The sequence below is a fragment of the Cantharellus anzutake genome (genome assembly GCF_015039405.1).
Source record: "Cantharellus anzutake strain C23 chromosome Unknown EI90scaffold_162, whole genome shotgun sequence".
NCBI classification, from domain to species: domain Eukaryota; kingdom Fungi; phylum Basidiomycota; class Agaricomycetes; order Cantharellales; family Hydnaceae; genus Cantharellus; species Cantharellus anzutake.
This window is the reverse complement of record NW_024067112.1, coordinates 40,221-110,851: the sequence shown is the minus strand read 5'-3', so window position 1 is coordinate 110,851 and position 70,631 is coordinate 40,221. Positions and strand designations below refer to the sequence as shown.

The window sequence follows — 70,631 nt, the reverse complement described above, 5'->3', positions numbered from 1 at the left end:
CGAGGTTAGTGAGGGAGAAGCAGAGTTGGATCGGAGGGATCGGAGGGACCGGAAGTCGATGGCCGGGGATGGATATGACAGCCAAACTCTTGGACGTTTCTGTGGTAGTCTACCTAGATGACATCCTTACCTACTCGGAAGACATGGCTTCGCATCAGGAGCATGTCCGAGAAGTTCTTAGGAGACTCCGCAAACACGGCCTATATGCCAATCTGAAGAAATGCGAATTTCATACGGACACTATGGAATATCTCAGATACTGCCTTTCTCCCTCTGGACTCACCATGTCCATCGAGAAGGTTAAAGCTGTCCAAGATTGGCCCAAGCCCTGTAAAGTCAAGGATGTCCAGTCCTTCCTTGGCTTCGCTAACTTCTATCAGCATTTCATCCACCAATACTCCAACATTGTGGTCCCCTTGATGCGCCTTACGCATAAAGGGGCCCCCTGGCTATTCTCTGATGACTGTCGCTCTGCTTTCAACACCTTGAAAGAAGCCTTCACTTCTGCTCCCATCCTGACACATTGGTTACCCGATGCCCCCCATTGTAGAAACCGATGCCTCCGATTACGCAATCTCCGGAATCCTGTCCATCTGTTGTGATGACAGAGAGATTCACCCTGTCGCTTTCCGCTCTAGAACACTCTTGGCACTGGAGCTCAATTACGACACCCATGATAAGGAACTGCTCACCATTCATGATGCGTTCTGATCATGGCATTGCAAGCGGGAAATTGGCTACTGTCTCCAGAAAACGGAGGGTAGCACTCCAACTCACTCCCCAAAAGCTAGGGAAGAAAGAGAAAGGGGCTAAAAGGGGTGTTGCGGTATGAACAGGTCTGTATAATCAACGGGAGGGGGGGGGAAAATTCGGGGAAATATATATAACTCTGATAACTCTTGCTTATCTTCTTTCCGTGGTGGATTTTCCTAAAGGTCACGATAGCCCTTTACCAATCGTGTGGCCACTCACAGCACCCAAGTGCACGGACTTCAAAAGTAGCAGGAGGGGGAAAATCTCTGATCTGTTTCAATCGCTATGTACATATACCCATACAGCAAACATACAATCTGTGAAAAAAGTCCGAAATATATGGGTTTGGCTGCTGTTGGCTTAGAATAAAATTCCAAACAACAAAAGAAATTGAAAAGAAAAACACAAACTTCCTCATACCACTCCAAACACTGCATCAAACCTCCGTCCCTTTATCCCACTCGACTCTCCTCATCCATAGCTTTCTATTGATACCGATTTTGTGAAGTCTGGTGGAGATTTGACTGAGAACGGGAATTCTCAGAAACGGAATATATATCTTGATTATCTGTGCACAGGGAAACTTGGGCCAAATAATATGCCACAATTCCAAGACTCCAATGTCTTCTTTAGCATTTGTATCATTTAATTAGCCCATATTCTCCTGGAATTTCACTGAGACTAGCTCACACATGAGCTTCCACATAGTTCATATTGTCCCATGACTCCCGTCATGCCTGATAATCAGAATATCTCCACAACCACTGAACCGATTAGGGTGAAATTCAACACTGAGTATTTGGGCATTTTCTTGATTTAATGACCCCAAGATCGTCCTCTTCCGTGAGCTTTTGACCTTGTTCTCATGGTTGCGGTCAAGTGCACGGACTTTGCTCATGAGGACGTCTCAGGTTGAATTTCACCACCAAATCTCAACCAATTCCTTCGCGGAAAGGCTCATTCGGTTCGTACGAAAACCCTCTTTCTTCTTTCCTATTACTTCCCTCTATCATTCTTTCTTCCTAATAATGTACAAGGGTGGGAGCCCAATTTTGACATATTTGCTGCATAAGGTTCCATGAATTTGAGCACACCCATTATGCACTCCTACAGCATCACTATCTTGAAGGCTCAGGAACTCCAATCGACGTCGTTACCAACCACAAAAACCTCGAGTATTTTTCCACCACCAAACTCTTGACCTGGCGGCAAGCCCGCTGGTCAGAGTTCCTCTCCCAGTTCACTGTCCAATTCCGTCCCAGAAGACTCGGAGTAAAACCAGATGTGTTGACTAGACGCTGGGACGTCTATCCCAAAGAAGGGGATATGGACTATGCCCATGTCAATCCACAGAACTTCTGACCAGTCTTCACTTCGGAGCAGCTCACTGCATCCTTACGAGCTATGTTCCTAGCTGCCACAGTAATCTGAGCAGCCATACTTGTCGACACAGAGGCTCTCCATCGAGACATTCTAGCCTCCCTCTCCTCCGATACCACAATCTCTTCTCATCTCGCTTCCCCCAACCTCCCCAATTCCCACTGGTCCGTTGATGCTGAAGGCCTGTTAAGGCTGGATAACCACATTTACGTTCTGGATTCCAACGATCTCCATCTCCGCATTTTGCGAGACAAACATGACCACCAACTTTCCAGACACTTCGGTCAAAACTGGACTCTGGATCTAGTACGTTGTGAGTATACCTGGCCGGGCATCCGTAACTTTGTCAAGAGCTACGTTTCCTCCTGCACTTCTTGTGCCTGTGCCAAAGTCCCCTGTCATAAGTTTTACAGCTTGCTCAAACAACTCCCCATCCCCGAACGTCCTTGGGACTCCATCTCCATGGATTTCATCAAACAGCTACCCTCCTCTTCCAGATTCACTTCCATCTTGGTCGTCGTGGACCACCTGTCCAAACAGTGCATTTTCATTCCTACCCACAATACCATCACCTCTCCGGAACTGGCCAAGCTCTTCCTCCTCCATGTGTTCTCCAAGCATGGAGTTCCTTCCCACATCACCTCCGACAGGGGTCCGGAGTTTGTCTCTCATTTTTTCCGTTCACTTGGTAAGGCCCTCAACATCTGCCTCCACTTCACCTCTGGTTATCATCCAGAAGGAGACAGTCAGACTGAACAGATGAACCAGATGCTCGAGCAGTACCTGCACATCTACCTACAGTAACTACCAGCAGGACAATTGGTCCGAACTCCTACCTCTTGCGGAGTTCGTTTACAACAATGCTCCAAATGCCACCACAGGCGTCTCTCTGTTCTTCGCCAACAAAGGCTACCATCCAAACATCACCGTTCACCCAGAGCGAGACCTAACATCAGTACGTGCCCAAGAGTACTCCGTAGATCTCGACTCCCTCCACCACTTTGTTTGCCAGGAAATGCACCTCACTCAGATCCGTTATGAAAGGTTATCTTACTAATTTGGGGACGATAACATTCCATTCCCCTATTCGCCTCAGGCCTCAGTTGGTCCATCTAAGTATACGCTTTGATATGCTGTATATTAATGGGGTAGAAGTAAAGGCTGATCCACCTTTTACAGCTACCCCGAGGGTTTATATACAATCTAATGCATTCTCGGCACAAATAAATAGAGAAGCTTCTGCAACGCTAAATTAGCGTCGTGACATAATTATTAGACAACACAACATCAACTGATGTTGTGGGCGGAATATAGACATGGGCTGGGGCCTCACATGTTATCAGGGCCTGGCAGACTCCTGTCAGAGTCCTGCCCCAGCTTTTGAGGTAGGAACTTCGGTCTATGTAAAGGCCAAGTATTTCTGCTCCACCCAACCTTCCAAAAAGCTCTCTGAGAAGAACCTCAGCCCATTCGAGATCATTGCCCATGTTGGAACTCACTCCCTCACTCTCCACCTGCCAGAAAACATGCGAGCCATTCACCCAGTATTCCATGTCTTGCAGATCGAACCCTCCGTCCTGAACATCATTCTGAACCGCCACCAGCCACCTCTGCCTCCCATAGAAATTGAAGGCGAGATCAAGTTCGAGATCGAAGAGATACTCGACTCCAAGATCGACCGACATAGACACAACAAGTTGCTCTACCTGGTCAAGTGGCTAGGCTATGAAAGGAGCAGTAACTTGCAAAAAGTGTAATGGCAGTTCATGAACCATCATGGAAGTCATGACATTTCATGAATGGTCACCAAACTTCATGAAGCAGCATGAAGTGTCATACACAGTCATGCCGGTTCATGATTGCTCATGACTTAAGTGGTTCCAGGCAGGTTTTGAGTGGTTACATGCCTGTCTATGAAGTGTCATGAAGTGTCATGAGCCTTCATAAAGGATCATGGACCCTCATGGACCTTCATGAATCACTATGAGTCTTCCCAAGAATCATTGTGATTGATCATAAATTAGGATTCTTAATACAACAATGACAGTTGGGGGCATAATGGTTAATTACATGTTACCCTTAAGTTGAAAGCATCACACAAGAGGGGGTTGCTCTAGTTGATTTCAGACTAAGGTCCCTGAAAGCATTTACAAGGTATAAATAAAGGAGAGAAATCATGGGAAGGGCCAGTCAGTCCAGTGCAGAAATGAGTGGGGATTATCAAAGACAAGAACCCAGGTGAAGAATGAATAAGTAAAATATTGACACTTGATCTGCTACTATATTGGCACCCAGGTTGTCAGTTGCCTCCCTACTTTGCCTCTTTGTTTAATTGTTCATTCCACTCTCATTCATTCTCTCACTCTCTGTCTCCCTGGTTCTCATCCCTCATTTAGTTTGTCATGTTCACCACTCTGCCTCCCATTCAGGTGCCAGACTGACCAGCCCCTCTTCTGTTCTCCCTTTCATATTTATGCATTGTAGATAGTATACTACTTATGTACCCCAGTTTGAATGTCAACTAGAATACCCCCCAAGTCCTCTTGTCCATAGTTGTCAGGGACAGCTCCAAAAGTGGCAAAGTCCCAGCATGGGGGACTCGATGGGACGAGTAGCAGCTATGCATAGCAGTGGTCCTGTCATGGGGTGAGCATCCCTGACCACTTAGTCTGAAGTGGGAAAGTGAGAAGAAGGCTGCTTCTTCTGTTCCCACCCCAGGTGCTGTTATATACATGTGGCTGAGGTCACATGGAAGGAGCCATGTCATCTCTGCACACAGCTGCACCCCTCTGGGTGTCTCTGCAGGAGATCCTGGGGGTGGCCACTGTGTGGGTGGGAATGTGTGCAGTGGGTGCAGTGATATGGGCAGTGGCATTAGGGTGTAGTGGTACAGGAGGGGTGTGCAGTGTTCCCAGGTATGTGGGTGCACTGGTGGTACATAGAGAAAGAGGAAGTTGACCATAGAACAGAAATAGAGAGAAAGAGGAAAAAGGAAAGGTGAGGGGGGAAGGCGAGATAGGAGGAGCAAGAAGCGATGGCAGGGGAAGTGGAGTAGGGCAGCACAGTGCAGCATGGGGTCAGGCAGGGTATGCCCTGACAATAGTTCACCTCTGACTTCATCTTCACTTGAGCCTACATCACCACCAGGTTCCCTCCACTACACCTGAATACAGGATAGCCTAGAGCATGTGGCACAACGCTCCCACTGAGTTGTTGAAACCAACATCCCAACCCCCTGATGCCTTGCAATGGAGTAACCTATCAGCTAAGTGATCACTCACACTGCCATACTCTGCTCCACTTCCCATGAATACCCTCAAGCACTGTTTCTGACACCAAGCAGCAAAGGTGGCTGGAGGAAAAGCGGAGTTCAGTGCAGTGCTGACACAAGTCCATGAGTTGGAGGTTGATCAGTCAGTGCTGTCACAAATAAGGTCTGTCACATGACAGTTCATAAGTGCTTGTGACATCTCATGCATTGACTCATCATACATGTTCATGGAGCATTATGAATGTCCATGATGCATCATGGGACATTATAGCATTTTAGATGATGGGGAAAGGTCAAAATAAACATATGACACTCCATGACACTCCATGAACCTTCATGACCTGTCATGAAAGGTCATGAGGGTTCATGAACATCATGACCACTCATGAACCTCCATGAGGCATCATGTCATATTGTGTCACCAGCAGTCATGAACCTTGTCAGCACATGATGGTTCATGATGGTTCATGAAATTTGGTGACAGTTCATGACAATTTGTCATGAACTGTCATGAAATCCAAAATTTTCAATGTAAAAAATGTCTGATTCAATTCAATTGTCATGACATGTCATGACTCCTCATGATTTCATGATGCAGGATTACACTTTTGGAGAGTACCTCGAAAGGAGACACAATGGCTCCTTGCCGGCAAACTCAATCAAGCCTCCAACCTCGTCGAGGTGTTCCACTCTTGGTACCCAGACAAGCCTGGGCCTGAAGCTCCTTAGGAACCCCGACTCCTCTCCCATCTCTCCCTTCCTCTCCACTCCTCACTTCTGTCTTCATTTTTTCTTTTCTGTAAGTACAGCTCCTGTTATAGGAATGGAGTCTCTCGTGACTGTGTCAACTGAATGTCAACCACAGCAGGTCCTCCTTCTCCACATCCTCCCATCTCTTCCTTACATTCTCCCCGCTTCCCCCCTTCTTACACACTCACTCCATGCTAAGCTTTCCCTTATTGGGTTTTGGTGCTGGCTGGATTATTTATTCTATTTTGTGAGATTTCTCACGATCATTTCTTATTCAATAGTTAGCATCACATTCATGTATGGCTACAGCCAAGAAAGACGGAACTTAACGAATAACACACCCTCACCTTCTGTGCAACAACTGTAAACCTCCTTGTGCCAACACTGTAACATCTGTGTAAGATTGTATATGTCTCAGTCACCATCTATATGGGTCATCCCTACCGAGGTTGACGACTCTGGCCATGGATCATCAAGTTCGTGTGTGACTCAACTCAGGTATGTGCAAATGCCTTCTGTTATGACTCACGTTGCTCGCCCAGGTACTGGGCTCACATCTGTCTCACCTTATGGTGAGCATCTGGTTAACTCTATGGACGGAGTGGTATTCGATACAAGCCCATTCCCTTCATCACTGGTACGCTCTCGTGAGCGCCAAGTAGCCATCGATCCCACCACGTGTCATTTGACCTACGATCGACTAACCCCTCCATCACTGGTACGCTCATACGAGTGCCAAGTACCCATTGACATGAATACAGACCGTTCACCAAACAAACGGTCTCATACCCCATTGCCAGTATGCCCATCTGGGCACCAAGTATCCGTCAACCCAGCCTCAAGTAGCTCCCTCAAGGAGCTGAAATCTCACTCGTTGCCGGTACACCCATCTGGGTGCCAAGTACCCATCAACCAAATCTCAGGAAGCTCCATCAAGGAGCTGTTATATCACTCGCTACCAGTACGCTCCCTCGAGTGCCAAGTATCTGCTAGCCCTTTGTCCTCGACTGGTCCAGTTCTGGATATCCCCTTTGCCTGTGACCCTATACACCCGTGCATGGTACGCTGTAAGTGTGCTAGGGATGTAACCCAGCAGCAAACAAGAAAAGAAAAAGGGGGGGCAAAGAAAATCTTACTACTGGTAAGGCCGCACATGGTCCCGGTGCAAGTGCACGATACTAATAAACTCTTTGAAAACTCAGAACTCACCCTGGTCCTTCTTGGACAGTCGTCAGGGAGTCAGACTAAGCTCTTTAAACGTATGGAAGGGTCGCTCAACACCACAGTCTTTGTAGCACAGATGAGGGGTCCAACAACTGTAAGTACAATGCAAACTGGGTGTATATATAGAAAAAAAAGAGAAATCAGAACAAAAAAACAAGTAAAATAGCCGATGGATGGTGGCGATGGAAACAGGAAGAATGTTGAGAGTTCGGCTAAGAAACAATAAGGCAAAAAAATGTCCACAAGGTAACAATAAAATCAATAATTGAGGCCCATAAGGTCAATATCAGCCATCAATCTCGCTTCTCCACCGCATATCCGTCATCCTAACTCCCGTCCCGTCCTTCCATCCTCTTCTCCTGATCCGCCGCTGTCCTTCAAGCTCAAAATCGTGTGAATTGGTGGAAAATTGGTGGAGATATGGGGGATATGGGGGATATCCGTGAATTTTGGGGAAGTGGCAATATGAGTCTTGAGAAAAAAGCATGGAAAAAATTGGAAAAAATGGGGAAATGTGCCATGGGCATTGTGAATGTGTCGGAGGCTTGAGGGTGCTCGTTGGAGCCTCGAAAAAACGTGGTTCTGGCCTTGTTTGTGTGGTACTTGCTGTGCCCTCCTACAACGCGTGCCAAGTATCCGTCGTAGCAGACTCCCATTCACCGCAAGGTCCCAGCTTTCTGTCAAAAGCTCCAAGGCTATCGGACAATTCTCATTACACGACTAGGCCACCCTACATACACAAGGTCGACGATTCCAAGTCATCTTTAAGCACGGAAAGAAATGGATTACCCATAACCCATTTCTTTAACAGCTCCCCTCACCTTACTAATTCTGGGCCTTCAAGGGTTCAGGCCTAAGAAGGGGATACTGTCATATCCATCCACAGCCATCGACTTCCACCGTTTCTGATCCCTCTGGACTACCTCCGCTCCTTCTCCACTAACATTGGAGCTCCCATATTCCGCAATCACCTTGGTATCCCTCGATGGTCACCACCCCCTCTTTTCAATTTATTACCTATGCCTCCCTAAGTACAGAGCCCCAAAGGCTTCCAAACAGCTCCAATGTCTGCTAGCGCACTCCCGCCTCTGCTGGGCAATACACTCGCTTGCCCTGCAAGCCCACCTTCAGGCCTATCCCTCCTTTCTGTTTCTGGGTTATCACCTACCATTCCGTGGTTGTGTCCTATTTCCTGGTATTCGTTGAGTTAGCAAAGATTCGCGTGCACATTCGGTAATCACGTGCATCGTTCCCATAGTCGTTTGTATGCGGGAGCCGTTTTCGTTTAATTGTTCAGGATTTATGATATGCACAGGTGTTTATTTCTTTCATATGGGCTTCTGTGATTTATTTCAGATTTTTCCCTCATGATCTAAGGTTGTTTTGCACTTTCCGTGCTTTGTTTTGACCAGGCTCTTCCTTATTTGGATGGAAATTGGTCTTCGCGATCTGCCGAAGTGTGGATCTCGGTTCCGATGGCCGGTTCCCTGCGCATCGCCACTCTCACGTGTCATTATACATGATGCGGATTTCTATATTCCCATCATGAGTATAACTTCACAACGGCTGGACCGTTTGGGCTGAAAATTTGCATAACTATAGTTCCCCATTTTTAATAATTTCTGTGTAAATTTCGTTTTATGTTTTAATCATGGATCCTACGCAAACATCGTCTTTTCCCTGAGCTCGGACTTTTGATGTCGCTATTCCCGTTATTGGATATCTCATTAACGCGCGATCCTTTTATTATGAAACTTTGGGAGGATTAAGATTAGATCCCTTCCTTTCTAATGGGCTATCAAGCTTGTCTCGGTCGTTACTAGTTAATCTTCGCACTTGCCTTTTAGACATTGTCCTCGTTTTGCAGGAGTTTTAGTCATATCTCCGTCGTTTATGGGTAGTTTGCCCTGTAATTACTCTCATTGGGTCCGTTTGGGGGACATCTACATTTCCTATTATAAACACGACTTTGAATTTTGCATTAGTTCCTGAGGAATCTTTGTTCCGTGGTACTTCCATCCTTGGCTACATGTGCGGATGTGGGAAAGTAGTTTCCATGGAGGTTCTCTGATTATTTTTATAGTCAAATCTTGGTCGATTGTCCTAATTCTTGGTTTAATATTTGCTATAAATTCCCCCGAGAATTCCGTCTCGTTGATGGTAAGCTTGAAGTATTTTTGCTATTTTTCTTTCTTTCGATTTATCGCGTATAGTCATAATAATTCGTAAAAATTCGTAAAATTCGTTAAAATTCAGGTCCTTCTATTTTCTCATATCTACTTGTTGTATGAGGTTTTGTGATTTATCTGGCATATTTCCATAGTGTGGCCGTTATTTCTCCTACAATGTAGGAGAAAATGTGTGAGTCTGAATGCAGGCAGGGCTCAACTAGAGGGGATCCGAGAGCTCCGGTAGTGGACTGAAGCTTCTCCAGGAAGCCCGGGTCTGCTGGGTGGTACAAGAGGCTCTAAGAAGGATGCCGCCTCAGCGACTCGGAGGGAGCGCTGTGCCTCCATTACGTCTCAGTTAGTCCTTGTATTTCATGTGTCTGAGGTATCTTGTAGGAAGGGGTCAGGATTCACTCAGAGGGACTTGGGGTAACATTTAGTCGAGATTAGAACTGGGGAACTACAGGTTCTAATCTACAAGTATTTATATATGGAGGAATGGGAAGGATTTAGTCAAAGTCCAAATGATAATGGAAAACACCAAAAGGTGCTGAATGGTATCCCTGGTGGGGAACCGAGGTGTTGGGTCAAGGTGGGCGGAGTAAAAGGCCGGAGGATGAATGGGAACGAGAAATGGGTAAGAGGAAGTTAGCTGACTGAATGGAAAGAAGATGACAGTTGTACTATAAATGGAAGGTGACTAATATGTGATGATGTGAGTGGGGTCACTGGAGGATGCGGGTAGCTCTGAAGGTGGAGTTATGTATCCAAAGGATGTTGGGTGACTCCAATAAATGAAATGGGTGTGGGAATGGTTTAGAGGTATGTCATGGGATGTCGGAGATCCATTGGGAGATCAGAGCAAATCTGGAGTCTCCGAATGTTCCAACTCAGGACCGAGCTTCCAGGATGGGAGTGGCCAAGGTAAGGTGTGCCACAACCAGGCCGGAGCTGAGACATTTAGGAAGGAAGGTGACTGGGAGTGGGGAGTGATGGTGTAGGGGATGATGAAGTTGTTAGGAAGGTGTGATGTGGTGGGAGAGCACGGGGTCAGGATTCCGGGATATGACAATGACCGACAAATCCCGGGGCTCCGTCAGTGGCAAATCAATGCCAATAGGCGAATCCGCCAACCTGAAACCCATCCTAACCAGCCCCCAACCCAATGTCTGGCCCCCCTGTCCTATCGAGTGAGACTTGGTCAACAATCCGACCCTGGACCTTGCTGGCATTCCAACCTTACCTCCAGTTCCCGAGCCCTTGGTGCTCCTGGCATCCAGTCCCTCTAGTTCCTCTTGCCTTGTCTCCATCAGAACCACACCCATCACTCCACTATGTGGTCACAGCCATGCATTGCATCCAGACCTCCACCTGCATCTGAACATCTGCCCACCTCTGATGCTTCCAGTTGCCCTCCACACCCAGTGGTCAGGTCAACACTCCCACTCCCCTCAGGACCTCTGCTGGTCATCATGCTGTTTTTGACAGTACTGACAGATCAACTTCTGTTTTGTGGACTTGTGTTGGTGCCGCACCGACCCTGCTTTCCAATTTGCAGACTTGTATCGGCGCCGCATGCTGACCTCCACTTTTCCTCTGGCCATTTTGTCACTTGGCAATTTACCATTCATTCCTTGCCAAATGCCTTTTATTCATTCGCTTAACTTGCCAATATCAGCATTTGATCCACTCTCTATTGGCACTAGGTTATTGATCTCATTCAGTTATTGTTCTTCCCATCAATAACCCTTGCCACTTATTGTTTACTGATCCATTCCTCACTTCCAGTTCCTGGGTTCTTGTCCTTTATTTAGTTTGACAATCCCCACTTATTGCTGCACCGGACTGACTGGCCCTTCTATATTTCCTCTTGCTTATTTATATCTTGTAAATACTTTTGGGGACCTCAGTCTGAAATCAACTAGAGTACCCCCCTGTCTGGTCTGAGTCCCTCTTTCTGCAAAGGGGCTTCCCCCCTTCTGAGTCCATGCTCCTCCTATGGGCCCACTCCACCCACAAGTCATGTTTGAAGTTTGCTGTAAGTGTCAGTCCATAAATAAGGGATCTCCCCCAGATGTCAAGCTCAGGGCACAGCGCTCCACTTGAGTCACTGAGGCTGTGATCCCACTTTGCTAACCCTGAACAGCGCTTCCGGATGTGCTGCATATTTCCACCCACATATCCATGCATGCATGCTCCAACAGACCTCTGCAAACACCTCTGACCCTGACTTGGACAAAAACCTGCCCATCTCTGACACAAACCTCCAACCCTGCTGCATTTATGTCAAAGAAGTTCACCCCAACTCAGCAGGCATATTTTGCCTATGAACTGGAGGCTCTAGGCGTTCTAGAAGCGCTCACCAAATGGCTCAACGAGCTGACTGGTGGTCGGAAATTCACTGTGGTCACTGACCACAAGGCTCTTACATACTTCAAAGAGAAGAACCATACAGCACTGCATCACATTTGCTGAAGGAGAGAACGAAGGAAGGTCAGTTGGGAGGTTCAAACGAGACCACCACCAAGCTGTTCCCTGGTTCTTTAGTTAGGATGGGGAAGTGTACTAGTAATATTTGTTGTAGTTCTAGTACCAATCCGAGTGTTTTGGCTAATTCTATTTTATGGGTTAGTCTAAAGGTTTCTGAGAATTGACTTACAGATAAACCAAGCCCTGCAGAGCTGTTCCTCTATTGTAATTTCTTAGTTTGTCTGGGTGTAATTCTGTGTAGAGTTGTTTAATTTGGATTTTAAATCTTCTACTTGGTGAAGTTTCAAAGATTCTACTCAGTTAATGGATTTAGATTGTGTCTGGAGTGTCCCTTGAGTTTGTTTTACTTTTGCCTTATTTTATTGCTTGTCTTAACAGTAGCAAAATAACTGTTTTGTGTTTACACTTTGAAATCTGGAGTGTTAACCAGCTCTCCTGTTGAAATATCTACTTAATATTTCTCTCCTTAATTGCTGCCTTTTACTACAGTGGCAATCTTAACTGTATATCACTTTTTCGCGCTGGAGTGACAACCAGAAATGCTTGAGAAAAATAGTACTCTATTTTCTTACTTCTCTGAGGGGGGCAAAAAGTCGCAGAAAGGGTCTCCCTTCTATACTCCTTGGGTCGCCTTCCTTTTTCACGCTCTACCTCGTATTTACAGGATTTATTTACAGTGTATTTTCCTCAAACTGAATAAAAAATGAAATTTTCATGCTATAGTTCTACTGCACTCTGCTGCGCTGAACTGCGGCTCTACTGCAGTCAGACTGCACTTAGAATCCTTATTGTCCTTCCTCACCTAAGCTATTTTAATGGTTAATTAGAACTTGACTGCACTGCATTTGTCGCAGTTTTTATATTTCAAATTCCTCATATTTACCATTAAGTTTGCTATGACTCGGTCATTCTGAATTCAAACTTTGCATTACTTTGCGTATGGCTGCGCTGAGACCTTCAGATGATTCATTCTATTTTTATTCAGTAACATTTAGTTGACATGAGACTTGAAATGCTAAATGAGTGAATTATTCAGGTTTAGAACTGAAAGAAAAAGTTGCTAGTAGTCAAGAATTGCTCAAACGAATGTATTATAGCTCTCCACTTCATTAGAATATCGTTCCCTGAAATTCCCACCATGATCCGTTGTAGTTTAGTGGATTTCGTGGATTTCGTCCATCTCCCCTGATTCCCCTTTGTATTATTACATCCTAGTCATCCATATGTATTGTTCGTTGTTATAGTAGGTCGTCCTCAAAGATATCATATTTTATGTATTTTATTTGGGGCTCTGGACCTCTTGAAGCTGTCTTCCCATGCATTTTCAGGTTTCTAACTTCATGTCCTTGTATCCCATTCATTTCTGGATGGTTTTTCACGTTCTCGGTATCATAAAATTTCATTTATTCCCACCTTTCCAATGGTACTAAAGTTGTATTCTATTTCTTGGTATTCGTTGAGTTAGCAAAAGTTCGCGCGCTCATTCGGTAATCACGTGCATCGTTCCCATAGTCGTTCGTATGTGGGCACTGTTTCTGTTTAATTGTTCAGGATTTATGGTATGAATTGAAAGAGGGCTCACAGCTCTCTATGCTGACACAGCTCATGGGGGAAAACTCTCCCTAAACTCTACTTTCTCCACTAAACTCGCTACGTTCTTGATCCTTAACTCCATGTGGGTTCTCCAGGATTTCTGCAAGGTCCGGGCTCAGTGTCCACTACTCACTTGTTGTGAGCTAGACAGCTGCCCTTATTCCTACTGTTGGAATTCCACTCACTCACACCCACTTCTAGCGCGTCCTAGCACCTTAGAGAATTTTGGGGGAGGGGAGCACTTCTTTTCAAAAATCCGGTATGTACAGGATTATAAGAAGTAATTATTTTCAGAAATAATTGATGAGGAATATTGGTACCATATGGCACCTGGGTACCTTATTAGGCGAAATAATAAAAAAGATAACAGTAACAATACAAGAATATTGATCAATAACTGAAATGATGGCAAAATATGAAAATATATGAAAATAAGCGATTTCTCAATGGATTTACGGAATTAAGAGCCGAAATTGGAAATGTAGCTGGAGATAACTCTCACGCAGCCGATAAGCATTTTTACCAATTTATAAGACGCCGTAGGAACGAGTGAGGCTGGAATTCGGGTTTGCTGCTTGAGATTCCCATGCCCACACATGCCCGTGACCTGCCATGCCTAACTTAGAACTCTGTCAAATCTCCACCGATTGGGACGTTTTTGATACCGTCAGAATCGTACGAATTAGCACTATTTTTAGGAATCAAATCCGGACCAAGTCATCATGTGAATAGAAGTGGTTTTCTAATTGTGGAAGCGGGTATCCAAGCTGGCTCTGCATGTGGGCAATTATCCCACCTACAGCGTGGGTGTTTGTATCCTTCATATGGGCTTCCGTGATTTATTTCAGATTTTTCCCTCATGATCTAAGGTTGTTTTGTACTTTCTGTGCTTTGTTTTGACTGGGGTCTTCCTTATTTGGATGGAAATTGGTCTTCGTGATCTGCCAAAGTGTGGATCTCAGTTCCAACAGCCAGTTCCCTTTGCATCGCCACCCTCACGTGTCTTTAAACATGATGCAGATTTCTATATTCCCGTCATTGGTATAACTTCACAACGGCTGGACCGTTTGGGCTGAAACTTTGCATAACTATAGTTTCCTATTTATCATAATTTTCGTGTAACTTTCGTAGTGTGTTTTAAATATGGATCCTATGTAAATGTCGTCTTTTCCCTGAGCCCAGACTTTTGATGTCGCTCTTCCCATTATTGGATATCTCATTGATGCGGGATCCTTTTATTATGAAAATTTGGGTGGATTAAGATTAGATCCCTTTCTAATGAGCTATCAAGCTCGTCTCGGTCATTACTGCTTGTTCTTCATGCTGTAGGAGAAATAATGGCCACACTATGGAAACCCATTATGGAAATATGCCAGATAAATCACAAAACCTCATACAACAAGTAGATATGAGAAAATAGAAGGACCTGAATTTTAACGAATTTTACGAATTTTTACGAATTATTATGACTATATGCGATAAATCGAAAGAAAGAAAAATAGCAAAAATACTTCAAGCTTACCATCAACGAGACGGAATTCTCGGGGGAATTTATAGCAAATATTAAACCAAGAATTAGGACAATCGACCAAGATTTGACTATAAAAATAATCAGAGAACCTCCACGGAAACTACTTTCCCACACCCGCACATGTAGCCAAGGATGGAATACCACGGAACAAAGATTCCTCAGGAACTAATGCAAAATTCAAAGTCGTGTTTATAATAGGAAATGTAGATGTCCCCCAAACGGACCCAATGAGAGTAATTACAGGGGAAACTACCCATAAACGACGGAGATATGACTAAAACTCCTGCAAAACGAGGACAATGTCTAAAAGGCAAGCGCGAAGATTAACTAGTAACGACCGAGACAAGCTTGATAGCCCATTAGAAAGGAAGGGATCTAATCTTAATCCTCCCAAAGTTTCATAATAAAAGGATCGCGCGTTAATGAGATATCCAATAACGGGAATAGCGACATCAAAAGTCCGAGCTCAGGGAAAAGACAATGTTTGCGTAGGATCCATGATTAAAACATAAAACGAAATTTACACAGAAATTATTAAAAATGGGGAACTATAGTTATGCAAATTTTCAGCCCAAACGGTCCAGCCGTTGTGAAGTTATACCCATGACGGGAATATAGAAATCCGCATCATGTATAATGACATGTGAGGGTGGCAATGCGCAGGGAACCGGCTGTCAGAACCGAGATCCGCACTTCGGCAGATCGCAAAGACCAATTTCCGTCCAAATAAGGAAGAGCCCGGTCAAAACAAAGCACGGAAAGTGCAAAACAACCTTAGATCATGAGGGAAAAATCTGAAATAAATCACAGAAGCCCATATGAAAGAAATAAACACCTGTGCATATCATAAATCCTGAACAATTAAATGAAAACGGCTCCCACATACAAACGACTATGGGAACGATGCATGTGATTACCGAATGTGCGCGCGAATCTTTGCTAACTCAACGAATACCAGGAAATAGGACACAACCTTAGTACCATTGGAAAGGTGGGAATAAATAAAAATTCATGATACCAAGAACGTGAGAAAACATCCAGAAATGAATGAGATACAAGGACATGAAGTTAGAAACCTGAAAACGCGTGGGAAGACAGCTTCAAGAGGTCCAGAGTCCTAAATAAAATAGATAAAAATATGATATCTTCAAGGACAACCTACTATAACAACCAACAATACATATGGAGGATTAGGATGTGATAATACAAAGGGGAATCAGGGAATATGAACGAAATTCACGAAAACCACTAAACTACAATGGACCATGGCAGGAATTTTAGGGAACGATGTTCTAATGAAGTGGAGAGCTATAACACATTCGTTTGAGTAATTCTTGACTACTAGCAACTTTTTCTTTCAGTTTTAAACCTGAATAATTCACTCATTTATCATTTCAGTCTCATTTTAACTAAATGTCACCAAATAAAATTGGAATAAATCAGCTGAAGGTCTCAGCACAGCCATACGCATAGTAATGCGAAGTTTGAATTCAGAATCATCGAGTCATAGCAAATTTAATGGTATATATAGGGAATTTGAAATAGGTAACTGCGACAAATACAGTGCAGCCAAGTTCCAATTAACCATTAAAATAGCTTAGGCGAGGGAGGACAATAAGAATTCTAGGCGCAGTCTGACCGCAGTAGAACTGCAGTTCAGCGCAGCACAAGCACAGTAGAACTATAGCATGAAAATTTCATTTTTTATTCAGTTTGAGAAAAATACACTGTAAATAAATCCTGTAAATAGAACGTAGAGCGTGAAAAAGGAAGGCGACCCAAGGAGTATAAAAGGGAGACCCTTTCTGCGACTTTTCACCCCCCTTAGAGAAGTAAGAAAATAGAGTATTATTTTTCTCAAGCATTTCTGGTTTTCACTCCAGTGCGAAAAAGTGATATACAGTTAAGATTGCCACTGTAGTAAAAGGCAGCAATTAAGGAGAGAAATATTAAGTAGATATTTCAACAGGAGAGCTGGTTAACACTCCAGATTTCAAAGTGTAAACACAAAACAGTTATCTTGCTACTGTTAAAACAAGCAATAAAATAAGACAAAAATAAAACAAACTCAAGGGACACTCCAGACACAATCCAAATCCATTAACTGATTAGAATCTTTGAAACTTCACCAAGTAGAAGATTAAATCCAGATTAAACAACGCTACACAGAATTACACCTAGACAAATTAAGAAATTTCAATAAAGAAACAGCTCCGCAGGGCTCGGTTTATCTGTAAGTCAATTCCCAGGAACTTTAAAACTAACCCATAAAAATAGAATTAGTCAAAACACTTGGATTGGTACTATATTTACAATAAATAACACTAGTACACTTCCCCATCCTAACTAAAGAACCAGGGAACAGCTTGGTGGTGGTCTCGTTTGAACCTCCCAACTGACCTTCCTTCGTTCTCTCCTTCAACGCTTGCCTTTTAAACGTTGTCCTCATTTTCCGAGAGTTTTAGTCATATCTCCATCATTTATGGGTAGTTTTCCCTGTAATTACTTTCATTGGGTCCGTTTGAGAGACACCTACATTTCCTATCATGAACACGACTTTTAATTTGGCATTGGTTCCTAAGGAATCCTTGTTCCATGGTACTTCCATCCTCGGCTATGTGTGCGGACATGGGAAAGTAGTTTCCATGGAGGTTCTCTGGTTGTTTTTATAGTCAAATCTTGGTCGATTGTCCTAAATTTTTGTTTAATATTTGCTATAAATTCCCCCGAGAATTCCTTCTTGTTGATGCTAAGCTTGAAGTATTTTTGCTAATTTTCTTTCTTCCAATTTATTGTGTGTAGTTGTAATAATTCGTAAAGATTCAGGTCCTTCTATTTTCTCATATCTACTTGTTGTATGGGGTTTTGTGATTTATCTGGCATATTTCCATAATGGGTTTCCATAGTGTGACCATTATTTCTCCTACATCGCTGGCAAAATTTCTTTCACGGTTTCAATTGTGACATCATGTATGTACAGGGCCGCACAAACAAAGTGGCTGATGCCCTATCATGGTACTATGAATCCTCGTCAGACAAGGATGTCCACTATGACAATTACATGTCTGCAGATATACAGATTGCTAAAGAGGGCGACAATTTGCCCTTGGTGCATGCTGAAGAGGCACGAGAATTATTACACCTACACACATTAAGGATGCAGCGCATACAGCTGGCTGCATCTTGCTCTATCAGAGACATTCAGGACCCATGGGATCTTGAGGCATCCAAGCTTAATCCCCCTGACGATCATCAAGGGAGGAGGCAGACTCCTCCCCAGTTGCTCTCCGATTTGCTGAGGTTTATCTGCAACTTCGTGGGACCTCTAATCTAACGAGCGACTGGCACAACTTGTCACACATGACATTCCCATGGGGGTGTTGCCTCGTGTACGAGGCATGTCAGTTTTGTGCTGGTTGGAACTCTGTATATAAGTAACAACAGCCTCACCAGCTTGGCCAATAATTATAGTAATCTATACAACCCCGTTACATCAAATCTGCGCTTGTACTAGATGAGCTGGCCCTCGATAGCCACTATCCTCCAGCAGATTGAAATGTCCCCGCTACATGATTTACCTAATTTTCCCTGTCATATCCTGGACAGTGAGAGGGAAGAATATCGGGCTTCAGCTGCAGCAGTTAAATCTCCACCTGGCATACATCTCATTCTCAACTCCCTCTTATGTGCTTCTCGACCTACAGTCACAGAATGGGCAATCAGCATTTCCCAAGATGTACTAAGACAGGAAATCATCCGAGCATCAGACATTGAGTCAGGATTACATTTCAATGCTTCACATGCTTGCTCTGCCGACCTTGTGGGATTTGATCTTCAAGGGATTGCAGAGAAATGCTGCTCCGTTGACCTGGAACCTTGTCCAGATACTGCTGGATGCAAACTCAAGTATCCGATATCGCAGACGGAGGGGTTACAAGAAAGCCACTGACCCCGAAAGCCACCGCAACCGACAAGGGCAGTTAAATGAAATACCGATGGGTATTAGGAGTGGAAATGGAGGGTCAGATGAGGAGAATAATGATGCCGTTGATGCCGAAAATGGTGCATTGTTATCTATTGTAAGCAATCAGCATTGAAATGAAGTGCAGCTCACATTTGATACTAGAAAGGATGCGTCATTCTATCAATCCTTGCAAATAGTACGAATTCCCAGTGCAATGCCTTCCAAGCTGTCCAAGGATTCTTCTTAGAATCAGTAAACACACCGGAGCGAGTCATAAATGTGCTTGCCCATGGTGGATGGAGTGTCTCTGTGATGTCCATGATGAATATGGTGAAGTCACTAACAGTCGAGCGACAGAAAATCATACGTGATCTATCCAAGGATGGTCTATGTGCACTGGCATATGACAATCTTGATTTCGATTTCAAGCCAAAGGAGGCCACGTTAGAAAATCCTGGTACATTTGAAAGCATCACAACTGGTACTTTCATACCATTGGGACACAGCACAACACTGGATGACTTACGGTTCTCAGATGAGCTATGGAGGAAAAGCTCATTAAATCCGCAAGGCACAAAGGATGTCACTCCTTCGCATCTGCCATCACAGAAGTATATCCTAAAGCGAGTGGGAGAGTCAATCCCACACATAGAGCTGGCAATGCGGTGGTACATCAAGAGTGTAATTGTGGAGTACCTTCCTTCGTCATACAAGGACCTTCTTGGTCCGATGCCATCATCAAAGTGGATAGGTGTTGAGAAATCAACTCAGCAGCCAGCACGTGCAATGCACATAAAGGCATCAAGCAACGACGGGAACGTTGAGATTGTAGATAATCTTGAACACCAGCTGGGTACAAAAAGTGAATGGTATGACTCATACATACGTTTATGCCATGGTGACCTGGGCACACAAGAACGTCATGACAGCACAACATTCTTCCATGCAATTGAGAATAGTAGTCAGAATAGACTACAGTGGCTTGTGACAGTACCGGGGGTATTCCACATTCGGATGGCAGCTGTTGATGCCATTTGGAGAACACATATTAGTGGACATGCATTGCAATCAAATGAAGGTGGCACTTACAAACTGTTTCAAACCCTCCACCCTCGAGACTTCACAAAACTTAGTAGGAATCCAAGTTATCGTATGCTGAATGACGGGATCATGCACCTCATGACAGTGTGCTGGGAGCAGGTGCTTGGGAACAGCGATCTGCAAGGATTTTCTGAAACCGAACCGGCATGGGATACAATCGATGATCTGGCACATCAAATCTTTATCAAGCACTTTGCAGGAAACAACTTCAATGACTTACAGGATCTACCCAACTCCGAACGCGATAGGAGGCTGGAAAATCAGCTGCTGTTTAATCGGGATGGGCTGATGTATGTGTTACTAGCCCAGGCATCAAACACTGGAGCAGTTGGTTTCATGAAAGATCTCCTATGGATATGGGTGCCGATGTTTTGCGCATGTGGAAAACATAAGTATGTGGCACATCTCTCCAAATTCCTTCGAGATTTACGCGACACTTGCCCTGCAAGGCTGAGCCATACTATCAAAATGCATTGGTTGTGCAATCCAACAGGCATGCCCGATGGGTTTAGAGGTGTAGACTGGTGGGTAGAATTGAATAATCTCTATACAAAAGTGCGTCAATGTAGATATCATACCAAGATCAACTAACAAGTAACACTCCCCAGGTAATTTTTTGTGGCAAAGGCTCAAACCGAACCTTGACACACATAATCAATCAGTCTTCACTGATTGACACATATCGCTCAGTTCACACAAATATTGAGAAGAATTTCGCTGTCACACCTAATAGCACTCGGCACACTCCAACTAACATGGCCAATACACTCCAGGAACTATGCAAGAAAATCAGATCCTACCATTGCCATTCCCTGGTCCCAGGCTCACATGTTGAGGCCGAAGTACCAGATATTCTTAACGATGGGCTAGCAGAGTACTATCGGGTGAATTCCAAGGAGGTCGATCTAGAAAAAGGGGATACAGAGTTAGGGGCCTTAGAGATGGATGATCTTGAGGCGATGTGATGTGATGTTCCTAGGAAGAGCCCATTTAATAATGAGAACAAATAGGTCAAGGAGAGATGTGGCGCAAAAAGGGAAATTTGGCACTTGCCGTTCCTTGTTTGTCTCTGGGAAGCACATGCCACCTCCCCTGCCTACCCCTCCCTTTCCAGCAAAGCCTCACACTGCAGAACAGCTACAGCTTGACAGCACAAGCCACTTTGGTCAGAGACCTTGTCGATGGCAAAGTGATATTGCATTCCAACTGGTTCATCGGAGAAATTTGGTGTCCATTTCTGCTACAGGTTCTGGGAAGAGCTTTATCTTCTGGCTTCCCATGCTATATGAGAATGGACTCACGATAATTGTTGTTCCATTGAAGAACCTAGGACAGCAGCTTGCTGATGAATCTTCTCGGAGGGGATTCTGCACTGTGTCAGTGACAGCAGAGCTGTTGGGAGAGTCACTGACATTGCTCGAAGTATGGGAATGAACTTACATTAGGTTCACAAAGACTGATACGTAAAACCTAGGAGATCAAGTGCCTGCAGTTCCGAACAGTTGTCCTATCTCCTGAGCTAGCAGTCGACCCACGCTTCATGCGCATCTGGAATGAACCAAAAATCAAGAAAAAGATAAATCGCGTAATTATTGATGAAGCCCACTGTGTCAGTCAGTGGGGAAGAGACTTCCGATCATCATATTTACATCTCTCCTGCCTGCATGCCGTCCTGGGAGAAGTATCCTGGTATTTGACATCAGCAACACTTCACTCACATGTGCTCCAAGACACCCTCCGTATAATCGGGCTACACCGGAATACTATGATCTACTGTCGTTCCAATGATAGGCCAAACATCCATCTCTGTGTGCGGAAGATGAAGTATTCTATCACTTCTCACCTTGATCTTGCATTCCTTGTGCCACTGAATCCTGAGATTGACAACTCAGACTGGGTCAGACAAAATATTCCGCAATTCCTCATCTACTGTAACTCACAAGTGGATGCTGAAAGTACGGCACTCTTCTTACGAAGCCGCATACCAGTGCATGCTCGTCATCGGATTGTCTGGTATCATTCAGGGATGTCAGATGCATTTAAAAAGGAGACGATTGAGGAATATGAGAGGGGGGGAATATTAGGCCTCTGCTGTACAGACGCCTGTGGGATGGTCAGTAATTTGTGTACAAGCTCGCCAATGTGGTCTGAAGACTCATCTACAGGGTCTTGATTTACGTCGCGTCAGAATTGTTGTCCAGTACCGACTCCTGAAGAAAATTGATGCCATTGTACAGCGTTTTGGGCGCGCAGGACGTGACTCCTCAATCCAAGCAACTGCTATCCTCCTGGTTGAGAAAACGTACTTCAGTAAGCCGGAATTGGATCATTGGGCTTCAAGATTTGAAGATATGCCTTTGACTGTCCCTACAAAGCGGAAAACGGTAGATGAAGCTACAGTCAGTCCCCAAAAGCGGACTGTCCTCGGAGAAAGAGGAAATACCCCGGCCATAGACAAAGTGATTGAGGACACACTGAACGCCGAAGCAAGCCCAGAAGAGCTACAAGCGTGGGCTGAAATGAGCATTGACCCAGATGACCAGGCACCCAAAAGTGGTGAGGGCGGCAGAACCGATGACGACGCAGAAGAAAGGAGCGATGAGGGAGCTGAGGATGGGAAAGTCAGCACAACTGATCAGCATCAAGGATTAGCTTCCGCTCTGCCTGAACGCCAAGAAACAGGGGTGAAGAGCAGGAGCACAGCAAAGAAACCTTCCCGCAAGCGTAAACCCCCTTCAGAGGAGCTGGATTGCCATCTTGCTGCCTTTGTCTATAACTCAGTACTTTCAAATTGTGACCTTCTGTCAGGGCACACCTGCCTGACCCCACTCCACCCGGTCCGACCCCACCCGATCTGTTACAGGAATGGAGTCTCTCACAACCGTGTCGACTGAACATCCACCATGGCAGGTCCTCCTTCTCCATATCTTCCCTTCTCTTTGTTACCTTCTCCCCGCTACCCCCCTTTCTACATGTTCACTCTGCGCTAAGCTTTCCCTTATCGGGTTTTGGTGCTGGCTGGAATATTTATTCTATTTCACAAGACTTCTTGCGATCATTTCTTATTCAATAGTTAGCGTCACGTTTATGTACGGCAAGAGCCGAAAAGACGGAACCTAACGAATAACACACCACCCTCTGCTGTGCAACAACTGTAAACCTCCTTGTGCCAACACTGTATCGTCTGTGTAAGATTGTGTATGTCTCGGTCATCGTCTATATGGGTCATCCCTGCCGAGGTTGATGACTCTAGCCACGGATCATCGAGTTCGTGCATGACTCAACTCAGGTATGCGCGATCACCTTTTTCTGCGACTCATGTCGTTTGCCCAGGTACTGGGCCCGCCTCTGTCTCACCTTACGGTGAGCATCTGGTTAACTCTACGGACGTATGGGTATACGATACAAGCCTGCTCCCTTCGTCGCCGGTACACTCTCGTGAGCGCCAAGTAGCTGTCGAACCCACCACATGTCGTTCGACCTACGAACGACTAACTCCTCCATCACTGGTACGCTCTTACGAGCACCAAGTATCCGTTGACACATATACAGACCGTCTGCCAGATGAACAGTCTCATACCTCGTTGCCGGTACGCCCAACTGGGCGCCAAGTATCCATCAACCTAGCCTCTGGCAGCTCCCTCAAGGAGCTGGAACATCACTCGTTGCCGGTACACCCAAATGGGTGCCAAGTACCCGTCAATCGATTCTCAGGAAGCTCCCTCAAGGAGTCGTTATCTCACTCGCTGCCGGTATGCTCCCTCGAGCGCCAAGTACCCGCTAGCCCTATGTCCTCGACTAGTCTCGTTCAGGACGTTCTCTCAACCTGTGATCCTATACACCCACGCACGGTACGCTCATGTAACGAGCGCCAAGTATCCGTCGTAGCAGGCTCCCGTTCACCGCGAGGTATCAGCTTTCTGTCAAAAGCTCCATGGCCATCGGATAATTCTAATTGCATGACTAAACCGCCCTACATACATGAGGTGGACGATTCTAAGTCGTCTATAAGGACGGAAAGATGTGGGTTACCCTCAACCCATTTCTTTAACACGATCCCACTATCCTCACCCGCTGCCCCCATCCTCCCTCCTCCTTTCTCTCCTCCTTCCTTTCCCTTTTCCTTCTCCTTCTTCTCTCCTTTCTTTCTCCTCTTTCCTTTTCTACTACACGGACGACTTCCTTGCTCGATGTACCATTAACACGCAACACGCCCGGACCCGGACACACCGGGTGATGCCCTACACACCGGATGCCCCCAAGACCTCTTACAGAGATACCCGGGCAGACGCAGCTGTGTGCATAGATGACGTGGCACTCCCCACGTGACCTCCAACCGCATGTACATAAACACAGCCTAAGTGGGAACTGAGAAGCAACCTTCTTCTCACACTTCCCACTTTAGTCTAAGTGGCCAGGGACCCTTGCCTGCTTCGGGCCCGTTGTTATGCATGCCTGTGCCCCACCCTGCCAGGCCCTCAGCCCCGGGCGGTATACCCAGACGCTCTCGACCCCAGGTTGGTCCCTGACACCTTTGCAAAGGTTGCCAACGGAAAGTGCTTGATTTCCTATATGAAAACAATTCAGTTGGTGAGTATCTATTGCTTCATTTGCACATACCATGGAAACTGAACCCATGTGAAGCTAAGGAGCCATTCTGTTGCGAACGCTGTACCCACCATCCACCTATGTCATGCTGTGATCTCTGTGACTCCATTCACACTGAAAAGATGCACACTGCAGATCCCATCCCAAAATCCACGCGCAACCCCAACAAAATCAAAATTGATGAAAATCGGCAACTGACACCACTTGATGTGGAGCTTGAGCATAGGCTCAAAGAATTTCGAGTGAAGCTTCACACCGAGTGGTGGAAAAACATGGAAGATCATTTCCTTGGGCCGCACATATTTCTCAACCGCTCACACATTCGACTCCTCTGCAACCTTGCAAGTGCGGGACCACTGACTGTCAGGGCACACCCGCCTGACCCGGCTCCACCCGGCCCAACCTGACCCGGTACCCCGCCAGTCCACCCTTCCTTACCCCCTCCCCCTTTCCCTTCTTCCCCCTCATCCTCCCCTCCTCAGTTTCTCCTTATCTTACTTCTCCTTTATTCTCTCTTTATTCTACATGGACGACTTTCTCTGTATCAATGTACAACTGACCCATCTGCAGTGCGCCCACCATGTACCTGGCCTGGGCACCTCGGGCGACTTCCCGCTGTGCCCAGCACGCGCGCCTGCACCGGATACCCTCGGGATCTCCCACGGAGACACCCGGGTGGTTACGGCTGTGTGCGAGGGTGACGTGGCATCCGTCATGTGATCCAAGCCGCATGTATATAAACGAACCTGAAGTGGGAACCGAAGAAGTAGCCTTCTTCTCAACTTTCCACTTCAGGTAAGTAGTACAATATTTCTCCTTTAATAATAATAACAACTTTCCACTTCAGTCTAAGTGGCCAGGGACCACTGTCCCACATCGGGCCTGTCAGTACGCACGCCCGATCTGCCCCCCGCCAGGCTCTCGGTCCCGGACACTATACCCGGACCCCCTCGACCCTGGATGAGTCCCTGACACTGACCACTGTTGACGATCTTTGTAATAACTTCAAGTGGAATTGGATGGATGACCATGGTACCACTCTTCTTGGTATCATTCACAATGTCTATGGGCATTCGCCCCCGGCAGCGGTTCTTCCGGACAGCAACAAGATCTCAGAAGTGGCAATCACATCGGATGACCATTCTGCCATGTCTCATGTAGCCAGTACTTCTTCTGATTCCAAACCTCGTGCAAAGCCACGAGTCAAAAAAGGCCCAGGTAGTCAGTGATGCAGCACTTGTCAGGGTTTCAGTCATAATAGTAAGTACTTGGGGGTCGGCAAATGAGGGAAGATGTCCGAGAAAACATAAATCTCACGTGATGCTAAAATATGGCCACTGCGCTTCACCCGAAAACCATTTCATTTGACTTCACAACTTCTATTAAGTGTTGGTATAATTATTGCATGATAATAACATTAAAATGCATATATGGTATGGGAACCCATTTTAAAATAGGTTTATACATAACTATGGGACATCGGAAATGTACGAGCCTTTCTCATGCATCTGGGAGATTCTCAGAAATCCTAGTGGCCAAAATCTGTTGTAGTTTGAGTTGTCTCTTTTGTTTCAATCTTCACTCTATAGATAGTCATGTGACTTTGGAGTCGACTTTATCCTTTCTACTTATTGTATCTAGGCTAAAGTCTACTCCAGGCAAGTCTTCCTGTATATTATCCTTTCTACTTATTGTATCTAGGCTAAAGTCTACTCCAGACTGCCCCAGGGCTGCTCACCTGAGTTACTACAGGTTATGAGCCCAGCCCATTAAAGGGCTGTTTCGAAATTTTCACTTTTGGGCTGAAAACTTCATCTTGTCATCAAACTTCTATCAATTCTCAGCTCTCTAGTGCTCTAGCCAACTCTTAACAGCCCCTGTCAACTTGAATCTGCCATAGCGCCCTGGGTTTTGCCTCGTTCGACGCCTAAGTCTGCCACGTCATTAGTCGCGCGTCGAACTCTAACACCACAAAATCTCGCATTAATCGGATCTTTCGTTCCTCTGATACAGACCATTCTCTCTCTGGTCTTGATACTGCTCTAGCTCGTCAACGCTTCCACGAATCGCTGTCGTCTTTTGCCACGTCATTCTTCATTCGTCGAGCTTTAAGCGCCCAGATTGTCGTATCGATCGCATCATTAGTTCCGCCAACACAGACAATTCTTTCTCTGGTCTTACTACTTCGGTAGCTCATCAGCGCTTGCACAAATCGTGTCGAAATTTATACCACATATAGCGCCAACAACGACCTTTCGTCTATCACGTTTTCGAACCGATCGAATTACCCATTCTTTCGAAAATCGTCCTTCAACATTATTGTGACTTTTAAAACGCTTACAGCACCTCAACGGGTTCACAGATTGCTCTAAAACCAATACACATTGTACTTCGCTTGACAATCTATCATCGTTCCCGGTTTCGCGACAATCGCACCATTTCCCCACCTGCTACAGTGAAATCTTGTTTTTCAACAAAGATTCACTCTAGTTATCTCATTTCTCCATCAATCGTTTCGAAATTGCTGCAAACGCTAGATCGATTGACAATGCCTCGTCGCTTTAAGTTTCACACCAATCGCTCAACTTGTTCAAATTCTATGAACACTTCTTCCACCCCCTCTCCTGTGTTGTCTCTACACACTGCTCTCTCTGCTCCTCCTGTCCCCATGCCAAATTCCTGGATTGCAGACACTGGTGCCACCTCACATATGACTCCACATCGTGAGTGGTTCAATCAGTATTCACCCTGCCACACCCCAGTCCGACTTGCAGACAACAACATTATCTATGCTGCTGGGGTTGGTACTATTGTCTTCACTCCAATCATAAATGGCATCCCCTCACGTCCAATTGAGTTCTCAAGTGTCCTCCATGTTCCATTACTCCAGAACAACCTCCTCTCAGTCCTCCATCTGACCAAGAAGCACAACTTTGAGGTTGTCATCAAACAGTCAACTATGACCTTCAGGCAGAATGGTGAACTCCTGTTTGAGGCAGCAGTGTCTGATGGCAACACTGGACTTCTTATTGGATCTACAACTGTGCAGTCTGCTCTTAGAGCCTCCTCTCTCTCTCCTGAACTTTGGCATCGACGTCTCTGCCACATTGGGAGAACTAGGCTGAAGGAACTATTTTCTGGATCTTATGTGAAGGACTTGGACATTGGAACCCCTCTCTCTACCTCTCCTCTCCCTGACATCTGTGAGCATTGCCTAGCTGGCAAACAACATCGCCTTCCTTTCCCTGATGCTGCCTCCAATCGGAGATCCAAACCTCTTGAACTTGTACACTCAGACCTTCATGGTCCTATCTCAGTTCAAACTCCCCAGCAGCACAGGTACTGGATCAGCTTTGTGGATGACTACTCTCGCTACAGAGTCATCTATTTGCTCCAGAACAAGTCACAGGCCTTTGCTGCTTTCAAGGAGTTCAAGGCTCTTGCAGAAAATCAAACTGGTTTTCAGGTCAAGGCACTTAGGGATGACAAAGGGGGGGAATATATGAGTAGGGAGATGGACCAATTCTTGAAGGAACATGGGATTATGAGGGAACATACCACCAGGGGGACCCCACAGCAGAATGGAGTAGCAGAGAGGACTAATCGAATATTGGATGAAGGGATTACTTCCATTCTGCATGAGTCTCAACTTCCTGGTTCTTTCTGGGGGGATGCATTGGCTTCCTTCCTCCATGTCTTAAATCGTTCTCCCACTTCTTCCCTCAAGGACATGACTCCCTATGAAGCCTGGTTTGGTTCCAAACCATCTCTCTCCCACCTTAGAGTTTTTGGTTGCCAGGCCTATGTCCATGTCCAGAAGGATAAGAGGAAGAGTTTTGAGCCAAAAACACATAGAGGTATTTTCATTGGGTATCCAGCAGACTTCAAGGGTTGGAAGGTTTATGACTTGTCAACTGGCAAGACTGTGATCTCAAGAGATGTGGTTTTTGATGAGCAAACCCTGCCTGGTATTGGACCTGGTAACCTCAAAGACACTTATCACCCCTTACACTTGAAGCCAGTGCCAGAGTCAGGGGGAGATCACTCATCCAGAAATTTCTTTACTCCTCTGTCTGACTCTATATCTGACATTTTGACTTCTGACACTGTCTCCAATCCTCCACCTGTCCATCGCCCTCCTTCTCCTCAACCACCACCATCCATTTCTCCCTCTCCTGCACCACCCTCTCCTCACCCTTCATCCTCTCCATCACCTGGCCCTTCTACCCTTCGTCGTACAACTCGCTCCAATGCTGGGAAGCCACCTGGTGAGTGGTGGAAAGTCAATCCTACCCCATCACCTCCTCCTAGCAAGTGGGATGCAAGGGAGCCAACTCCAGATGTCCAATCTGACTCAGACCATGATGGCTCTGATGAAGATGACTCTGATATGGCTGCCTCTGCCCTGCTGAGCAAGTCCCTCTCTAAGGCTCTTTCACAGGAGGAGATGGTTGAATTTGCATTCTCCACTTCAACTGTTGAGCCTAAGTCTATGAAGGAGGCCAAGAAACGTGATGACTGGCCATTGTGGCAGGAGGCTGCCTTGAAGGAGTACACCCAAATGCTGTCTCATGACACATGGGAGTTGGTGCCACTTCCAAAGGGGAGGAAATCTGTTGGTTCCAAGTGGGTTTTTAAGATTAAGGAGAACTCAGATGGGACTATAGAAAGGTACAAGGCTAGGATCGTTGCTCAAGGTTTTTCCCAGAAACCCCACCTTGACTACACAGAAACCTTTGCCCCAGTTGCCAAATTTGCTTCTCTTCGCTCTCTCCTTGCCATTTCAGCCATTGAAGATTTGGAACTTCACCATATGGATGTCTCCTCTGCCTTCTTGAATGGTGATCTGGATGAGGATATCTATATGACTCAGCCTGAAGGTTTTGTGGAGCCTGGGAAGGAGCACTTGGTATGTCACTTGAAGAAGTCACTCTATGGCCTGAAGCAAAGTCCAAGGCAATGGTATCAAAAACTCCATGAGACTTTTCTGGATCTTGGTTTCAAGAGGTGCCCAAGTGATAATTCTATCTGGGTATGGGGTAAGGACAAGGTGAAAGTGATCATTCCAGTCTATGTGGATGACATTACCCTTGCCTGCAATGACTTGGCAGTTCTCAACAAAGTCAAGTTGGAACTCCAGACAAAGTTTGAGATGAGGGATCTGGGGGAGCTTAGTTATATCTTGGGATTGGAAGTTCACAGGAATCGTTCCCAACACAAGATTTGGCTCTCTCAACACAAACACACTTCTGACATTCTCAATCGTTTTAATCACCAACATTCCAGACCCCTTCTCACTCCCCTTGATCCTTCCATCACACTCTCCAAGGTTGACAATATGTCTAAGGAAGAAAAGGATTACATGTTGGGAGTGCCATACTTGAGTGCTGTTGGTAGCCTCATGTATTTGGCTATTGGGACCAGGCCTGATATTGCCTATGCAGTGGGGTTACTAAGTCGCTTCAACTCCTGCCCAGGCAGAATTCATTGGGAGGCCATTCAGAGAGTGTTTAGGTATCTCAAAGGCACTTTAGATTATTGCCTTGAGTTTGGGCCATCTCATTCTGGGGGAGTCTCACTTTCAGTTTTCTCTGACTCTGACTATGCTGGTGACACTGAAAAGGCTTGTTCCACTTCTGGATATGCCACCTTTATTGGTTCTTCATGTGTCAACTGGTCTAGCAGACGTCAAGATGTTGTGGCCAAATCCACCACTGAAGCAGAGCTCTATGCTGCCAACTCTGGAGCCTCAGATGGAACTTGGATGACATACCTTCTTGAGGAACTTGGATATCCCCAAAATACCCCTTTCCCACTTCAAATGGATAATGAGTCCACCATCAAAGTTGCCAAGAATCCAGAACACCATGGGAGGATGAAGCACATCAACACCAAGTATTACTGGATTAGGGATCAGGTGGATTTGGGAAAGTTGAAGATCCAATGGGTTGCTTCAAAGGAGAATTGTGCAGACATCCTGACTAAGGCTCTTCCCAGAGACCTCCATCAACATCAATGTTCCTTGTTAGGACTTAGAAGATTAGAGTTTGATTGAGGGGGAGTGTTGTAGTTTGAGTTGTCTCTTTTGTTTCAATCTTCACTCTATAGATAGTCATGTGACTTTGGAGTCGACTTTATCCTTTCTACTTATTGTATCTAGGCTAAAGTCTACTCCAGGCAAGTCTTCCTGTATATTATCCTTTCTACTTATTGTATCTAGGCTAAAGTCTACTCCAGACTGCCCCAGGGCTGCTCACCTGAGTTACTACATATTGTAAACTCTGAAAAGGGTGGCCACACCAGGATTTGAACCCGGGTCCATCCAACATATATTTGGAGGTGATAACCACTACACCATATGGCCACAGCAGTTCTCTAGGAGATTGCATCAACCAATAGGAGGCAGGTCTATCGTACTGCAACAAAATCTGCGTTCACACCCATAGAGTAATTGTGCCAAGTTTGAAGTCAATTGAAGAAGTGGAAAGGTACATTCCACTGCTCTGAAGCTGAGATGGATGCGGGCCCTAACCCAGTGAAACATATGTCGGTACTCATATAAAGACTAAACCGAAAAATAGTCCAATGTTATTATAATACTTCTTGAAAGTTTTGGGCCTCCACTTGCAGTAACCACTAATTTATGTGGGGATGCAACAAAATACAGCCTCATGGACGAGGAATAACTTTTGAACCAAGTAGAATTTGAAAAATCTGAGTGGCCAAAAGTTAGGTAAATAACACATCTACCACTATGCCAAAATTTGAGGGAAAAGGAAGGGATTGAAGGTACATTTGGAACTCACCTTTCCCAGAATGTCCGGACAGGCGCAAATAGGGATCACGTGTCAGGGTTTACCGATGCGCGCTTGCCCAACTTGACTCTGGCATCTTCTCTTTCTGGCTAGACTGACTTTGGACTTGAAACTCAACCCCCCCATACCCCCTTACTAAATGCCAAGGGATAGAGCTGCTTGGAAGTATTCCAAAAAAACAATTTCTTCTCCCCAAACCCGACAGATTAATAAAGCTTGGAGGACTGGTTTGGATAAACGACAGACAGAGGGGGGAGGTCACATAGTAAACGAGAATGTATGCCCAGGACTATCCACTCGGAGCCGCAGAACCTTTGGACCAATGACTGGGACTTCCGCTGTCCAGCCACCATTGATGTTGCCGCGTGTTAGCATGCAGGCTCATGGAGCTAGACTGGCTGGGAACCAGTCAGGGGAATCAACAGACGAAAGTGCTCATAGATTGAGCAAAAATGTGCAGACTAGAGTCTCAGTTCAAACACGCGAAATTCTTGGATCCATCACTCCGACTGCTGAGCTGCTATCACCATCTTGGCATACCAATTCGAATGTCCCTGTCCCAGTGCCTACACAAATAGAGTCTATTTCCCATTCCAATACTTTGGGGGGGACAATTCCTCGCTTGCACAACAACTTGACGCGCACCGATACCTTCATCCCAATGACAAGGACATCCCAAGGGTTGGGGTCTTTAGCAGTATGAATAATGAAGAACAGAAAGAGGTACTCACACGGATAGCCAGCAAGTATTATCCTGTGTAGCACTCAGTAGTTGACTCAATATGGGGGACGGGGGGAAAGAATGATGATGATAGCTCGATGTTGCAATGGCCCGCACGGTTTTAAGTGGCTAATGAACAAGAACAGATATTGGACAAATGGGATAAGCAAATAGGGTGGGGAAACTGCTGCACATGGAACGGCACAGCGTAGTGGGGTGACAAAACTCGGAGTGGGACAAGATGCAGAAAGGGGACCTAAAACGATATCGCAACGTAAAATGCATACCAGAACATCATTATGTCTTGGCTTCCAACACTGCAACAGCCCCAGCACCTGGAAGGATGGAGAGTGATGCGACGCGATCATGTTTGGCACGTCCATAGTTCAATCACTAGAATCCCCATTAATCTACTCATATTTGCATGGGTTTAATCATCTATCCTTACAATCTCCTTACTTCCAAAGTTTTAACGTGGTTTCCAACCTAGAGACGAGGGGTTTGGAAGAGGAGGACCGTCTGGCCACGATCGGGGCCAGTTTTGCTTATGTAAGTGTCACAACATTACAACGTTGGTTGCCGACCCCCAAAGTACTGCATTACTCCTCATCCCTAGCATATTGATATATACGGTGTTCTAGAGTCTAATCCGCAATGCCCTAAGAAGGTGCCTGCACCTCCGCTTGCTAGTTCAGACCCCCCCCTGTTCAGCCCCCACCAAGCATCACTCATGATCCCACCCCAAGCATAAATTCACTCGAACATACTGTAATTCCCATACTGTCAGGGCACACCCGCCTGACCCGGCCCCACTCGGCCCCACTTCACCCGGTACCCCGCCACCCAGTCCTCCCCTACCTCCTTCCCCCCTTCTTCTTTCTTTCTTCCTCCATCCCACTCTCTCTTTACTTATCTCACCTTCTCTTTATTTTCTCTTTATTCTATACGGACGACCTTTCCTTGTATCAATGTACCATTGACCCACCTGCAGCACGCTCACGACACGCCCAGCCCGGGCGCCTCGGGCGATCCCCGCTATGTCCAGCTCGCGCGCCCACAGCGGACGCCCTCGGGATCCCCCACAGGGACACCCGGGTGACTACGGCTGTATGCGAGGATGACGTGGCACCCGTCATGTGACCTAAGCCGCATGTATATAAACATACCTGAAGTGGGAACCGAAGAAGTAGCCTTCTTCTCACCCTTTTCCACTTCAGGTAAGTAACATAGTATCCCCTTTTAATAATAATAACACCCTTTTCCACTTCAGTCTAAGTGGCCAGGGACTGCCTCCTGAGCCGGGCCCGCCAGTACGCACGCCCGCTCCACACCCCGCGAGGCTTCTAGTGTCGGGCGTCTCACCCGGGCCTCCTCTACCCCAGACGCGTCCCTGACACATACCAAGACATTGCTGTATAACACTAGTCTTTGTTATACAATTGATGACGCTGCACATAAGCCACAAACACTTCAATGCTGGCATAACGCATACAGAGTTCCAACCAGCGCAAGACTGACATGCCTCGTACATGAGGTGACACCCCTGTGGGAATGTCACATGTGACAAGTTGTGCCAGTCGCTTGTTAGATTAGAGGTCCCATGAAGTTGCAGATAAACCTTGGCAAATCGGAGAGCGACTGGGGAGGAGTCTGGGGAGGAGGGAGCTTTCCCTCAAAGATATACTGCTGCCATTGGCAGAAGTATGTCCCCATGTAGAGGACAATGCTTTCATCATGAGTGTGAAAGACGGCTACTCCAGGCATGTTGCATGGAAAGGAATCCTCGCAAAACCTGAGGAGTTCCAGTTCTCAATCATTGATGGCCTGATTTCTCATCTGAATGATTCAAGCAAACCACATCTTGTCCTCCCTGAATCCATTCATCAAGGGGAGAGGATTATGGGCATCATGGTCGAGCACACACACAGAATTCTTGGTCACCTCAGTGCCAAAAGGATGCTCAAGTACGTATGCAAACACTACTGGTGGTCTTCGATGTCAAAAGACATCGAAAAATTCTGCACATCCTGCGGAATGTGCCAGACAACCAAGAAAAGCAAACTCAGATATCCGGACCTTCTCATATAGCCATAACTAATAAGTATTGGCATGTAGGCCTTTGAATTGTGCCGTTCAGGTGAATTTAGTCTATCACAGCCAGCCTCACTTCTCCTCCACTTGGTACCATCCTCAACAATCTCCCACAACAAGATGCCACTCTAGCCCAAGCAATAGCTGTGCTGTGCCAGTGTCCTTCCAACAACCTTATCTATTCCAGCTCTGCTACAGTACCATTCGAAAATGAATTCTCTTGCACTATAGAGGATGATGTAGAGGTAATGTTAGAAGAGGTTTATGATCATCTTGATGGAAGACCTTTACCTGATGGCCTTGCCAAGGTGGACAGTGTCACAAACCCACCTGGGGAAGATCCAATCGCTATCCAGGCAGGTGTGTCTGATGGAGCTTGTCATGGCCCAGAAATTCCCACAGTCAGGTGCTCACTCCCCACCCCTTCTCCCACCTCCGCTTCTACCCCATCTACTCCGCTCCCTGCTCAACACTGCCTGGATGAGCCCATCACCCTTCCCCATCGTTGTTACCTTTTTCACAGCCCACAATGGGCCTATGTTCATTCCTTATTTACTCTTGTTTTCTTGACAGCCATGCACAGCTGTCCTTCTCCCATGTTCTTTGTTTGTTTTTATCCCTTCTTAAAGCTGCCCACAATCTCCATGAGATCTGGTGACTAATTCCCATTCATTCCATTACACTTAAATACCGGTTGTACACTACCTCGTACCTTAGTTTGAAAATCAACTAGGGTTACCCCCTGTGCTTCTTGTCTGACTCAGTCGCACCCTCTGTACTCTGAAATATTGGGGCCACATCAAGTACAAGGTGCAATGCTCACAGACGAGTCATTGAAGCTGAAACCGGGCCCCTTTGCTGTGATTGTCAACCCTGCCCTCAATGGGCTGTTACACCAAGACAGCGGACCTTAATGGTTGCCAACAGCGAGTCACGGTAACATTTCCCATGCCCTGACAGAGCTCAATATTCTGGGTCATCCAACAGTGGGTCGGAGACAGGCTGCAGGTGGGGCAGAGCTCCAAGGGTGATGGGGTGTTGAAGGGACTTGGCTTCAGCAACTCAGAATGGAGCACTGTGCCCATTACGTCCTCGTTGTCCCCAATTTGTCAGGGGAGCTGGTGATGGAGGAACCGAGGCCACCAGTGGAAGGGGGCCAGAAGCCCCCCCTCACTACTTAACAATGGAGGCATTAGCAAGGGTCAATCGTTTGTCATGCGATTCATTGGGGTTTATACCAAGGCACCTTTAGACACATCTGTCACTCAGTTCTTGGTTCAGGGTGGAGCAGCAGATGAGTAGAACGCGATAGACATCCTGGGAGAGGGTTTGGATTCAAGGACTTAATATTATAACTGGGGGGAACTATTTACTAGAGTGGTACGTGCATACATATAGCAGAGATAAAAGGATCCAAAGGCAACCAAGGGTTACCAAGGGGAAGGAGAAGTAAATAGAAAGACTCCACATGACAAATATAGAAAAGATGAAAAGCCCAAGTTACATCTGAAGTTGTGGAGTGGGAGAACTAGAAATCAACTGAATGGTAAGGCCTGGGCCCATCTATGAATGAGCAGGGGAACTACAAGGGGAGGCATCCAGAAGAGTCTGGAGCCCAGAAGTCATAGTCCAGAATATTGGGGTTGTAGAAAATATCAAATGATAAACTAATAAGGAGTAACATGACCAGAGGTAAGGTAGGAGTGGGGAGGTACTGGAGGTACATGACCACTGGAGGTGATGGAGACCAGAAGTAAGAAGGAGGGTGGATAGACAAGTTGAGGGTTACCAACAACAAGGAGGTGGAGGTGTGGTAGGGGAGGTCCGGAGGTAGGAGGTCCAGAAGGGGAGTGAGAGTTGAGGTATGTCCTGAGGTCCTGACAGCTTGTCAGTACTCTAGTAACTTACCAGACATGACACATTTTCAAAAATTACTGGACTGGCTGCCCTGCGTGATGTGTGACCAGTTCATCAGGAAACCCCCAAGGCCGATTGAGGTGATTGAGAGCAATTCAAGTGCTCAATCTGCCCAATCTGCCCAATCGACTACTCTCAATCATCTCAATCATCACAATCGCGAGTCCATTTGTTTGCTCCAGGTGCTGTACAGTTTTCAAATGAATTGGTTTGCAACTTGTAACTTTTTTTTTCACTCCACCTCATGCTATCTACACCCATGTCTCTTTACTATGCAACACAATATTTTTTACTCCACTCTGATGTTCCTTACTTGTGCTCATGGGCCAACACCCTTCCACAGTCACCCAACCCTTCCCCAACATGCTCCCTTCCCATATTCTTTTTTTTCAAGTCATTCCATCCAACCCCAACTTAACTTCTCACACACGACACTATCCCCAACTTCTTACTGCATGTAATCAACAACCACGCATCCATTTCCGACGATTTTAAGCTCATCCGATAGATGAGATCCAGCTCTACCTTTCTACAGAGATTGGTACCAAACGGTCCAGCGATTGAGGTGTGCGTCTGCTTCCTTTAAATATATTGTATTTCACTAACCTCAATTTCTTACAGCTCGTACTCAACAACCACACCTCCGTTTCGGATGAACTTACGCTCGTTTGATATAGAGGTTTGGCTACATCCTCCCACCGAGTTTGGTGCCAAATGATCCAGTGGTTGAGGTGGGTGTCTGCTTTCTTTAATTATATTGTATTTCACTAACCTCAACTTCTTTCTGTGCATACTCAACAACCACATGTCTGGTTCCGATGAACCTAGGCTTGTTTAATAGAGGAGATCCAGCCCCATCTTCCAATTGAGTTTGGTGCCAAACGGTCCAGCGGTTGCACTAAATATTGACCCGTTTGACCACCTTCATCCCCGTGAGAACCAATTCAATCGTGGGGTATGCATGTCCCCGAAACGGGCTCTCGGCCAAAGCCGGGCCAGCTGTTTCATTCACAAACCGTGAACGTCGTTGTAGGTAAGGCGCGTCGATCGACGTCCTCAACATCAGGATAACCGTACGTTGCACTACAGACCCGTCCTCTATTCCTTGGGTGTTCTACTTCTTATTTATTGCCATAAGTGGCATATTCGGTAAGCTCGAAATCCGTCGTTGGCATCATTCCCAGCCCTGCACCTAACAGAACGCACTACGTTTGCCTCCAATCTCGTTATAGATATCATTAAAAAGGACCACTCTTTGTATTTAACTGAAATCCACTGGAGGCGCTTAGCGCGTTGCTAGTGCACCACGGTTAACGACAGGGATCCCCCCAATGAACCCAGCCCTCTGAGTACACCGTCTACGTAGAGTAACGGTTTCTCCAGGCCGTTCTGTATATTCTGCGCGAGGATTTTGGGCTTGTCCATGGAGACACCTGCAGAGGGCCGGAGGTTGCACCTAGCACCGCTGGTACTCGCGGTTGTTTGGTTCGTCTGGGCCACCCGCCGCAAAAACCGATCCCCCGCTCCGATTTCATGCCATACATCGACAGCTATACACCTTCCTAGGCCCCCATCAAAATCTTTCACCCAAACGGTCGCACCGACACGCAATTCCCCTCCCTGCTTGCTTGCGCACTGACCCTCAGATCTCGCCGTCTGCGCTCATACATCCCTAAAACGGCGACAAACGCTCTGTGCGTCGTCTTCTGTCATCGAACGGGCGTCAAACGGGTGCAAAAGATCTCAGAATTGTTGAGTATCCGCCACGATCCTCTACACCACGCGCTATCCTCTTGTCCAATCCATATCAGTGGGACCGTATTCATATCCGCTGTCCAGCAACTACGCACCCCTCAATCGGTGCTAAAGCGACGTCAGAAACGGCACAGTTGGGCTGGGACTTCAACCCGACGTGTGCCCTCGCCACTGCCTGCCACTGAATATCCAATACCCAAAGACCTTTATAAGACCAGTGCCCGTGCTATACATATATTCCTCAGCGCCGAGCGAGCACCAGTAATCGCCCTTCTTCGCCGCAAATTGCCCCGTTTGGTGTCCGTTCCTATTGGTATGTACTACAGCTACACACATGAATATGCAGCTGAGTGCATGTCTCTCTTACAGGTCGGCTACCGGCGTAACTCGGCCGATATACCCACACTTGTTGGGGGAGACCTATCCCGTTCTGCTCCTTTGACCCGAACCCATTAGTTTCTTTAGCAGCTACTCCCATGCCGAGGCATAAGCCTGTAATTCCACCCCTTACTACTTCGCCTGTGAAAAAATATCAGCCGTATAATTTAAAAAGACCTAAAAAATATGCCGATTTCCTTGGCCCCCAATCTGCACCTGAATCCGAACCCTCAACGTCCAAAAAGAAAGGACATAAGCACGTCCCAGCCGCTGAAGTCCCTATTTCCCAGCCGTCACGACGCGTTGAGATAGCAAACGCCAGCGGCACCGTGATGACGCAACGCTGGGGGCCTGGCATTGAGCCTACGCATTGGTGGCAGGTGCCAAATCGCCACGATCACGTAGGAAATGCAATGTTGGCGGATGCCAGCAATGTTTCGACTCCCCCTTCAACGCCAGCTCTAAAAAAGGAATCACCAATATGGGAAGCATCCCCTCAGGGTTGGCTGGAAAATATCGCAGAGCCCACTCCTTCGGGCCCAGACACTGCTCTGTCCCCTACACTGTTGCGGTCAGCTTCCCGAAAGCGGGCCAAGAGAGCATTACGAAATCCGCAAAAGCAAGTTGCATGGCTCCATTGGCGCCGCGATGTAATACACAAAGCGGTGGAAATCTATCTAGGTCTAGAGGCGAAGAAGGCAGGACGCGTGCCCCTTGCCGCCCCCAGCGAGACGTCGTATGATAGAAACGGAAAACTGCAAACACCAGCAGCATCGCTGTGCTCCCACTGCAATACATCTTTCCAGTTTCATTCACTCATGACGATCACATTCTCAGGTATGTTTGCGTTCTGACCTCCCTTAGCAGTGTCCCAATGACCCCGAGCCAGGTGCCACGCGGCGGACGTTCGAATATTGCAAATGTCCGTCCAATACTCTCCCGCTTAGCATCATCCAGTCTGGCTACTTTCCAGGGTCACCTGTAACGCCCCAAGTTGCCTTTCATTTCGACGTCCTTTCGCTGTATTCAGCTTTGCATGTGGACTCGTACACCCCGATTGCCTCCTTTCATGCCGCTTTGTTTGCCATGTTATGAGAGAACGGTTACGAATTCACCCACAACGTAAGATCTATTTGTTGCATGTCGGGAATTGGCACCTTCATGATCCGGCGCGCATATAGGACCCCTTTCTGCAGTCGTTTAGCGAGGCGATAACATGGTTTCAAGCCCTATGTGACTCGGTAGAGGTTGAAACGGAGAGAGAGTTTCTCCTACCCACATCCCCTGCGGCACCCGATGCACCACTATGTCGTTCCGCACCGGTCGAGTCCGCTGCGTTTACCCATGTCGCTCCTGCCCACAACGGCGATCCATCGGTCACTGCATCCCATGGCGTGATGACCGTTAACCACGGCATCCCAACCTCCATAGGGACGTCACCGGACCTTCCATCGATGGTCCATGAGCGAACAAAGCTGATTCGCAACCCGTCCGACAGCAGCGCAAGTCCATACCTCCGCGCGAGATGCCCACAATGTTTTGGAGGCTCGATGTGGGGCAACTCAGCCAACGAGTTAGTCCTCTCATACATATGCTTCGGGAACAGGTATACTAAGCGATTCCCTAGATATCCTGATGTCATCGTCGCCATGGATGGTAATATGCAACATAAGCAATACATGTTCGTTGGAGGAGAGATGATTCTTCCCTGGAATGAAACTTGCACATTCCTCACCGATGCCGAAATCGAGGAAGCTGCCCGCCATATCTCTGATGCACGAGCTGCATCTAGAGGCTGTTCGGAAGTATCTCGTCCCTCATCCCTTGTACCAGATGGTGCTATTGATGAATGCGAAGAATCACACAGAGCCATGAAACGTGGAAAGCAGTCAGCCTCAAAAACGGATACCTTCCGTTCGAAGGGCCTGATGGCAACCATATGCCGTCATGACATCCCCCTTTTCCTCTGCGATGTACGCACTCCGGGTGAACAGCAGCACTTTTCGATTGCCATGCTCCTTGCACTTAGCCGCCAACTACCCTCAAATGCCACTATTGGATTAATGTATGATGTTGGGTGTGTTCTTGATCGATCGATCGCCAAGGTATGGCCTCGCATGGTCTGCAACTACAACCTCTGATATTTGAATGAAGTACAATCTTATCCCCGAAATCGCTCCTAGATTGAGCATCGCCGTTTCAGTCTTCCATGCCTACGCACATCAATTCTGTTGTCAAATCGCATTTCACCCCTGGAAACGAAATGGGTTCGGAAAGTCAAACGGGGAAGGAAATGAGCGATTATGGTCCTTGATTGTTGATACAATTGCGCCTGAACGCATAATGAGTGTGAGTCCCAACACTGTTCGGTCGACAACCCTCTCTTATGCAATGTTGTCCCAAAACTATAGCCGGCAAAACGAATCACAACTATCGACAACAAAATCAAGATGATCGCGTGCCGTGGCCGAGACCGCCTTGCTTCATTGGCTAGGTCCAAATTGGCCGCCATTGTTCGTGAGGAGGCGCTTCTAACCGACCTCCTGCAAGATTTGAAGAGTAAGAGGGGATTCACAACTCCTTTCCTTCAATCCCAGTGGGAAGAGCAAAAGTCTTTGCAGCTCTCCGTTCGAGCCTGTATGCCCATTCCCGATCTCATGTTCGGCATTGACTTATGCTGTTATGCCCTAGACAATGATCAAGCCGGAATGAAAAAGTTCGCCAAAAACGATCAGCCCAGGCACATTCGGACGCATTGGACGCCGTAAAGAAGGAGCTGGACCGAATCAGCTTGGCACGAACACTGTCCCATAGTCCTATCGACCTCACGGAGCATTTCCAAGCTGCTCAGCGTGTACGATCGTTGCATGATAAATCTCAAGAATGCCTACGCGATCTGACAGCTCAAATTGGCCTGTCCGATTTGAAACTTCCGCAAAATCCGTCTAGCACAGAAAGGGACTACATGGAGAAGTACATTCTGGCCCGATTCCGCAAACATGCCATCCTTATCCGCTTAGCCAAGTACCAGGACGAGATTAACCCTATTCGGAGCTCACAACGGCGTGGAGGACGGCTGGTTACAAAAGTCGGTAAGCATACCCCATTTGAGGCGAATTCTGATGTGCTCGAAAATTCATCCGGTACTTTGAGGATATTCGAAAATGGTCTCAGTGTTCAATAGCGCAAACGACCGTGCCTGTATTATTTCCGCCCATGTTGCGCAATATAACGAGCTTGTCGACTGCCTCGAGCGTTCTGTTAGGCCATCCTGGCTCCCGGACTCTTTGAAACATGCCAAAATGAATGTCAAGGAGCTGCTTAACATGGATCCCAGTGATGAACAGTGGACAAAGATGTGGGAGAGCCTGTGGGATTCCAACTGGAACTTGGATGAGAAACCACCAGCTTTTATCGTCGACCAACAGGTTTGCCATGGCATAGTAGCGGTGCTATCGCTCGCTCGTATTGAGGAGGAAAAGCTTAGGCTCGCTCGAGAGGAACTTAACGCGCGCACCTGGATTGTCCAATCGGTAGACTTGTTGATTTGGATCACGGACGATATTCATCGTATGTCCTACAAATTCCACATTACCAATGCGCTGATTTGTCCTCAATCCCAGCCCTGTTTAAATATCGATGGCAACTCCGCCTAAAGTCGTTACTCAAATGCCGTGATACGATCGTGAACGGACCGTTTCCTCATGTCAATCTATGGCGTGCATCGCCGCACTATCTGCTAGCAAACCTAAAACGTCCAGACTCCCAAGCTGCACCGAGTACCGCGGAGTATTCTTCTTTCCGCCTTCCCCCCCCCGGTTCTGCCACTCTGGCCTCAGGAACCAACGGCATAGACCCTGAAGATGATTCTCAAGTTAGAAACGAGCTAAGCGCACTCGATGGACTTATCAGGATGAGCCCAGAGCTGGGTGTAGCTGATGACGATGAGCATGTTGAGCCCTACCTGTCTACCGACAGTGGCAGTGGCCCAGGCGATACTCTCGGCCCTGAGATGCCGGTAAACCTTCCAGATAGCGAACCTGAGACATGACCAGATGAGACAATGGACCCCACAGACAATGTCGAAACACATGCTGAGCCTCTTACCGACTTGGTCCCTCCTAGTGGGTTCGGAGATGTGGATAGTCCCAGCTGTGACGAGGATATTGAGGAGAGGTTCTGGAATGAGAACCCTTGTCCCCAAAGCCTTCCTCCAATTAGAACAATCTTCGATGCCATCCACTCACCCACCCAGTCTACCCAACAACAAAAGCCAACAAAAATCTGGAAGGAAATAACGGAGTTGCATTTACCTCAAGAGACTGAAAAAGTAAGAATGTTTCCAAGTTCCCCTGTGACTGACGCCACTGATGTCTCATTAGATAGTGAACGACAGCAAGACCAGAGACAAAGCAAGATATTACAAACATATTGCGATCTTCTCTGATGCACTACCAACAGTCAATCGCCGGCGGCTGATACACGGAGCAATAATCGATGCCTATGTTGAGATGCTGAAAGACCTTACAGACGAAAAGCTGCGGGACATACTCAAGACCACTCGTCCCCATGTGATTATGTTTCCTACCCAGTGTGAAGGAATGAGACATTGTATGGCAGTTCGCCTGTTGGATGTATGTGGGAATACACCGATGGAATCTGTACTGACCAATATTTTAGCGAGCGACAAAGAAAGTCCGAACCGATCTTTTTGATGCAACCAGTTGGACGATTCCGTGTTACTCAAGGAGGCGTGGTCACTGGCTGCTCGGTGTTGTCAACTTCGAACAACGAGAGCTGCGCTATCTTGACAGCATACCTCTACAACAAAGCGCCCATATCAATCGCCACGGTCCACAGTGGGTGTTTACAGTGCGTTTCCTAATTCTAGCCCACATTCCAGTCTTAATGTTACCGCTTTCTTCAGATACTTCGAGGCCTAGTTAATGCCATCTGGTTGTTCATTCACCCTGATGATGAGCATGGATACAACTGGTCCAATTGGTCCACCAGAGTAATCACTGTAGGTGTGCCATCTTGCTGTATGAACATCATATACATTACAAGTCCTAGATGGAACAGCGCCAATGGAACGGGTATGATTGTGGGGTTTGGACCATGGCTGACATTCAAGCTGTACACATCGGGCTCGATGCTGCACCGAAAGACACGAACATCGATGATTTTCGGGATAGGGTGAAACACCAAATCCTTTCTATTCCTCTGTTAACACCGAGCTGGCAGCCTACCTGGAGAACCCTAAATCCTGACCTTATTTGCGAACTGCGGTGCCGAGCCGCTAAAGTGGCCGCAAACTTTCCCGTTGATTATGCCCAGCTTGGAATTGATCATACGGACGTTCCTTTAGTGTTAGATAATGAACAGGAAAAAATAGATTTAACTGACTAGCGGAGTTTATGTATGCCGGTGTTGAGCCTCTCCTAATAAGATACTTGATGCACCAGTCAAGAGTCAAGCATTCTAGGCCGATGCCAGGTAGCAGCAACCTGGAAACGATGACATGGGACGCCAGGAGGCACTCTTAACCTCCTTGGCTTATGTTCCGTCATTTTGAAGAACTGTCAGTTGTAATCGGTACGAAAACAGCTTGCGTTCCCAATTAAGCGGACATACATTCCAGTACTCCACAAGCATGTCGAGGCAGGCGAAGTGGAAGACAATCCATCCGAATCGTCTTTTGGTGACTTGAACTGCAGGAAGTGGTAGGCGAGTATAAATTTGGTGGTGCTACATGGTACTATGCTCGTTCAAGTGAAGTTATTCAGAAGGTTGCCTGTATTGGGGGACTTCTTGCCGCTCTCGTTCCTGCAACACTGCATGAAACGGACATCTGTACACCTGTAGGACATCGTCCCTTCCGGAGCTTTTGAGCGGTCCACATGCTCAAAATCCAGATCGGCCCGAAACCACACTTCATAACCATCCTCACTGCAAAACGCTCAAAATTTCGAACGGTGTGCCATCTGGTTTCATGAACAGTGAGCTGGGGCGTTCGACGTCTGCACGAGGTGCAGTGACATCCGTCATATAAGCCCGTAACCTCTAGCTGGACCATTTCGCATCACCAAGCGTGTAATGGGTGAACTTCCTACTTTGTAAACCCCGTCGCAGCGATCTCCCCGCGTCTCCCGTACGTTTCGGCTTAACTTCTCTCTTTATGTTCATTATGCTAACTTACATCTTGTACCTTTTAGTTTTTCCCGTGTTTCCTCAGAGCGTGTTGTTCTTTTGTTGGCTTGCTTCTCTCCTACCTCGCCTTTCACCATGTGATACAGTAAGTCATTCATTCTTGCCAATGGTGAAGACGCTATCTTCGGTGGGTTTCAGCAAGTTGGGCCCCGAATGAGTTTGTGCTGTGACCGCCCTTCCTTTTTGTCATCTACAAGTGGGTTCTTCTCTTTCTAACCTGGGCTTTCACATCTTCTGTATCGGCGCTACCGCCCTCCCCTATCTCCTCTTGTTAGTTTTTCCTTTCTTTTTATCGTTGTACGTCCGGGCCCATGCTCTGTCCGTTTGCACACATGATGTATAATGGCTAAAACGTGTCAACATAATGTATTTTCAGCTCCCCCCAACAAACACCCGGAACCTGGGCAGTAACTTCTGGATAAGTAAACTAAACTAAGGCGCCCATTGAGATCTCTGTTCGAAGTCTCTGCGAAGTCTCTGAACATCGTCCTCCAGCTCCATGCATCTCAATGCGAGCCATGCATACTCGTCGACATTGACGCCGCAGTGGGGGCACTTCAGGTTCTCTCCGATGGCAGGCCAATGTTCCATAGCTGAGAATTTGTCATCCATTTCTAGTGTGCCTGAATGCGCCATTCGCGGTACCGGATGTAGTGCTGGTTTGGCCTGCCTTAGTATTCCTTAGTATTCAGCCTTGCCTATTAGCGAGGCGTCTTACCGCTCAGGTTTGTGAGTTCCCATTGAATGAGTAGGGGATACCTTGGTTGCGGCATTCAGGGGTTCCGATACAAGCCCGATCTCTCTTATTCAACGTCATGTTAGCCTACAATCTATTTCTGACATTCACGATTGTCTCCTACGCTTTGAGTCTTCCACGACGATTGCGTTGTTTCAGTGTATTAGCTGCCCGGCGCTCATCAGCTGTTGTGTACAATCGGGGGCGTCCGCGACCCCGTTTCTCCACAACACCAGCTGATACGGTGCTTCTGTCCTATAATACATTATATCAGTGGTTAAAGAGTCATCAGAAGAGGCAGGTAGCACCTCATGAGTATTCACGACAGCTTCAGAATTATTCATGACAGCTTCAGAATTATTCATGACAGCTTCAGAATTATTATGACAACTTCACACGCCAATTGAAGTCACGAGCCTGCAAGATCAAACACCGTTTTCAACACTGTTTATCTTTTCGAATATGCATATCGCCTCTGAGCCCCGCCGTTAAATATTAGTGCACATCTGTTCTATAATACACTATTAAAGAACCATCAGAAGAGGTGGGTGGCATCCCCCTTGATTGTCCATGACAATATTGTCATGATTAACTCAATAGAGGTCACGAGCCAGTGGTTTCGTTCACCCGCTCCACCTCTCCCCATCTTGCTTCCTCACCTTGTGGCTCCGCCACCGTGGCCAGTGTCACATCTTTTCTCTCAGTCAGGTCCCAGACGTATAGCCGCATCGTCAAGTAAGTAACAACCTCACTTAATATATTCTACAGTTCCCGTTCGAAACAGAGGAGCCGCAGCTTAGCGGCGTTTGGTGTTTCTGGAAAGCAGAGTGTTCTAGCGACTCGCTGCTATTACAGAGACATCAGATGCCCCCGCCCACTCTAATCACTCAGGTCGTGCAGGGTGTTTACACACTGCTGTACCAGGGTGCGAGAGATCTTTCCACTGCGGTATCGCTTTGACTTCCCTTCGCTCGGCATCCCAGGGCAAAGCCCACCGGTAGGCCACGCCCGGCTTTCGACACGTCTCCAACTACTCAGGTCGTGCAGAGTGCTTACATGCTGCTGTACCAGGGTATGATAGATATCTCTGTGTTTGTCGCCTTTGCACCTTTTCGCCCAGCACCCTAGCTCGAAGCCCGATACCAGGCCACACCTGGCTTTACACACGGCTGATCTTCCAACTGCCATCTTACTCCCTTCCTCCACGAAGCCACTTTCCTCCAGCTTGCACTGCATTTGCATTCGCGAACATGAGTTCTGAAGCTGTTGTGACATCGCCTATCCCTGTTCCCAATGCTGAGTGCGCTCACCAAGGCTGGAAAGTAAACCATCAGGGTGTATTCTATATTCGTGCACTTGGGCCACCCACACAGGACGGCCCACTGCGTCCCGGTCGCTTTCTTTCAGGCGCGGAACGAATTGCGAAGGTGGAGGAGGTGATTAGTCCTGTTGTGGATCATTCACTGGATGGAACGTTTCAGAGATGTAAACTGGATCCATCGTACTCGACGCATTACTACCATGCTGTGTTTGATGTATACGTCCTTCCATCCTTAATCCTCATTCCCCGACCGTGGCTTCAAAACGCGATTAATTCATGTATACAAAACGACTCCGCACTCCTTCCTCCAGAATATAACCAATTTCCCCATGGAGCGCGACGGTATTTGCGGTGTTTTGTTCATCCTATGCCGCCGCCTATACCATCGCCCGAGCCTATTCCCTTCGCATACCCCGACGGCAAAGCCGGCTGGACTGTAGGAAAGACTTTCGGAGAAGTCTTCCTCAAGAGGCTTGACCCATCCGAGTGGACGAAGTCTATGAGGAAGGCGACAATGGACAATGACCAGGGTATTGCAGAATGCATCTGCGTGCAGCACTACATAGAGAATATCGATTATGCAGCATCAGGATCGCTCGGCATATTGCATGAGATGGCCTCAATATTCGACGATACCCGTTATCGCAACCGTTACAGGCCCGCCGGACCAACGTACCCTCCTGGGGCAGTTCGGTTCTTTTCTCTGTACACTTTGACACAGGATGGACATATCCTGCTGAGATTCCATGGTCATCCGTTCCGCCGCCCGGAGGATGATGATGGTGTTTCATCCGATCCAGAAGAGTTCCTTAGCGAGAACGACTGGGATGAAGAGGAGCCTTCTGCGTCAGCCTCAGAAAGGGATAATTCTCCTGTACTATCAACGTCACGCACCTCTCGCCTCCGCTCCCAGCACGGTGGAAGGCCTAGGGGGCGTTCGCCGCGTCCACAGGTCCCCCCTCAGAGGCCAAGCTCCGTTCACCAGTGGCGTCGACGAAGCCGTTCCCCTCACCAGCGCTCACCTGCACGAAGAAGAGGATCGCCTGGTCTCCCACCAGATTCGTACCATCGCTCTGAGGTGCGAGAGGGTGAGCAGCGTCCACTTCATCGAAGCTCCCGGCATCCACGTCTGGTGTCTTCCAGATCGCCTTCGCCCCACGAAGTCTCTCGTCCTTCTTCCCGTTTCACGCACCGTTCAGGATCCGGAACCTTTGCATGCCATCGCCATGGGCCTGAAAAGCCTCCATACGCTCCACCACGCCACCACGCCCCGCCTCCAGCCGTGGAAGGTCGATTCCACGAAGCCCGAATGCCATCGGCCCAAGCTTCCGTTCCCATTCCCCAATACCGACCAGAATTCCAGCCTTCTCGTTCACTTCCCTTGCCATCCTCCGCGGAGCTGCCAGCACCTCCGTATGACCCAGAACGTCGTCACCCTCCTCCATCCATGGAAGACGTTCGGTTCAGCGAAGCCCAAATCCCATCGGCCCATACCCCAGTCCCCATCTCGCAGTACCGTCCAGAATCCCCGCCCCATCGTCCACTCCCCCTGCCCTCCTCCTACGATCCACCACCAAGACTAAGGGCGCCACCACCAGATATTGCACGCTTCATCTCAGTTGAACAGATCATGGCGCAGGACGGAGGAACAACGTCCTTGCTAAGAGATGCTATGGTTATTCGAGGTATGCATAGTATGTCTAGGAATGTTTTAATTGTTATTCTCACACAGTGTGATGTTTTCGCCAGGTGCGCCTCTTCGACCCGTTCAGCCACTTTCCCCCACCCCTGAGGCTGCGGCCCACGTTGAAAATTGGAGAACAGAATTATCCCGTAAGCTGATCGCTATCGCCTCATTCCCAGTCTAATACATAAAGGATGTCCTAGGTGGCACCGTGAAGCGCGCTTACCGTCAGACACCGATTCGTATCATGGCGGTGAACACCCATGCTATGTGCTCCTACAATGGATCGTACGCCTCATGGGTGAACGCCACCCCTTCAACGAGGACAAGTGTCCTTAACACCTCTCAAAGATATCGCGAGTTTGTGGACTTTTGTCGGAGACCAGTCAGCTTCGACCCGCTCCGCCTGCACCTCCCGCTTATCGAATGCCATTCCCCTTTTCATTATATCCCGTCGCCTATTCTTAATATTGACTTGCAACGTTCCCCTGACGGTTTGAATTGGCTCCCAACGTCTGAGTGGAGGGAGCGGATTATAGGCACGAACTCGTTGCTGAAACAACTTCTTCGCCATGTTCGGACTACCGTTTCTCATCTCTGCCGCACAGAAATCCTCCCTTCACATCGTGAAACTATGGCGATACTCAAGCATGAATCGGATGTCTACCTTGAGAAGCTGCTTCAATCCCGGATGATTGCGGAGTCCGAGAACTATCACCATGAAACGGTTGGTGAGATCGAACGTCGGATTGGAGAGCTACGAGGCTATCTTCGTTATTGCCTCCTCGTTTCCCTCGATGCATGCGCCATACTGGGTGGTATGGAACTTCCGACGTGGCCAATTCAAAAATTAGCCATTGGGACCATCTTCGACGGCTCGGACGGCACTCACACCGAGGTCCACGACTCCACCCTCAGTGCTTCTGCTCAGGCTTTTGCCCTCACTCTGGAACGGTGGGGAGTTCCTCATTGGAGGGTGGAATATGGTGAAAAACGCTTTGCAGTCTGTCGATCATGTTCACCGTTGCATGATCATGCAGCAGAACATGCCCTTCAACAGGAGATACGGAGCCGTGCTCAGGCCAAGGCTTCGAACGGCATCATGAAGGGGGATATCACTGTGGGATTCGACTTTGTTGTTACGGAAACCGTTACATGTTCCCGCCCACAGCAATTCCTGCTCGCAGCTCCACAAGATGATCCCCCTACTCAGCGCTTTGCCATGGAACAATGTCTGAAAGCGCTTGCCCCTGAGGGGGATCCTACTCCGTTCAAAAACCTCTCTACCTTAATGAAGGGTGTGCTTCAAGGAGTCTGGCTGGATTTAAAATACGAGGAGGGCCTGCATTTGAGCGCGGCCTTGGAAGGGGCCAAATGGAAGAAAATGAGAGTACCATTCCCCATCGGTGCGCATGCTCCACTGATGGTGGCGTTTATCAAAATCCCTTTCTCGTACTACCAACCTCAACATCCCCTTCCGTTGTCGAATCAGTCCGTACCCTTTACTGGCACGTCCAGTGCTATTTCGTTGTCCGAGGCCGGCTCTGTTACCGCCACTGACACATGGCTAGGCATATCCATACGCCTGTCAGGCCCTACGCTGGAGCTACGTCATGACTTGGAAGCGGTCAAGCAGCGGGGCGTTCTTGCCTACCGAGAAGTGCGTGACCGCACGGTGAATCAGAAAGTGGACAGGTGGGACGGTTCGATGCACTGTCTTAACCTACTCTGCAAGACACAGGTGGAAGCCCAAAGCCTTAAGCGGTACCTCCAAGCAAGATTCCCTGACGCCCTTCTCAGAGATATCAATATGCAGGATTATACCCCAAGCGGGTACATTGGCGTCTATGAGCTTGGATATACTGGTGAAGTCTTTTCTCATGGATTTGACAAAACTACAATCAAAACCCTACTGGATCACGCACCAGCCCCGCTCATCCCTCAGGGCCCCGACACATTACCATCCGAAGCAACAGAGCTATGGACGCGCATGTATTCACAGGATCTCTTCGAATACAATCGCTTCCGGATTATGACGACGACAACCAGCCGAGGGCGTACGCCGTTCAATATGGTGGAGGTGACCTTCAAATGCGAAGTGTTAAAAAAAATATGCCTGCGTAGGCCATTCGAGTTAAGCGAAGAAGAGTACTTTGGCCTCCTTCATTTTTGTCTCATTCTCTGTCGCCTTCACCGCTTCAAACGCGCATTCCGCCAGCGGATCTACCCTGCCGAAGACTCTATTTACCCTCGTGTTGTCCGTTTCATTGCCGATTCTGGGAGGCAGCTTTTCGAGGGCATCGAATTCCGATCAACTGAGATGTTGAAGAGATCAGGAAACCCGCCTCAAGAAGAGTTTGAGTCCATTCGCTGGCAGCCAAAAACTGGTCTTTTTGCGCTCAAAGTTGCAGAGAGCCCTCCTGCTCCCCCAAACAAGCCGACTCCAGAAGAGTTAAGCGGCAAGTAGTAGTCGGAGAGCATCACGCAATAGCTGTCTGTGACCGTTTTCCATTCACTTTGTATATACTCTAGAATAATTTGTAGCATATAACTTCCCGATGTATTTTACGTTTGCTGAGCTTACGCCTTGCACTTGTGCCCAGCCCATAGGTTTAATAATGACGCGTGCAATATTTTCATTTTAAGATACCTACGTATCCTTCCAATGATCGGTTGTGATGTTTGGGTCACTCAACTGGGCAACATCTGTATCCACGTAGCTATCACATCCTCGTCGTTGTTCACTTCCAACTCGTCAAGCAGTTGGACCACCCTCCTGGCAACCTTTCCTACATCAGCCCCCCTGTCACAAAGCTCGTTTCCAATGGCGCTAATCATTCTCCAGTGTTGAGTGACATCTAAGACTTCAGGAGGTGGCTCCTTCTCGGTAACGTGCAGGGCAATGATGTCGATGTTGACTAGGAGTTCAACGTTTTCTTCCATTAGCGCCTTCAAACGAACCGCCGGCAACATTTTCGATGCAGCCCGCCACACTGAGTTTCGTGCACACCTGAACAAGGTGTCAAAGGTGGGAGGCTCACCGCTTAGGCTTGATACGGATGACGGTGCCTCTGACGGTGCCCGGGACGTTGGACCTTCGTTCACAGTGAGGTGCGTACTTCCATTAATCTTCAACACTGGTTGAACTTTGAGGGGAGTACTATGCGGTGTTGGATGGATGAGCCTAATTGGAGGGATGACCATTGGCGTATGTGATTCCGGAATGGCTTGCTCCATGAAGACGTCGTTTTCTGGGTCATCAGGGAGTTGCGGTCCACGCCCTTGCTGGAAGCCTGAGCGTACACCCGATGGGAACGTTGTCAGGTTTATTGCCTCTAACTTTACTGATGATGATGAAGACCCGCCCGGTTCAGGTGAGTTGCGAGTGTCATATCCATTCCCGGCCATCGACTTCCGGGCTCTCCGACCCCTCCATTCTAACTCCGCTCCCCCCTCACCAACCTCGGAGCCCCCATATTCCGCAAACCTCCCGGTACCCCTCGATGGTCACCACCCCCTCATTTCAATTTATTACCTACGCCTCCCTAAGTACGGAGTCCCAAAGACTTCCGGACAGCTCCGACGTCCGCTAGCGCACTCCCGCCTCCGCTGGGCAATACACTCGCCTGCCCTGCAGAGTCCACCTTCGGGCTTATCCCTCCTTTCCGTTTCTGGGTTAACGCCTGCCTTCCCGCTAACCCCGCGAACCGACTCGTCGGTAATATTCAGTCGGCTAATGTCTTAACCCCGTTAGCTCCGCTCCGTCCGGCTCCGCCAATTGCGGAACCGTCTCCGCTGTAACCATATATATACACTACTTGTACATAGGTTACGCCCCAGCAGATAAATCAACTAGAGTTACCCCCACTAGGTTCTAAGTGCCAGTCAGTAAGTTAGGGCACGGACGTGTCACTAGGCACAGCACTCCTGGCAGAAGTCGCTGAGGCCAAAGCCCTCCGTTACGGAGACATTCCTTCGTCTTAAATCTGGTCTCTGACAGCGAGGTGGTGTCTCGGGTACGATGCCATCGTCCTGTGGACCTTTCACCTCGTTCTCTGGTACCGCGGCTTCTTTCATTTGGTTGTGGCCCCCAGGTGTCACACGGGGAGGTTTTGCCTTCGTGAGGGTGCGTGCGCGAGTGGCTTTGGACTTCTTGCGTCGCTTGGAAGACGGGGATGATATTTGATTATCACCAACCGAATCTCCTTCCATCTCCACAGTTGGGGAGTTTGGCGTGCTGTCCTTACGTTTTTGGGTTCGTGCGGGGACGACCGCTGTCCTCGCAATTGCCCTCCTTGTCTCGTGTTCAGGCAATAGGTATTTCGTAATATTCCCTTTCGCATCTGGTGCATAGTGTAGCACCTCACGCGTCAGGTACTCGTCTGGTAAGCCCAAACCGGTGAGCTGTGTTTTTTTGAAGTTTCATTGACATTTTCCTCACCATCTGTCATTTGTTCCACCCTCAACGTCTGCTCCGGATCCTGGTGAGTGAGCTGCATTATACACCGTGCAGACTCGCGTGGGGTCCAATCGCACGGTAGTGACTTGTTCAAGCATGGGACACCACGATGCCAACCAACAAAACGGAGACGATGCTCAAGCATGAATGAAAGTATGTTGGCGACTCTCCAGTTGTGCCCAAGCTCAGTTATCCCTGTTGCCTCCACTACAAGTAGATGTCAGATGAGCAATCAGACGGCATGGCAAAAGGACATACGAATGATTGCTTTAAGCCGCCCAGCACACTCAGTGCGGCGTTGGGGATGCGAGCCGTAGGTCTCGTCTGCAAAGGCGAGGCCTTCCTTCCTTTTTAATGCGGGTGTGTGGTAATCCACGTTGTTCGCATCGCCCTCAACCTCTGATTTGATGGCCGTGTTTCCCGTTCCATTTCCCAAATACCTGTCCAGATCATCGCTGAAATGGACACTTTGCTTCATGTGCATCACGACGGTCTTCATGAGGCTTGAGGCACCAAACACCTCACTGGTAGATTTATCGGGGTTCGTAAACGCCCCAAGATGTTGAAGAAAGGTTCTGCGCCTATTTCAGCCAATGCGGGCTAGGAGACAAATTGCTCATACCTCTGTTTAATGGCGTCGGGTTGATATGGGCTGGAAGGATATGAGTAAGTTATTTGTGCCTTTCCTGCATAAACCTTGTACCTGAATGCCTTTATCCCGTCGTAGAAGTTCCTCATGGCTAAGGCACTATCCTCTGTGAGGGGTAGGCCCATAGCTTTGACCATTTCCGCAATCATTGGTGAGCTCGTAAATGCGATAGTCGAATCCCGAGGGGCAAGCTTGTCATCTGCTATGAACCCCACTAACGCCACCCCAACAGGATGAATGGAGCTGAGTGCAGCGAGCTATCAGCAAATTTTTCAGTACAATCGATTGCGATAGTTACTGGATTCTGTACTATACCTGAGCAGCATATTTTCCCGTTATTTTCTGCAACAGATAAAGGCCTTCATTTGGTTGAGCCTCCCTCTCGTCCTTCGATAAAACAAGGTCCCCGCAATGTATCAGAATTTTATCATAGAACGCTTTTGCTTCTTCTGCCTGGTCAGGGTACTTCCTATCGATATCCTGTTGCTGTAATTTACGCAGGCATGCTGCTTCTTGACTGTCAATTCCAGCTAGGAAATGATTAGTTCCTAATATCTTGCGAGTATGTGGTTAACTTACGGTGAAGCTTAAGCCATGTTTGCCAAGCCATTTGGCCCGCTTCAGTGGGATTGTGTAAACGGAACCTCTTCATGACTTCTTGGGGGGACTTCCCCTTTTTCTGTGCGTAACCGGCAATGCAAGCTTCTAAAAAAACTGCAGGGGGTCCTTGAGTATTTCTAAACGGTGTAAGCAACAAAGACACCAACGCACCTTCGAGGCTCAAATCATCCGTAACGAGTCCCTTCTCCAGTATATCGCCAATATCTCCGACTGTCTCAATAGATGAATGACCCCATATTTTCTGCACAATCCCCTTCACAATTTGATCGGGGGGGACAAGTGGTTGGAATTGTGGCCTGTCTTCGATGGAAGTATGTTGTGCAATAAGCTCTTTCAACTCTGCGAACGGGCCATCTGTAGCTCTGAGGAAGTTGTTGGCAGTGGAAGCCGTAGTCAACAAGGTCATGCCACTGGAGAAAGTGGCCTGAAGGGTCAGAATTGATGAGTCAAATGCATTTGAAGATGCGTTCTGCGGGAGGGAAGGCATTCTGGGGTGATTTCTTGTTCTACCAGTGATTTTTGGTTTGGAGGGAACGGAAAATTTTCCTCAAATTTGCATCCGAACTATCAATTTTGATCTAGCAACAAGCCTGAAGAGAGGAATTTGTATCTACGCCGTTTCACCAGCCTTTACCCCGTTCGACCCATGGTCTACATTGCAACCTTGTATCAGGTAGCAGACACAGAATTCAAATGGAAAATTGGACATTCAGACCCTTTCCTCAATGTTGCACATCTACACCCATCTGCAACCAACTACAGGCCGATTTCCCCTTTAGCACCCCGTTTGACTTGTTCGCCGGTCCAACACAGTGTGCAAGAGCTCTAAGTGGCACTCCGGAACATCGAGCAGGCCGCGATCGGAGCCGCTATTTGTATTGTAAGTACGGTCAGGGTTTCAATGTAAATAATCGGCATGTGAACGAAATGTCCCTGGATCTGAATCGTGTGTGTCGGCAGAGACAGTGGGGCCCAGGCCGCTTCCCTCAATAACCCAAACGGTGTAATCTGCGCAAGGTCTACAGAGGTCAGGTGTAGTGGGTGGTGGCAGTGCCACCCCCGTTTGACCACATTCATACCCCATCACTCCTATATCACGCGACCATATGCATTCCCCCCAAACGGGACATAGCCACCTGAGCGGTTGAGGTGTGTGTTTGCTTTGTTTAATTACATTGTATTTTCACCCATTTCGCTTTCCTCCTATTGTTCTGCACCATTGTGTTTTGGTATTAGTTACTTGCATGCCTGTATGTACATAACATAATTTTTAAATATATAATAATTTTATCGATGAACTTCAACATGTAGAAGAGAAATGTGACAATTAGTACAATCAGTATAATCAGCTCAATCACCCATGTGATTGGTGTAATTGTAATCAGGGGACCTGGTTGTGGTGATTGTAAATTGTGTGACATTGAAATGATCTCAATCACCTCAATCAGCCTCGGGGGTTTCCTGATGTTGTTGGTTGTGTCAGTACAGTAATTGGGCCTAAGAGAGGCTGGTCAGGTGTCACATCATCGTCGTCGCTTGCTCAACGGTACTGAAGCTCTCACTGGAGTCATGTCCCCATTTCCGGCGCACGAGTGCTGTGGAATGCAATCTCTGAATCATAAAGTTTGATGAAAATGGCAATCATCATTTCAAGAGTATTTTATACGACAATACTCTGAACAAAAACATAAACAAGTCTCGTGACAAGGCAGCCAGCGTCCAGATACCGAAGTTTCGGACGTCTGCATTGGTCACTGTGCGCCGGGTTATTTGCACAAGTACGAGTCGCAGAAGCCTGCATCCCGCAATGAGCAATAGCCCTTTAGATTGGCATGATTAGTGCAATTCTCTGATTTCACACCGCCCGAAAGCCCGTAACACCGACCATGTCCTCCATCTGAGCTGCTCCAAATGGGAGGGTCGAGGTATTCCACCGTAATGTTAGCACCGCAAAGCAGCGTGGTCAGTTGGTTGTTGTATGTGACTTGGCCATTCTGCAGCTGGTAGAACAAGGACTTCGGGTTCGTTGCATCGTCACATGAGTCTGTTGGGCAAATATTGGTTAAGCAGGAGCAAAATCCGTTTTGGACTTCGGCTCGCCTTGGTTTGAGGGGAGCAAAGCCAGAAACGATGGAATAGTAGGGACTCCCATGTGGTCGAAGCACCCGGCAGTGGTATAGTGAAAATCAGCTACGACAACGGGAACAAGGGCGATTGGGACAAGAGCATTCCAGAATCGCATTGTGACTTTGGTGCTATTATACTGGCACCCAACGTGCGTGGCGTCAGTAGGTACGTAATATGAATCAGGGAGTACTTACTTCAGCTTTGGGCGTGTGCACTCAGAGGGTTGGAAGAGAAGGGGAGCGCATCCTTCAAAGTATTATATAGAATATTACAGTGTCTAAGGAGAAATAAAATACAATTTTGCGTATCTAAGGTGTCACGCTTGTACTTATGGGCGAGATAGTTTCGTAGATATGAATGATATTCACGAGAAATGGCTGACCATGCTTGGGAAAACTAGGAACAATTTTAGGAGGGGTGCGAAGAAAAAATGTTCTTATGTACGAGCAAGGTAAATAACGATCAAGAGCATTGCAAGCGAAGTGACCATCACACATTAATTATATTGTCATGCACATGAATGGATGATATCAAATATCTAAAAGGTATGAATGAATATCTTTCGCGAGAAAGCTTCTATCCCAATACATGAAGGTGGTCTAAAACATGCGCGACGAAACAAGAGAAATATCTGTGCCATACAGGGTGTCTCAATGCTACATGAGTGGAAATGGCTCCAGCCTCTATGATAAATCCATCCATCAACAACGCGGGCATGTCTTTGGCGATATACAGCCTTCACGGAGCCTTCTGTACACGTGGGGCGGAGTAGCGTAAGCGCAACAGTGAAACGTGGCATATGCATGGACAGCATAATATCAATAACCGGTATGAGCATTACTTATATGCGCGTCGTCATGGCCTGTTCATCCAACAAGTGGTACGATGACCGAAGCCGTCGCAGAACCTCACTCACGTGATTCGGGGAATTCGCTTCACCACTAGTGCTCGATCTCGATACTACGTACGATCATCGGGAACAATTAGTATCTCTACGACTGGCCCTATCCACCCGTTGGACATGTTCAGAGTTGGAATTGCAGCTTTAATAGGAGCCCAGGTGGCTTTCCTGGATGTTGTGCAAGCTTGCGGAGGCGAATGTATCATTGGGATCACTCAAGCTAGCCTCCGATCTTGACTGTATCCCATTGCTTGGCAGCTTCCTGAAGGAAAATTTCTTTGTAGGCTTGTGTTTCAAATTATACACATCCCGTCGCAGAGGTCCTGGCAGCTTTCGTGAGTGAAGCACGACAATGAATCACCTAAGCACGCGTGTAACGCGCGTTGTTATTCCGATAGAATCGGGATTTAAATAATCAATTTTTCTTGGGAGAAGCTCAAATTGATGCGGTGCGTCTTGTGGCACCTCTGTACGCGAACTTTGCGATCGGCACATACAATCGAACCAATCAAGACATCTTTCCGAGTTACTTTCATGGAAGTACGTATACGAAGACCCCAAAAGTGCTATCCGTTGCTCACGTTCATTTGATGTTACATAGAATGCTGGGATAAGAATGGTGGTGTCGAACCCAGCGAAATCCAGACTGGTGAGCTCTTAATGAAAACTCTATTCCTAACTTGTGGGGCTGATATTGTTCTGGGTCGAGTCCCGTTGTCTGGTTGAAGCATTTTGCGTTCTCGACTTCTGGCCCTTCTTACGAAAAGTTTGAAAGCAGCGTCATGGAAAAAGCTGAGCAGGTTCACAGACGACATAAATTACGCATTCGAAGAAGCCAGAAGACTCTATCAGCAGGGCATGTCAAGGTCCGACTTGCGCATCTGACCAAAACTTATGCCAAAGGAGCGGCGCTGTTGGAAGCTTGTGGTGGAGACGAATACCCCTTGTGCCGCTGGAAGTCGACAATGGTGATCAGTCCTCATCATCAATACTATTTGTTAGGTCACTGCGTTGATGATGTCCGGCTTGCAGCCCTACATCTAACCTTCCCATGACGGACATCCACGCCCTTCAATGAGATTTCTCTTTGTGATTCCCTAAAGCATTTTGCACCCTGGTTACCCCAAGTACTTTTGTCACATTTCTGAGCACTTCGACATTGCACTAGCACTGACATTGATACTCGCCGCATACTATGTAATCATTCTGTATCTTCCAAATCACCTTAATGAAGTAGTGCCTAAACCTCTGCTTTGGACCATTGCCCTGACGAAGTCCACCGACCAACAGCAGATAGAACAAATTCAAAGAAAAGGGTCGGGGGCGACACGATACTTCGCAGACCTCTCTGATTTCTTGTTGAAGAGAGGCTGGTCACCTGCCCATGATTTCTATGCTTGTGAGTGGCTGTCCGTGTTTGATTCGCGCTGACCAACTCCGTTATTCTTGCCTCCTCACAAAATCATGTCCTACCTGTCCACATGATGTCATCTCTTCTTTTAAAGGTTGTTTGCGACGGCCTCGGCACTCCCGTGTCCTAGGACAGTGGTCATCATGTATACTTTTGATGTGTTTTCGTTTTCCTTCTGTACCGCCGCGTCGTGTGGGTAGCCAGGATGCATCTGCGGTCATGCGGATGTGCCCGGCAGCGGCTGAAACCTCTCCTGTCTCATCGCGCGTGCGAATTGGCACCTCGAGCTAAATAAAAAGCAGGGATTTGGTTGATTATATTGAAGCCTCATGGGGCTGTACGTCAGGCTGCGCGTGTTTGTACACTTCCGTCTTCGCCCCCTCTGGAATCCTATGATGTAGGAGGGGGATTCATTGTAGATGGGCTTACCTTGTGAAGTGGTTCGTCCCCATATTGTGCTACGGGCCCTTGTGCTGTGGTCTTCGACCCATTCTTCTTTCCGTGTTGGCCTGGTTTGTTTTCCGGCGTGAATATTCGTTCGGATATTCTTCAAAGTGATTTGAGCATCTGACCATATTCTCTCTGTACCCGGTATCATGCGTCTCACTATTCTAATGGGCTTTCGGCCTTGGATTTGATCTAGATCCCTTTCCAGGTCGCATGCTGGTAGGCGCTAGTCCAGAGATTGGCCTGCTGGTTAGTCGGCATACTACAGCAGAACGAAGTAGACAACGTTAACAGCCACTGCGAGCAGGACCCCGAATTCCGCTCAGAACCGTAATCACCCGACTTTCTCTCCGCTAAATTAGACCCAATGCCTGACAGACTTCTGGGTTTTGGGTCGGACTTTGGACACCATAAGTATTCCTGATCTTCTGGCTTCCGGGGAACCCAGAGGACGTAATTTTCCTGGGACACACAATGCACCAGCCCACTACTAGCTGTGTGGCGGCCCCCCTTCGATGATGACCCAACCCTTGAAGCATTGTCCGGGTTTTTAGAGTAATTTTTAGCAACTTTTCAAGCGAAAGGTGCAGGAAATTTGATATCTGAAAAATTCCATTTTCACCCTCCCTCTGACACAGTTCCCGGCAACGTGACGTCCATACCTATGAGCTTTGTGTTATCGCCGTATCGATCAAATATGCAGTTCCCCGAGATGCGGCGGAACAAAGCATAGCGCAGAAAGTGTTGGATAAAATGTGACATTGCTTGCATCAGCACTTTTTGATGCCAACTTGGACCAATATTCCCTTTCCCCGGCTTCCGCAAATTGCACACAAAAGGAGAGGGCTAAGCACCTATAGTCCTCCATGGGCTGTATTATTGATCGTTGCCACCATCTCACACTCGCTTTGCGAAGCGGACAATGGCATCAATTCACGATTGTTATGCGAATCGACCTCATCTGGGGGAGTTGACCACATAAACCATACCTTGGACAATTTTCGTGCGATAAGCGACAGTCGTATTACTCGCACATCTCGCTTGTCGTTGTGTCCTGCGGCAAGCTTATTGGTTGGCACTTAATTATATTAGAGCCCAGATTACGAGGTTGGACACCGTCGTGTTTATCGATGAAGGAATTTGCCTTAGGAGGAACGTTTCTCCAATATGGCATCGAGCTAGTTCCCATGTTTGTCGAGCACGAGGTCGGTATTCATGGGTGATGGGAGACTATGAATGGCCAAGAATGTGACGAAGGACTCGATGAGAGATATCGTGGTGCTGTACACTGTGGACCTACTGCGGCCCTCCTTCAAAACCCGTGAAGGGAATTTGCCTCCTGACAACTCACGTATATTTATTGAAGCTCCTCAATGCTGCATCAAACATGGCAGAACTTCGTTGTCTCGGGGTTCCAGACAGCCAGGAACTAGGCAGGACTCCAGCCTCTATGACTTCGTAATAATATATAGAGGCTGGAACCAAACCCCGGTTCATGAATGTGGATTTTTACTGAATGGTTGTCACAGTTGGAAAGGGTCTTCACCGTTGCCATGTGTTACTTAAGCAATACAGTCTAAGTGAATAGAAGGAGCTCTTCGGGATGGAAATTATTTGTTTATATTTACAGTACAAACAAATGCAAATTCCTGCCTCGATCCCGCAATGGATGCATTCCAAGTCAAAATTCCTGCTCTACCTCTATTCCATGTGCCCGGCCAGATGGGGAATTTGGCAGGCTACAGACCACAGGGGATATCTTCTAGATCTCACCCCAATGAAACTTACGTGCCTGCAATCTCAATTCCATCACGAGGTCATCCCAAGCGCAAAGCTGCAGAGGACCAAGATTCACCAATGAAAAAAATCTGTGAGAATTCAGGCAGAGCTGCTGTTATTGCCAACCATTGGGTAGAGTCAATTGGAAGCCCACCGGAACCACTCTCACCATCAAAACGGCATAACAGAGATGACTGTGCCAGAAGCCACCACTCGTTCAATCCCGCTGAGTCCAAATGGACGGCATCCAGTCCTTCCCAAACACCAATGGAGATTGATAAACACCGAAGCACCTCAAGGTGCCCTACGTGTTACAGCTCTACCTTTGAGCAATTAAACCTGAGGGATGGTCAGCCCAGGCCCAAGCCGCTGGTGACAGTGGAACTTATACTGTCGATACTAAGATCGCAGAACATCACCCTTGGCAAGTTTCTCATTACACTGTTTGGGGATACCACACACTTAAGTATATCAGCAAAAGAGATGCTCAAGTGGTTTATAGGGGGACGTACCTTGAAGAACCACCTGGTTGATATTGTCCATGCATTATACAGTCATCCATGGGCCCGGCCCCAGCAATTGTATGAATCCACCTATGACACACTGCCAGAATATGTCGTTCCAATGATGGGTTCTCAGCCAGGCACTCAGTCACACAGCAAAAACATGTACAGCAAGTTACAGGAGTACTTTGTTGCACACATTGTTGACCGGATGGAGACAGAAGTCAGGGCTCTACTCAAAAGCCCTTATTTGCGCACAAGGGACACAGCGACGACCCGATTTAGCTGGGATACAGTCCTGGACTTCTCTGTTGACACAGTCCAGAAGATGGCCATCAGTGTTGCACCTGTGACCTGGATGTTGTTGACATGGGTTGCCATTGGTGGGGAGAGAGCAGAGCAGCTAAAAGAACGGAAATTAAGTGACTCTGGGAAGGGGCAAGGGGTGAATCATGTACGAGATCCCTATTCAGTGAGTGAATTATTTGATTCAGTACTTGCCAATAACTAATGATCATGTAAGGGATGTGCCGTTGTGCTGATGGTACTACTGTACTTTTGCAATAAAGGGTTAAACAAATTCCAGAGCATCATGGGATTACTCATGTTCTCTGAGAATTCTTCAAAGTCATTACAGTCAATTGCTGGCCACATTGGGGTTTCAGTTGCAAGTAGCCTCAAGTGCTTATACTCAATGAGCGCAGTTGCATCGGAGAAAATTCGCAGCATAGGGACTAACTGGGTCAACAAACTGGCTTCATTTCACATTGTCTATGATAACATCAATCAGTACCATAAAGACTGGTGGCCATCTCTCTCTTCACAGACATCTATGGAAAGTGGGACTGCCGCTACCTGTCAGGGCACAGCCCTTGACCCCACTCACCCTCAGACACCCTCACCCTTCTCCTAACCACCCTCTCTCCACATTTCCCCATTCCCCTTATCCTTCCCCCCACTGTTTCACATAATGACGCGTGCATGCGAACCTGTGGGAACGTTCTGGGCGAGCGACTCGCCCAGAAATGTACAGCCACAACCGTGGGAACATTCTGGGCAAGCAGCTTGCCCAGAACTTTCCCATGGGTCACACCGATTATGGAAAGTCGGCAGCAAGCGGGAACTGTATAGTTCCTAGGGTCCTTTTGTGTCGGCCTCACAGGGGGCTGAGAAGCTTACCCTTCTTCTCAGCTCATTCCCTGTGAAGGCTGAGGCCAGTCCCCTCAGCGACTTCGAGGAGTTAGCACCTGGGGAGAGTACCCCAGCTTCCACACCCGGCCTCGCCCTCTGGCCACTCCCAGCTGGGGTCCGGATCCTGACACTACCTTGATCATGCAGCCTGGCGTGGCTGCAGAGGCTTTTGATGGTTTTGAATACAAGGAATGCCAGTGGCATGTCAAACATGATGACATCATGTTGACAAGGATCTGGGATGATGTCAACCGAAAACATCTAGAAAATGTCTGTGTCATTAACATATTGCGTCTGTTACTCAATCACGTACCTGGCCTGAGGTGACACAAGATCGACTTCGACAATTTCAGGCAAACTGTTGCAATCCACCCAACACCAAACCAAATCACTGAAGTCATCCCCCTTGAGACATCGGGATTCGATGAGGTAACTACTATGGGAAACTGTTAGAACATGCGGATTCGGACGACTCCGGAATGGAATCGGAGACTTAGCATGGAAGGACCTCGGCCTCAGCGACTCAGGCGGAGCGCTGTGCCATTGCTGGTTGTCCTAGGGGTCCCTAATTTCGGATCTAGCAGAGGGAAAGTCTCTTGGGGGGAATTCAGGTCGATTTCGGACTGAGGTTACAAGTTACTATGTACATTGTATATAAGGAGGGGTCCGGAATCAAAAGGAGCAAGGGTACTCCTAAAGGAGACAAAGGGAGCTGAAAGAGGGGACAACACTGAGGGTCAAGGGTTTGACTCAATGGTGTTTCCCAAAGGAGGAGTGAAGGGCCAAGGCCCAAGGAGGAAGGAAGGAGGTTGGGAGTGGGGAATGGCTAGCTGACTGAATAGAAAGGAAGCAGTAGCCCAAATAGGAATGAGGGAGAATAGCGGAACCGAATGGAGCAATGCAATAGTTGCAAGGTCCGACGTAAGTCCGGAAAGTCCGAACTCGGAAGTTAAACTCCGGAATATTGGCAAACGTAATTAAATGGAATGAGCTAACCAATACAATGGGTATAAGCGGAGGTGGGGTCAAAGTCCGAGGTCGGAGCTAAGACTGGAGGTTCCGGAGACGGAGACGCGAACGGGATTCCAGAGCAGAGGTCCGGAGTCGGGAGCATAGGTTTTGTGTATTCGTTTGGAAGGTGTTATGGTTGGGGTCGGACCTGGAATGTTCCAGAGTTGGACCAAAGGTGGTGTCGGAGCCGGAGGTGGGATAACCTCTTGGTTGTCGGCAAGGAGAAGGTGATGGAAGGGAAGTAGGGCTTCAGAAGTCGGAGTTCGGAGTTCCGGGAGCCCGGAGTGGAGGTTGGGATTGTATGGATATGACAGAAACCGTCAGACAATCTGTGACATCATTGAACGCCAGCTTGGCATCCCTCCACATGCTGTTGAAGGATGACTCATACCTTTCTCTGGTGATCAGGCCACAATCTCACGCATCTGAACCCTGAAGGATCACACAGCTTCAGGGTCTTCTTCTCTTCCAATCGTTACGTCCTGCCACTTATTGAACTTTGGCACATGAAGTTCACAATGCTCAAAGGCATAGTTAAAGCTCACTGGCCAGAACAGACTGAAAAGGGTGACATCGGTCTTTGTTTTGCTGCTGATAAGCTTTGCCGGAATCTAAATCCCAACAAAGTTGATTTCTATCCCGCTGAGAGACTCATTGAAGTTGTACTCACAGCAATGACACTAAATTATATTTGGTATTCCTTACTTCCCAATTCCTTGTTCACAGCTCACTTGTAAGTTTTTTTAGACATATGCTTTGGCAGAAATCTTTGAAACTTCCTCCATTCATGTAGTTTCGATGATCTCTGCCAACTTGCTTGTGATGCATACCTGTCAGAATCTGGAATGCTGTCAGAGACTGGAATATTGTCAGAGTCGGACAAACTGTCAGAAGATGGATGGAAGACGGATTGGGTTCTGTCTGAGTTGAGGTCGGAGGTGATGCAGAGGTCTGTTGGAGCGCACGTGCGGATATATGGGCGGAAATATGCGGCGCATCCGGAAGTGCTGTTCAAGGTTAGCAGAGTGGGATCGCAGCCTCAGCGACTCAGGTGGAGTGCTGTGCCCTGAGCTTGATGTTTGGGGGAGATCCCGTATTTACTGATTGACACTCACAGCGGACTTCAAACAAGACTTGCAGGCGGAGCCGACCTGTAGGAGGAGCGCAGACTCTGCGAGCACGGACTCAGAGGGGGGGAAGCCCCCTTTGCAGAAGGAGAGACTCAGACCAGACAGGGGGGTACTCTAGTTGATTTCAGACTAAGGTCCCTGAAAGTATTTACAGGATATAAATAGGCAGGAGGGAAACACAGAAGGACCGGTCAGTCCGGTGTGGTCTGGCATGGAAATAAGCGGGGATTGTCAAACTGAATGAAGGACAAGAGCCCAGGAAATGGGAGGCAATGAACTAAACAAAAGCGGATCAAGTGCCAATATTGACAGGTAATAAGAAGTGCATCAGCACATGGATCAAGTGCCAATATTGGCAAGCTGAGCGAATGAATGGATGAACAATATAGGCACTTGGCAAGGAATGAATGCTGCCAAGTGACAAGATGGCCAGAGAAAAGCAGAGGTCAGTGCATGGTGCTGATACAACTCCGCAAATAAGCGGGGTTGGTGCGGTGCCGACACAAGTCCATGAAGGGACATGGAAATCAGTGCAGTGCTGACAAGTCCTCAACAGAGGGTGGTCCGTCAGTGTTGTCACAAACAAAGGCAGCATGATGGCCAGCAAGGTCGGAGGGGAGTGTTGGCCTGACCACAGGGTGTGGAGGGCAACCAGGAGTGGCAGAGGTCCAGAGGGTGTGGAGGTGGGCAGAGGTACAGATGCAGGTGGAGGTCCGGATGTGGGCAGAAGTCCGGATGCAGGTGGAGGTCTGGATGCAGTGCATGGTTGATAGGGCAGGGGGCCAGACATCAGATTGGGGGCTGGTTAGATTGGGTTTCGGGTCGGCAGATTCACCTATTGGCATCGATTCGCCGCTGACGGAGCCCCGGGATTTGTTGGTCATGACAATACCACGCATTTGGCTCAACATGTTCTGGCTACATGGCCTTGTTGCCCGATGCAAGTGAAGGCCAGTCATACTTCGCTCGCTTCATCAATCCTCAACTGGACTCTTTTTTCCTGACGCTGGAAGAACCCTCAATCACATCTGATTTGGTCAGAGCCAGTTGTGAGGAGGGTGAAAGCGATGAAGATGGTGTAGATGAAAGTGATGATGAGGCCAGCAACACTAATGATCATATTGGAGCATCAACAAATATTGACTTGACCTTCGACAATGAATGTCTCACCTTTGAGATGCCAAACAACGCTCACGGCGATATTTTGATGCACAACAATGCATTTCTTTGGCGAGATTTGCTGTATTACTGGGAGTTCAAGAGTAGTGTGAAGGAAGGAGACATAGGATGGACATTCGAAGTGATTAAGGTGAGGATGAGTTGGAATTTGGGATTAGGCGGTACCAACTGACCAAGTAATAGTGGCTGCGCATGTGGTTCTTCGGCATTGGGGCAAGCAATTACAGTCATGAACTTCTACATCAAGCAATTGACCTATGGTTCAATTTCATGGCAGCAACAAAGAAGGCAGTATTTGACTGGTACATTATAAATGTATCAGGGCTAGTTGGAGGGCGAAAGGAGAGAGATCTCCTTCAGGAGCACCACAACCTTGCGATCAAGCGAGTGCATAATGGGCGCTTGGCAAGGTTTGATTCAAGGTTCATTCAAGAGGCTGTCTCCTTGAACATCATGCCACTCGGTCAACTTGCAAACACAATCAAGGATCGGCTTGGTCTTCACAAAACCGTATCAACCCGAACCGATGCTGAACTGACAGTGGACATCAACTTACTGGGTCATTCATACTTGGTTCAGTGACATCATCTCTATTACCCAAACCGATCCCAATCTTACTTGGCAATCAACACACTCTTGCGTGGCTATGCAAAACTCTGTGATGGAGCATTGAGTAACTTTCTGGATAAATATGTTACTTGATAGGTGAGTATTCTACTTACAAATCAGTGCCCAGCTGCGTATGCATCTGTTTTTTCTAATTGTGTTGTTTCATCCATTAACAGGCCACGTGCCGATCTCACCCTCTTTCGCTTTGATCTCCCCCCATCTTCCGTCTCGATGGCTGCAGTTCCATTTACCCCTGTTGGCCCTGGCCCCTTGGGCCCTGTCGTGCACACCAACCCCCTGTCACCATCCATGGCTCTGGCACCATCACCTGCATGCAATGTTGGGGACTTTTCGCATTTTGCCTCCTTTGTCAACTTCTTTCTCTGTGCCCCCTTTACTTTCTTGCGTTTAATGATAATCTCTTGCAATTCCGCATTCAGTGCTTGAACCCTCTCCCAGAGTCCGTCCATCTCGGCCTCTGACATGGAGGTGACTGATATCCAGGCTTTGACCACAAAGTCAAAGCGCTCGCATGTGGAGATGGTGTATAGCCGCTCTGCAAGGCCATGAATGTCACTATCTCCGACAATAATTTCAGGTGAGATATCAGAATCAAAGCTGAATGGTCGCTTTCTCCAGACATCATACCGCCAACTCAACAGTTGGCCTGTCGCATGCTTGCGAAGGTCCTTTGTTGGCTTATGGAAGTTCTCCCCAGGTAAGCGGCTAACCTGTTTACTCCTTTTCGGTATTCTTGCAGAAACAATGGTGATGTAGTCTTTTACAATGGAAAGGTGAGATTCCAGCAGTCCGGGTTCACACTGCTCACAGCAGTGTGCCACTTCCATGAACTCGTCGCCAAAGTATCGGCATAGCACCATGTGGGGGCATTCACTGGGGCGAGGATTGAAGAATTCGACCAGTGCAGGCTGTACCATTGCTTGTACTTTGTCACGACGCTCAATCTTTGCCACTGTGAGACCCTTTTCACTTGGTGGTACATATGACTTCAAATCTCGGTGCTCTGCAGGTATGACCCAGAGATCTCGTTTGCATACATGACTAACATCCCACCACTGCCATCCCGACTTGCCCATCCTGCCCATTGTGTCAATTCTTCGACTGAGTTGGGAAGATCGACGCAGATGACATTGGTAACAGTCATGTCAATTCCGACATTAGCGCTAACAGTAGCAACGATATGCCGAATGGATCCTGTGCAAAGGCCAGCAAGCACTTCTCGATGGTCATTCTCATCCATTTCTGCATGAAAGGGAGAAACCATCTTTGATGCCGCTTTATGGCACTCCATCACATCTGACCAAGGTAACCCTTCTGCCAGTTCCACCACAAGCCACTGACAAAGCATCATTACTTTTTCAATTGTACGGCATGCAAAGAGGGTCGGGGTAAGATCAAGGGATGAATGGGTGATTGGGGGAATGACCCAGGCAAGGTCAGGGAATGTCGTGCCTTCGGTGGAATTGAGAAGGAATCGCGGGCAATATTTCAGGTCCGGACGGTCAATTGGTAGTTTGATATCATGGAACTGATTTTTCTTGAAACCCAGGATTCCCTGGACTTTGGTACGGGAGTCATCATGAAGGGAGGCTGACATTGCAAGGAAAGTTATCCATGTTGGTAAACATGCACACAGTTCACATAATTTCAGGTAGTCTTTCCGGAACGATAATCCCCATTGAAGTACAAGGTGGACTTCATCTACAAAGATGAACCCAAGCTTTCACATAAAATGCTTGTTCTGGAATAGTCTAGCCACGGGTGGGCTCTGCAGCATCTCCGGACCCGTTCCGATCACATCCCATACACCATCACTGATTTCTTTCCACAGATCGCGACCTTCTTTGGCTGCCATGGAGGCAAGGATATTGGCACTCAGTCCAATGAACTGGACACCTTTCTGCGGTGCTTTGACTTCCTGGATGCCAATTTGGTTTGTAAGTGCATAGCGCTGTTGAAGGCAGGTACTGACTTGGTCAATTATTAGTGACTCTGTCGGGTAGATAGCCACCGTGATGTAATCCTTTCTAGCAATTTTTCGAGCAATCACTGGTGCTAAGGTGAGGACGGACTTCCCACTTCCAGTCTTCGCTGTTAGGAATACTTCTTGTCCATTGAATAGGTTGAGGGAGTGTAAAATTTGCCATGGTCAGGGCATCTGAATTGTCAACCATTCCCTAAATATTGTACCCATCCACTCTTCGGATCGAGTCTCAAAATGTGTCAAACTCTGACGAAGTTGATCGAGCTTATTGTCATATTCATTACGCTTGAGGGATGATGTGGCCTTGATTAATGCACTCATGCAGCCAATTTTTAGGACAGACACATATATTCGGCCAGCCCCATCACCGCACTACTGAGGTGTGACTACACAAGAACCCGAGATTCTCTGGCACATGAATGATTATATTGACTGACAAATTGGGACATGGATACGTGGACCCTTTATGAGACCTTAACAACAATTCAAAAAAGATCCGCATCCAGAGTTGCACTGATGAGTCCCAGACTAGCCAGGAACAGCTGCAGAATTCCTGAACAACTAAGAGAAGTTAACTCCACTCTTGAGGGGTGAATGGAAGTATAAAAGTACGTTAGAAGCACCTTTTAGATGCGGGTCCACAGATGATGTGTAAAAGATCGGTTTAACCATTGTATAATACACTCATTTTTAACATGATTAAAGTTGTGTTTTACAACGTGGTCCATCGCATTTTACCAGGATCTGTCATATCCGTGCATACCCGACCCCGACCCGACTTCCGGACCTCCACCCTCTTCACCTCCGGAGTCATAACCTACCGCTGCCGTTCCGATACTCACCTTCGGTCCTGGCAACACACCTCCTCCTTACCTCTCGCCACGCTCCTACTACTCCGCTCCCCCTTCACCCAACCTCCACCCTCCCGTTATCCTCCTACGCTTCCCCCGTCCGCTCCGATACTCACCTTCGGACCTGACTACTCTCCTTTCCGCCACCCCTTCTCCCCTTACCTGTCTCCTCTCTCCTCCCTCCGCTACTCCTCCGCCACCCTTCCGCCAAGTTACGACCTTCCACTGCTGTTCCGTACTTCGCACTCAGACACCGCTCGTACCTTACACCGAGCCTCCGTCATAGTCCCTACCTCGGACTTTGACTCCACCTCGGCCTTAGTCCATTGCATTGGTGACCTCATACTACGTAAACACCATTGCCAATATTCCTCGGACTTCCAACCCCGCCTCCGTAACCTCCGTAAGCTCCGCAACCCCCGAGCTTCGTGGACCGCCTTCGGCACTCTCGCCGCCTGTAATGTATTTCTCGCATTTTCCCTTCATCCCTATTTGGACTACTGCTTCTTTCTATTCTAGCCAGTTAGTCATCATCCCCACTTCCCCTCATCCTCCTGCCCCTCTGGGCCTCGCCCTCCCTACCTCCTTTCGGACGTATCACAGGTCTTGCCCTATGACCTTCGGTACCACTCCGCTCCCCCCACCCTTTGTTCCCGTTCGGACGTCTTCGTTCCGATTCGGTCACCCTTTGTTCTCTTTGTGCTTTTGCCCCTTCCATTATATATATCGGCGCTTGTACATACTCGTTTTGGTTTAGTCCGAAATCGACCTGAAATGCCCCCTAGAGACTTCCTGCTCACCTACTGTGAAATTAAGGACCAAATGGACAAACAGCAATGGCACAGCGCTCCGCTTGAGTCACTGAGGCCAAGGTCCCTCCACGCTAAGTCTCCGATTCCACTCCGGAGTCGTCCGTTTCCGCCCGTTCTAACAGGATCCCTTTACCACATTAAAGGATGTAGATGACCTGTTTTCTAATGGTTCTCCACCATGATAACGATTGTAAATGGTCAATTTACAAGGGTGGATTTTGTAATTTACCAGTCGGATTTCGTCATTTACAATGTTGTTAATTTGGTGAAAAACATGGTTATTTATGACTACATTTATGGCGATATACAGCGAAAAATCTAGCGATGAATTGAGTGAGGAAATGAAATGCCAATTTGAGTGACAAAGAAGAGCTGATTCGGTAGAGCATGAGGCAGGGTTGAAACCTTGGAAGCATGGAGTAGAGTGTGAGCAAGAGATAGAGTTGAGCATCAATCTGGCACAGTTCAATCTTGATATGTGCTGA

At 47.6% G+C, this 70,631-nt stretch overlaps 10 protein-coding genes and 1 non-coding gene across 11 annotated transcripts; 7 read left to right on the top strand and 4 right to left on the bottom strand.

The window, feature by feature from the left end:
• Positions 1–19,286: 19,286 nt before the first annotated feature.
• Positions 19,287–19,622, top strand: EI90DRAFT_2876305 (uncharacterized protein; the record flags this gene model as incomplete). The annotated part of the gene is made up of 1 exon (XM_039053884.1): positions 19,287–19,622. A coding segment is annotated over one exon (336 nt), but the record flags the coding sequence as incomplete, so codon positions are not given.
• A 288-nt stretch (positions 19,623–19,910) lies between these two features.
• Positions 19,911–21,190, top strand: EI90DRAFT_2949270 (uncharacterized protein; the record flags this gene model as incomplete). The annotated part of the gene is made up of 2 exons (XM_039055382.1): positions 19,911–20,780; positions 20,834–21,190. The coding sequence occupies 2 exons, from the start codon at positions 19,911–19,913 to the stop codon at positions 21,188–21,190; spliced, it is 1,227 nt and encodes a 408-aa protein (XP_038908378.1).
• Positions 21,191–21,305: 115 nt separating this feature from the next.
• EI90DRAFT_2949278 (P-loop containing nucleoside triphosphate hydrolase protein) lies at positions 21,306–22,534 on the top strand (the record flags this gene model as incomplete). The annotated part of the gene is made up of 3 exons (XM_039055383.1): positions 21,306–21,647; positions 21,700–22,338; positions 22,391–22,534. Coding segments are annotated over 3 exons (1,125 nt in total), but the record flags the coding sequence as incomplete, so codon positions are not given.
• Positions 22,535–31,124: 8,590 nt separating this feature from the next.
• Positions 31,125–31,197, bottom strand: EI90DRAFT_t284. Its single transcript has one exon. It is a non-coding gene; the product is annotated as a tRNA-OTHER (tRNA).
• Positions 31,198–31,785: 588 nt separating this feature from the next.
• Positions 31,786–32,912, top strand: EI90DRAFT_3091540 (uncharacterized protein; the record flags this gene model as incomplete). The annotated part of the gene is made up of 1 exon (XM_039062395.1): positions 31,786–32,912. A coding segment is annotated over one exon (566 nt), but the record flags the coding sequence as incomplete, so codon positions are not given.
• A 7,121-nt stretch (positions 32,913–40,033) lies between these two features.
• EI90DRAFT_2855816 (uncharacterized protein) lies at positions 40,034–40,862 on the top strand (the record flags this gene model as incomplete). The annotated part of the gene is made up of 3 exons (XM_039053771.1): positions 40,034–40,083; positions 40,138–40,615; positions 40,665–40,862. Coding segments are annotated over 3 exons (726 nt in total), but the record flags the coding sequence as incomplete, so codon positions are not given.
• An 11,511-nt stretch (positions 40,863–52,373) lies between these two features.
• Positions 52,374–54,677, bottom strand: EI90DRAFT_3136482 (uncharacterized protein; the record flags this gene model as incomplete). Its single annotated transcript, XM_039064798.1, has 7 exons — positions 52,374–52,843; positions 52,903–53,127; positions 53,179–53,495; positions 53,543–53,826; positions 53,885–54,099; positions 54,149–54,274; positions 54,341–54,677. The coding sequence occupies 7 exons, from the start codon at positions 54,675–54,677 to the stop codon at positions 52,374–52,376; spliced, it is 1,974 nt and encodes a 657-aa protein (XP_038908374.1).
• Positions 54,678–55,863: 1,186 nt separating this feature from the next.
• EI90DRAFT_3091538 (uncharacterized protein) lies at positions 55,864–56,571 on the bottom strand. The gene is made up of 3 exons (XM_039062394.1): positions 56,512–56,571; positions 56,291–56,453; positions 55,864–56,234 (listed from the first exon to the last, which is right to left on the bottom strand). The coding sequence occupies exons 2-3, from the start codon at positions 56,430–56,432 to the stop codon at positions 55,957–55,959; spliced, it is 420 nt and encodes a 139-aa protein (XP_038908373.1). The 5' UTR covers positions 56,433–56,453; positions 56,512–56,571; the 3' UTR covers positions 55,864–55,956.
• A 699-nt stretch (positions 56,572–57,270) lies between these two features.
• EI90DRAFT_3091533 (uncharacterized protein) lies at positions 57,271–58,451 on the top strand. Its single transcript, XM_039062393.1, has 5 exons — positions 57,271–57,395; positions 57,503–57,553; positions 57,617–57,762; positions 57,928–58,186; positions 58,251–58,451. Exons 1-5 carry the CDS (start codon positions 57,339–57,341, stop codon positions 58,260–58,262), a joined length of 525 nt encoding a protein of 174 aa, XP_038908372.1. The 5' UTR covers positions 57,271–57,338; the 3' UTR covers positions 58,263–58,451.
• Positions 58,452–58,706: 255 nt separating this feature from the next.
• EI90DRAFT_3091530 (uncharacterized protein) lies at positions 58,707–59,275 on the bottom strand (the record flags this gene model as incomplete). The annotated part of the gene is given in 3 exon segments (XM_039062392.1): positions 58,707–58,882; positions 58,893–58,951; positions 58,962–59,275. Coding segments are annotated over 3 exon segments (490 nt in total), but the record flags the coding sequence as incomplete, so codon positions are not given.
• A 1,466-nt stretch (positions 59,276–60,741) lies between these two features.
• On the top strand, positions 60,742–61,900 carry EI90DRAFT_3022568 (uncharacterized protein; the record flags this gene model as incomplete). Its single annotated transcript, XM_039057791.1, has 2 exons — positions 60,742–61,830; positions 61,853–61,900. 2 exons carry the CDS (start codon positions 60,742–60,744, stop codon positions 61,898–61,900), a joined length of 1,137 nt encoding a protein of 378 aa, XP_038908370.1.
• Positions 61,901–70,631: the final 8,731 nt, after the last annotated feature.

What these genes read in the sequence shown, in the direction of transcription:
- EI90DRAFT_3091533 (XM_039062393.1), top strand. Translation starts at nt 57,339, where the DNA reads ATGTTCAGAGTTGGAATTGCAGCTTTAATAGGAGCCCAGGTGGCTTTC. An exon ending in AGGTGGCTTTCCTGGATGTT is followed by an intron (nt 57,396 to 57,502) that starts GTGCAAGCTTGC and finishes ATTTCTTTGTAG; the next exon opens with GCTTGTGTTTCAAATTATAC. An exon ending in CAGAGGTCCTGGCAGCTTTC is followed by an intron (nt 57,554 to 57,616) that starts GTGAGTGAAGCA and finishes TTATTCCGATAG; the next exon opens with AATCGGGATTTAAATAATCA.
- EI90DRAFT_3091538 (XM_039062394.1), bottom strand. Translation starts at nt 56,432, where the DNA reads ATGCGATTCTGGAATGCTCTTGTCCCAATCGCCCTTGTTCCCGTTGTC. An exon ending in TTTGCTCCCCTCAAACCAAG is followed by an intron (nt 56,235 to 56,290) that starts GCGAGCCGAAGT and finishes TTTGCCCAACAG; the next exon opens with ACTCATGTGACGATGCAACG.